Raw genomic sequence first — 71,512 nt, forward strand, 5'->3', positions numbered from 1 at the left:
AAGCAAGCCTGGCTGAAGATGGCTGAAATGCCAGAAACCAGTCCTAGGTAGCTTGTTTCCGGTCCAGGGAAGACATGGCTTGGCAGTTCGGGCTGGACTGTTCCCATGAGGCACAGGGTCAGACTGATTTGCATATGGCAATGTCTGAACTGGGGTGGCAGAGTGGGCTAAAGAACGCTGATGGATTAAACCCAGATCAGTTGACTGGGGGTGAGTGCTTGCAATGTTCAACACTCCGTCCATCATTTCCTTTGGTTTTTGCTTTGTTCGCCATAAATTGGCAGGGTATGCTCAGACGTGAGTCCCTTGCTCACTTTGCCACTGGATTCAAGCAAGCCTGGCTGAAGACGGCTGAAATGCCAGAAACCGGTCCTAGGTAGTTTGTTTCCGGTCCAGGGAAGACATGGCTTGGCAGTTAGGGCTGGACTGTTCCCATGAGGCACAGGGTCAGACTGATTTGCATATGGCCATGTCTGAACTGGGGTGGCAGCGTGGGCTAAAGAACGATGATAGATTACACCCATATAAGTTGACTGGGGGTGAGTGCTTGCAATGTTCAAAACTCCCTCCATCATTTCCTTTGTTTTTTGCTTTGTTCGCCATAAGTTGGCAGGGTATGCTCAGACGTGAGTCCCTTGCTCACTTTGCCACTGGATTCAAGCAAGCCTGGCAGAAGACTGCTGAAATGCCAGAAACCGGTCCTAGGAAGCGTGTTTCCGGTCCAGGGAAGACATGGTTTGGCAGTTCGGGCTGGACTGTTCCCATGAGGCACAGGGTCAGACTCATTTGCATATGGCCATGTCTGAACTGGGGTGGCAGAGTGGGCTAAAGAACGGTGATGGATTAAACCCAGATCAGTTGACTGGGGGTGAGTGCTTGCAATGTTCAACACTCCGTCCATCATTTCCTTTGGTTTTTGCTTTGTTCGCCATAAATTGGCAGGGTATGCTCAGACGTGAGTCCCCTGCTCACTTTGCCACTGGATTCAAGCAAGCCTGGCTGAAGACGGTTGAAATGCCAGAAACCGGTTGTAGGCAGCTTGTTTCCGGTCCAGGGAAGACATGGCTTGGCAGTTCGGGCTGGACTGTTCCCATGAGGCACAGGGTCAGACTGATTTGCATATGGCCATGTCTGAAGTGGGGTGGCAGAGTGGGCTAAAGAACGGTGATGGATTAAACCCAGATCAGTTGACTGGGGGTGAGTGCTTGCAATGTTCAACACTCCGTCCATCATTTCCTTTGGTTTTTGCTTTGTTCGCCATAAATTGGCAGGGTATGCTCAGACGTGAGTCCCTTGCTCACTTTGCCACTGGATTCAAGCAAGCCTGGCTGAAGACGGCTGAAATGCCAGAAACCGGTCCTAGGTAGCTTGTTTCCGGTCCAGGGAAGACATGGCTTGGCAGTTCGGGCTGGACTGTTCCCATGAGGCACAGGGTCAGACTGATTTGCATATGGCCATGTCTGAACTCGGGTGGCAGCGTGGGCTAAAGAACGGTGATGGATTAAACCCAGATCAGTTGACTGGGGGTGAGTGCTTGCAATGTTCAATACTCCGTCCATCATTTCCTTTGGTTTTTGCTTTGTTCGCCATAAGTTGGCAGGGTATGCTCAGACGTGAGTCCCTTGCTCACTTTGCCACTGGATTCAAGCAAGCCTGGCTGAAGACGGCTGAAATGCCATAAACCGGTCCTAGGTAGCTTGTTTCCGGTCCAGGGAAGACATGGCTTTGCAGTTCGGGCTGGACTGTTCCCATGAGGCACAGGGTCAGACTCATTTGCATATGGCCATGTCTGAACTGGAGTGGCAGAGTGGGCTAAATAACGGTGATGGATTACACCCAGATCAGTTGACTGGGGGTGAGTGCTTGCAATGTTCAACACTCCGTCCTTCATTTCCTTTCGTTTTTGCTTTGTTCGCCATAACTTGGCAGGGTATGCTCAGACGTGAGTCCCTTGCTCACTTTGCCACTGGATTCAAGCAAGCCTGGCTGAAGACGGCTGAAATTCCAGAAACCGGTCCTAGGTAGCTTGTTTCCGGTCCAGGGAAGACATGGCTTGGCAGTTCGGGCTGGACTGTTCCCATGAGGCACAGGGTCAGACTGATTTGTACGTGGCCATGTCTGAACTGGGGTGGCAGCGTGGGCTAAAGAACGGTGATGGATTAAACCCAGATAAGTTGACTGGGGTTGAGTGCTTGCAATGTTCAACACTCCGTCCATCATTTCCTTTGGTTTTTGCTTTGTTCGCCATAAGTTGGCAGGGTATGCTCAGACGTGAGTCCCTTGCTCACTTTGCCACTGGATTCAAGCAAGCCTGGCTGAAGACGGCTGAAATGACAGAAACCGGTCCTAGGTAGCTTGTTTCCGGTCCAGGGAAGACATGGCTTGGCAGTTCGGGCTGGACTGTTCCCATGAGGCACAGGGTCAGACTGATTTGCATATGGCCATGTCTGAACTCGGGTGGCAGCGTGGGCTAAAGAACGGTGATGGATTAAACCCAGATCAGTTGACTGGGGGTGAGTGCTTGCAATGTTCAATACTCCGTCCATCATTTCCTTTGGTTTTTGCTTTGTTCGCCATAAGTTGGCAGGGTATGCTCAGACGTGAGTCCCTTGCTCACTTTGCCACTGGATTCAAGCAAGCCTGGCTGAAGACGGCTGAAATGCCATAAACCGGTCCTAGGTAGCTTGTTTCCGGTCCAGGGAAGACATGGCTTTGCAGTTCGGGCTGGACTGTTCCCATGAGGCACAGGGTCAGACTGATTTGCATATGGCCATGTCTGAACTGGGGTGGCAGAGTGGGCTAAAGAACGCTGATGGATTAAACCCAGATCAGTTGACTGGGGGTGAGTGCTTGCAATGTTCAACACTCCGTCCATCATTTCCTTTGGTTTTTGCTTTGTTCGCCATAAATTGGCAGGGTATGCTCAGACGTGAGTCCCTTGCTCACTTTGCCACTGGATTCAAGCAAGCCTGGCTGAAGACGGCTGAAATGCCAGAAACCGGTCCTAGGTAGTTTGTTTCCGGTCCAGGGAAGACATGGCTTGGCAGTTAGGGCTGGACTGTTCCCATGAGGCACAGGGTCAGACTGATTTGCATATGGCCATGTCTGAACTGGGGTGGCAGCGTGGGCTAAAGAACGATGATAGATTACACCCATATAAGTTGACTGGGGGTGAGTGCTTGCAATGTTCAAAACTCCCTCCATCATTTCCTTTGTTTTTTGCTTTGTTCGCCATAAGTTGGCAGGGTATGCTCAGACGTGAGTCCCTTGCTCACTTTGCCACTGGATTCAAGCAAGCCTGGCAGAAGACTGCTGAAATGCCAGAAACCGGTCCTAGGAAGCGTGTTTCCGGTCCAGGGAAGACATGGTTTGGCAGTTCGGGCTGGACTGTTCCCATGAGGCACAGGGTCAGACTCATTTGCATATGGCCATGTCTGAACTGGGGTGGCAGAGTGGGCTAAAGAACGGTGATGGATTAAACCCAGATCAGTTGACTGGGGGTGAGTGCTTGCAATGTTCAACACTCCGTCCATCATTTCCTTTGGTTTTTGCTTTGTTCGCCATAAATTGGCAGGGTATGCTCAGACGTGAGTCCCCTGCTCACTTTGCCACTGGATTCAAGCAAGCCTGGCTGAAGACGGTTGAAATGCCAGAAACCGGTCGTAGGCAGCTTGTTTCCGGTCCAGGGAAGACATGGCTTGGCAGTTCGGGCTGGACTGTTCCCATGAGGCACAGGGTCAGACTGATTTGCATATGGCCATGTCTGAAGTGGGGTGGCAGAGTGGGCTAAAGAACGGTGATGGATTAAACCCAGATCAGTTGACTGGGGGTGAGTGCTTGCAATGTTCAACACTCCGTCCATCATTTCCTTTGGTTTTTGCTTTGTTCGCCATAAATTGGCAGGGTATGCTCAGACGTGAGTCCCTTGCTCACTTTGCCACTGGATTCAAGCAAGCCTGGCTGAAGATGGCTGAAATGCCAGAAACCGGTCCTAGGTAGCTTGTTTCCGGTCCAGGGAAGACATGGCTTGGCAGTTCGGGCTGGACTGTTCCCATGAGGCACAGGGTCAGACTGATTTGCATATGGCCATGTCTGAACTCGGGTGGCAGCGTGGGCTAAAGAACGGTGATGGATTAAACCCAGATCAGTTGACTGGGGGTGAGTGCTTGCAATGTTCAATACTCCGTCCATCATTTCCTTTGGTTTTTGCTTTGTTCGCCATAAGTTGGCAGGGTATGCTCAGACGTGAGTCCCTTGCTCACTTTGCCACTGGATTCAAGCAAGCCTGGCTGAAGACGGCTGAAATGCCATAAACCGGTCCTAGGTAGCTTGTTTCCGGTCCAGGGAAGACATGGCTTTGCAGTTCGGGCTGGACTGTTCCCATGAGGCACAGGGTCAGACTCATTTGCATATGGCCATGTCTGAACTGGAGTGGCAGAGTGGGCTAAATAACGGTGATGGATTACACCCAGATCAGTTGACTGGGGGTGAGTGCTTGCAATGTTCAACACTCCGTCCTTCATTTCCTTTCGTTTTTGCTTTGTTCGCCATAACCTGGCAGGGTATGCTCAGACGTGAGTCCCTTGCTCACTTTGCCACTGGATTCAAGCAAGCCTGGCTGAAGACGGCTGAAATTCCAGAAACCGGTCCTAGGTAGCTTGTTTCCGGTCCAGGGAAGACATGGCTTGGCAGTTCGGGCTGGACTGTTCCCATGAGGCACAGGGTCAGACTGATTTGTACGTGGCCATGTCTGAACTGGGGTGGCAGCGTGGGCTAAAGAACGGTGATGGATTAAACCCAGATCAGTTGACTGGGGGTGAGTGCTTGCAATGTTCAACACTCCGTCCATCATTTCCTTTGGTTTTTGCTTTGTTCGCCATAAGTTGGCAGGGTATGCTCAGACGTGAGTCCCTTGCTCACTTTGCCACTGGATTCAAGCAAGCCTGGCTGAAGACGGTTGAAATGCCAGAAACCGGTCCTAGGTAGTTTGTTTCCGGTCCAGGGAAGACATGGTTTGGCAGTTAGGGCTGGACTGTTCCCATGAGGCACAGGGTCAGACTGATTTGCATATGGCCATGTCTGAACTGGGGTGGCAGCGTGGGCTAAAGAATGGTGATGGATTAAACCCAGATCAGTTGACTGGGGTTGAGTGCTTGCAATGTTCAACACTCCGTCCATCATTTCCTTTGGTTTTTGCTTTGTTCGCCATAAGTTGGCAGGGTATGCTCAGACGTCAGTCCCTTGCTCACTTTGCCACTGGATTCAAGCAAGCCTGGCTGAAGATGGCTGAAATGCCAGAAACCAGTCCTAGGTAGCTTGTTTCCGGTCAAGGGAAGACATGGCTTGGCAGTTCGGGCTGGACTGTTCCCATGAGGCACAGGGTCAGACTGATTTGCATATGGCAATGTCTGAACTGGGGTGGCAGAGTGGGCTAAAGAACGCTGATGGATTAAACCCAGATCAGTTGACTGGGGGTGAGTGCTTGCAATGTTCAACACTCCGTCCATCATTTCCTTTGGTTTTTGCTTTGTTCGCCATAAATTGGCAGGGTATGCTCAGACGTGAGTCCCTTGCTCACTTTGCCACTGGATTCAAGCAAGCCTGGCTGAAGACGGCTGAAATGCCAGAAACCGGTCCTAGGTAGTTTGTTTCCGGTCCAGGGAAGACATGGCTTGGCAGTTAGGGCTGGACTGTTCCCATGAGGCACAGGGTCAGACTGATTTGCATATGGCCATATCTGAACTGGGGTGGCAGCGTGGGCTAAAGAACGATGATAGATTACACCCATATAAGTTGACTGGGGGTGAGTGCTTGCAATGTTCAAAACTCCCTCCATCATTTCCTTTGTTTTTTGCTTTGTTCGCCATAAGTTGGCAGGGTATGCTCAGACGTGAGTCCCTTGCTCACTTTGCCACTGGATTCAAGCAAGCCTGGCAGAAGACTGCTGAAATGCCAGAAACCGGTCCTAGGAAGCGTGTTTCCGGTCCAGGGAAGACATGGCTTGGCAGTTCGGGCTGGACTGTTCCCATGAGGCACAGGGTCAGACTGATTTGCATATGGCCATGTCTGAAGTGGGGTGGCAGAGTGGGCTAAAGAACGGGGATGGATTAAACCCAGATCAGTTGACTGGGGGTGAGTGCTTGCAATGTTCAACACTCCGTCCATCATTTCCTTTGGTTTTTGCTTTGTTCGCCATAAATTGGCAGGGTATGCTCAGACGTGAGTCCCTTGCTCACTTTGCCACTGGATTCAAGCAAGCCTGGCTGAAGACGGCTGAAATGCCAGAAACCGGTCCTAGGTAGCTTGTTTCCGGTCCAGGGAAGACATGGCTTGGCAGTTCGGGCTGGACTGTTCCTATGAGGCACAGGGTCAGACTGATTTGCATATGGCCATGTCTGAACTCGGGTGGCAGCGTGGGCTAAAGAACGGTGATGGATTAAACCCAGATCAGTTGACTGGGGGTGAGTGCTTGCAATGTTCAATTCTCCGTCCATCATTTCCTTTGGTTTTTGCTTTGTTCGCCATAAGTTGGCAGGGTATGCTCAGACGTGAGTCCCTTGCTCACTTTGCCACTGGATTCAAGCAAGCCTGGCTGAAGACGGCTGAAATGCCATAAACCGGTCCTAGGTAGCTTGTTTCCGGTCCAGGGAAGACATGGCTTTGCAGTTCGGGCTGGACTGTTCCCATGAGGCACAGGGTCAGACTCATTTGCATATGGCCATGTCTGAACTGGAGTGGCAGAGTGGGCTAAATAACGGTGATGGATTACACCCAGATCAGTTGACTGGGGGTGAGTGCTTGCAATGTTCAACACTCCGTCCTTCATTTCCTTTCGTTTTTGCTTTGTTCGCCATAACTTGGCAGGGTATGCTCAGACGTGAGTCCCTTGCTCACTTTGCCACTGGATTCAAGCAAGCCTGGCTTAAGACGGCTGAAATTCCAGAAACCGGTCCTAGGTAGCTTGTTTCCGGTCCAGGGAAGACATGGCTTGGCAGTTCGGGCTGGACTGTTCCCATGAGGCACAGGGTCAGAGTGATTTGTACGTGGCCATGTCTGAACTGGGGTGGCAGCGTGGGCTAAAGAACGGTGATGGATTAAACCCAGATCAGTTGACTGGGGTTGAGTGCTTGCAATGTTCAACACTCCGTCCATCATTTCCTTTGGTTTTTGCTTTGTTCGCCATAAGTTGGCAGGGTATGCTCAGACGTGAGTCCCTTGCTCACTTTGCCACTGGATTAAAGCAAGCCTGGCTGAAGACGGCTGAAATGACAGAAACCGGTCCTAGGTAGCTTGTTTCCGGTCCAGGGAAGACATGGCTTGGCAGTTCGGGCTGGACTGTTCCCATGAGGCACAGGGTCAGACTGATTTGCATATGGCCATGTCTGAACTCGGGTGGCAGCGTGGGCTAAAGAACGGTGATGGATTAAACCCAGATCAGTTGACTGGGGGTGAGTGCTTGCAATGTTCAATACTCCGTCCATCATTTCCTTTGGTTTTTGCTTTGTTCGCCATAAGTTGGCAGGGTATGCTCAGACGTGAGTCCCTTGCTCACTTTGCCACTGGATTCAAGCAAGCCTGGCTGAAGACGGCTGAAATGCCATAAACCGGTCCTAGGTAGCTTGTTTCCGGTCCAGGGAAGACATGGCTTTGCAGTTCGGGCTGGACTGTTCCCATGAGGCACAGGGTCAGACTCATTTGCATATGGCCATGTCTGAACTGGAGTGGCAGAGTGGGCTAAATAACGGTGATGGATTACACCCAGATCAGTTGACTGGGGGTGAGTGCTTGCAATGTTCAACACTCCGTCCTTCATTTCCTTTCGTTTTTGCTTTGTTCGCCATAACTTGGCAGGGTATGCTCAGACGTGAGTCCCTTGCTCACTTTGCCACTGGATTCAAGCAAGCCTGGCTGAAGACGGCTGAAATTCCAGAAACCGGTCCTAGGTAGCTTGTTTCCGGTCCAGGGAAGACATGGCTTGGCAGTTCGGGCTGGACTGTTCCCATGAGGCACAGGGTCAGACTGATTTGTACGTGGCCATGTCTGAACTGGGGTGGCAGCGTGGGCTAAAGAACGGTGATGGATTAAACCCAGATCAGTTGACTGGGGGTGAGTGCTTGCAATGTTCAACACTCCGTCCATCATTTCCTTTGGTTTTTGCTTTTTTCGCTATAAGTTGGCAGGGTATGCTCAGACGTGAGTCCCTTGCTCACTTTGCCACTGGATTCAAGCAAGCCTGGCTGAAGACGGCTGAAATGACAGAAACCGGTCCTAGGTAGCTTGTTTCCGGTCCAGGGAAGACATGGCTTGGCAGTTCGGGCTGGACTGTTCCCATGAGGCACAGGGTCAGACTGATTTGCATATGGCCATGTCTGAACTCGGGTGGCAGCGTGGGCTAAAGAACGGTGATGGATTAAACCCAGATCAGTTGACTGGGGGTGAGTGCTTGCAATGTTCAACACTCCGTCCATCATTTCCTTTGGTGTTTGCTTTGTTCGCCATAAGTTGGCAGGGTATGCTCAGACGTGAGTCCCTTGCTCACTTTGCCACTGGATTCAAGCAAGCCTGGCTGAAGATGGCTGAAATGCCAGAAACCTGTCCTAGGTAGCTTTTTTCGGTCCAGGGAAGACATGGCTTGGCAGTTCGGGCTGGACTGTTCCCATGAGGCACAGGGTCAGACTGATTTGCATATGGCCATGTCTCAACTGGGGTGGCAGAGTGGGCTAAAGAACGGTGATGGATTAAACCCAGATCAGTTGACTGGGGGTGAGTGCTTGCAATGTTCAACACTCCATCCATCATTTCCTTTGGTTTTTGCTTTGTTCGCCATAAATTGGCAGGGTATGCTCAGACGTGAGTCCCCTGCTCACTTTGCCACTGGATTCAAGCAAGCCTGGCTGAAATGACAAAAACCGGTCCTAGGCAGCCTGTTTCCGGTCCAGAGAAGACATGGCTTGGCAGTTCGGGCTGGACTGTTCCCATGAGGCACAGGGTCAGACTGATTTGTACATGGCCATGTCTGAACTGGGGTGGCAGAGTGGGCTAAAGAACGGTGATGGATTAAACCCAGATCAGTTGACTGGGGGTGAGTGCTTGCAATGTTCAACACTCCGTCCATCATTTCCTTTGGTTTTTGCTTTGTTCGCCATAAGTTGGCAGGGTATGCTCAGACGTGAGACCCTTGCTCACTTTGCCACTGGATTCAAGCAAGCCTGGCTGAAGACGGCTGGAATGCCAGAAACCGGTCCTAGGTAGTTTGTTTCCGGTCCAGGGAAGACATGGCTTGGCAGTTAGGGCTGGACTGTTCCCATGAGGCACAGGGTCAGACTGATTTGCATATGGCCATGTCTGAACTCGGGTGGCAGCATGGGCTAAAGAACGGTGATGGATTAAACCCAGATCAGTTGACTGGGGGTGAGTGCTTGCAATGTTCAACACTCCGTCCATCATTTCCTTTGGTTTTTGCTTTGTTCGCCATAAGTTGGCAGGGTATGCTCAGACGTGAGTCCCTTGCTCACTTTGCCACTGGATTCAAGCAAGCCTGGCTGAAGACGGCTGAAATGCCATAAACCGGTCCTAGGTAGCTTGTTTCCTGTCCAGGGAAGACATGGCTTTGCAGTTCGGGCTGGACTGTTCCCATGAGGCACAGGGTCAGACTCATTTGCATATGGCCATGTCTGAAGTGGGGTGGCAGAGTGGGCTAAAGAACGGTGATGGATTAAACCCAGATCAGTTGACTGGGGGTGAGTGCTTGCAATGTTCAACACTCCGTCCATCATTTCCTTTGGTTTTTGCTTTGTTCGCCATAAATTGGCAGGGTATGCTCAGACGTGAGTCCCTTGCTCACTTTGCCACTGGATTCAAGCAAGCCTGGCTGAAGACGGCTGAAATGCCAGAAACCGGTCCTAGGTAGCTTGTTTCCGGTCCAGGGAAGACATGGCTTGGCAGTTCGGGCTGGACTGTTCCCATGAGGCACAGGGTCAGACTGATTTGCATATGGCCATGTCTGAACTCGGGTGGCAGCGTGGGCTAAAGAACGGTGATGGATTAAACCCAGATCAGTTGACTGGGGGTGAGTGCTTGCAATGTTCAACACTCCGTCCATCATTTCCTTTGGTTTTTGCTTTGTTCGCCATAAGTTGGCAGGGTATGCTCAGACGTGAGTCCCTTGCTCACTTTGCCACTGGATTCAAGCAAGCCTGGCTGAAGACGGCTGAAATGCCATAAACCGGTCCTAGGTAGCTTGTTTCCGGTCCAGGGAATACATGGCTTTGCAGTTCGGGCTGGACTGTTCCCATGAGGCACAGGGTCAGACTCATTTGCATATGGCCATGTCTGAACTGGGGTGGCAGCGTGGGCTAAAGAACGGTGATGGATTAAACCCAGATCAGTTGACTGGGGGTGAGTGCTTGCAATGTTCAACACTCCGTCCATCATTTCCTTTGGTGTTTGCTTTGTTCGCCATAAGTTGGCAGGGTATGCTCAGACGTGAGTCCCTTGCTCACTTTGCCACTGGATTCAAGCAAGCCTGGCTGAAGATGGCTGAAATGCCAGAAACCAGTCCTAGGTAGCTTTTTTCGGTCCAGGGAAGACATGGCTTGGCAGTTCGGGCTGGACTGTTCCCATGAGGCACAGGGTCAGACTGATTTGCATATGGCCATGTCTCAACTGGGGTGGCAGAGTGGGCTAAAGAACGGTGATGGATTAAACCCAGATCAGTTGACTGGGGGTGAGTGCTTGCAATGTTCAACACTCCATCCATCATTTCCTTTGGTTTTTGCTTTGTTCGCCATAAATTGGCAGGGTATGCTCAGACGTGAGTCCCCTGCTCACTTTGCCACTGGATTCAAGCAAGCCTGGCTGAAATGACAAAAACCGGTCCTAGGCAGCCTGTTTCCGGTCCAGAGAAGACATGGCTTGGCAGTTCGGGCTGGACTGTTCCCATGAGGCACAGGGTCAGACTGATTTGTACATGGCCATGTCTGAACTGGGGTGGCAGAGTGGGCTAAAGAACGGTGATGGATTAAACCCAGATCAGTTGACTGGGGGTGAGTGCTTGCAATGTTCAACACTCCGTCCATCATTTCCTTTGGTTTTTGCTTTGTTCGCCATAAGTTGGCAGGGTATGCTCAGACGTGAGTCCCTTGCTCACTTTGCCACTGGATTCAAGCAAGCCTGGCTGAAGACGGCTGGAATGCCAGAAACCGGTCCTAGGTAGTTTGTTTCCGGTCCAGGGAAGACATGGCTTGGCAGTTAGGGCTGGACTGTTCCCATGAGGCACAGGGTCAGACTGATTTGCATATGGCCATGTCTGAACTCGGGTGGCAGCATGGGCTAAAGAACGGTGATGGATTAAACCCAGATCAGTTGACTGGGGGTGAGTGCTTGCAATGTTCAACACTCCGTCCATCATTTCCTTTGGTTTTTGCTTTGTTCGCCATAAGTTGGCAGGGTATGCTCAGACGTGAGTCCCTTGCTCACTTTGCCACTGGATTCAAGCAAGCCTGGCTGAAGACGGCTGAAATGCCATAAACCGGTCCTAGGTAGCTTGTTTCCGGTCCAGGGAAGACATGGCTTTGCAGTTCGGGCTGGACTGTTCCCATGAGGCACAGGGTCAGACTCATTTGCATATGGCCATGTCTGAAGTGGGGTGGCAGAGTGGGCTAAAGAACGGTGATGGATTAAACCCAGATCAGTTGACTGGGGGTGAGTGCTTGCAATGTTCAACACTCCGTCCATCATTTCCTTTGGTTTTTGCTTTGTTCGCCATAAATTGGCAGGGTATGCTCAGACGTGAGTCCCTTGCTCACTTTGCCACTGGATTCAAGCAAGCCTGCCTGAAGACAGCTGAAATGCCAGAAACCGGTCCTAGGTAGCTTGTTTCCGGTCCAGGGAAGACATGGCTTGGCAGTTCGGGCTGGACTGTTCCCATGAGGCACAGGGTCAGACTGATTTGCATATGGCCATGTCTGAACTCGGGTGGCAGCGTGGGCTAAAGAACGGTGATGGATTAAACCCAGATCAGTTGACTGGGGGTGAGTGCCTGCAATGTTCAACACTCCGTCCATCATTTCCTTTGGTTTTTGCTTTGTTCGCCATAAGTTGGCAGGGTATGCTCAGACGTGAGTCCCTTGCTCACTTTGCCACTGGATTCAAGCAAGCCTGGCTGAAGACGGCTGAAATGCCATAAACCGGTCCTAGGTAGCTTGTTTCCGGTCCAGGGAAGACATGGCTTTGCAGTTCGGGCTGGACTGTTCCCATGAGGCACAGGGTCAGACTCATTTGCATATGGCCATGTCTGAACTGGAGTGGCAGAGTGGGCTAAATAACGGTGATGGATTACACCCAGATCAGTTGACTGGGGGTGAGTGCTTGCAATGTTCAACACTCCGTCCTTCATTTCCTTTCGTTTTTGCTTTGTTCGCCATAACTTGGCAGGGTATGCTCAGACGTGAGTCCCTTGCTCACTTTGCCAGTGGATTCAAGCAAGCCTGGCTGAAGACGGCTGAAATTCCAGAAACCGGTCCTAGGTAGCTTGTTTCCGGTCCAGGGAAGACATGGCTTGGCAGTTCGGGCTGGACTGTTCCCATGAGGCACAGGGTCAGACTGATTTGTACGTGGCCATGTCTGAACTGGGGTGGCAGCGTGGGCTAAAGAACGGTGATGGATTAAACCCAGATCAGTTGACTATGGGTGAGTGCTTGCAATGTTCAACACTCCGTCCATCATTTCCTTTGGTTTTTTCTTTGTTCGCCATAAGTTGGCAGGGTATGCTCAGACGTGAGTCCCTTGCTCACTTTGCCACTGGATTCAAGCAAGCCTGGCTGAAGACGGCTGAAATGACAGAAACCGGTCCTAGGTAGCTTGTTTCCGGTCCAGGGAAGACATGGCTTGGCAGTTCGGGCTGGACTGTTCCCATGAGGCACAGGGTCAGACTGATTTGCATATGGCCATGTCTGAACTCGGGTGGCAGCGTGGGCTAAAGAACGGTGATGGATTAAACCCATATCAGTTGACTGGGGGTGAGTGCTTGCAATGTTCAACACTCCGTCCATCATTTCCTTTGGTGTTTGCTTTGTTCGCCATAAGTTGGCAGGGTATGCTCAGACGTGAGTCCCTTGCTCACTTTGCCACTGGATTCAAGCAAGCCTGGCTGAAGATGGCTGAAATGCCAGAAACCAGTCCTAGGTAGCTTTTTCGGTCCAGGGAAGACATGGCTTGGCAGTTCGGGCTGGACTGTTCCCATGAGGCACAGGGTCAGACTGATTTGCATATGGCCATGTCTCAACTGGGGTGGCAGAGTGGGCTAAAGAACGGTGATGGATTAAACCCAGATCAGTTGACTGGGGGTGAGTGCTTGCAATGTTCAACACTCCATCCATCATTTCCTTTGGTTTTTGCTTTGTTCGCCATAAATTGGCAGGGTATGCTCAGACGTGAGTCCCCTGCTCACTTTGCCACTGGATTCAAGCAAGCCTGGCTGAAATGACAGAAACCGGTCCTAGGCAGCCTGTTTCCGGTCCAGAGAAGACATGGCTTGGCAGTTCGGGCTGGACTGTTCCCATGAGGCACAGGGTCAGACTGATTTGTACATGGCCATGTCTGAACTGGGGTGGCAGAGTGGGCTAAAGAACGGTTATGGATTAAACCCAGATCAGTTGACTGGGGGTGAGTGCTTGCAATGTTCAACACTCCGTCCATCATTTCCTTTGGTTTTTGCTTTGTTCGCCATAAGTTGGCAGGGTATGCTCAGACGTGAGTCCCTTGCTCACTTTGCCACTGGATTCAAGCAAGCCTGGCTGAAGACGGCTGGAATGCCAGAAACCGGTCCTAGGTAGTTTGTTTCCGGTCCAGGGAAGACATGGCTTGGCAGTTAGGGCTGGACTGTTCCCATGAGGCACAGGGTCAGACTGATTTGCATATGGCCATGTCTGAACTCGGGTGGCAGCGTGGGCTAAAGAACGGTGATGGATTAAACCCAGATCAGTTGACTGGGGGTGAGTGCTTGCAATGTTCAACACTCCGTCCATCATTTCCTTTGGTTTTTGCTTTGTTCGCCATAAGTTGGCAGGGTATGCTCAGACGTGAGTCCCTTGCTCACTTTGCCACTGGATTCAAGCAAGCCTGGCTGAAGACGGCTGAAATGCCATAAACCGGTCCTAGGTAGCTTGTTTCCGGTCCAGGGAAGACATGGCTTTGCAGTTCGGGCTGGACTGTTCCCATGAGGCACAGGGTCAGACTCATTTGCATATGGCCATGTCTGAACTGGAGTGGCAGAGTGGGCTAAATAACGGTGATGGATTACACCCAGATCAGTTGACTGGGGGTGAGTGCTTGCAATGTTCAACACTCCGTCCTGCATTTCCTTTCGTTTTTGCTTTGTTCGCCATAACTTGGCAGGGTATGCTCAGACGTGAGTCCCTTGCTCACTTTGCCACTGGATTCAAGCAAGCCTGGCTGAAGACGGCTGAAATTCCAGAAACCGGTCCTAGGTAGCTTGTTTCCGGTCCAGCGAAGACATGGCTTGGCAGTTCGGGCTGGACTGTTCCCATGAGGCACAGGGTCAGACTGATTTGTACGTGGCCATGTCTGAACTGGGGTGGCAGCGTGGGCTAAAGAACGGTGATGGATTAAACCCAGATCAGTTGACTGGGGGTGAGTGCTTGCAATGTTCAACACTCCGTCCATCATTTCCTTTGGTTTTTGCTTTGTTCGCCATAAGTTGGCAGGGTATGCTCAGACGTGAGTCCCTTGCTCACTTTGCCACTGGATTCAAGCAAGCCTGGCTGAAGACGGCTGAAATGACAGAAACCGGTCCTAGGTAGCTTGTTTCCGGTCCAGGGAAGACATGGCTTGGCAGTTCGGGCTGGACTGTTCCCATGAGGCACAGGGTCAGACTGATTTGCATATGGCCATGTCTGAACTCGGGTGGCAGCGTGGGCTAAAGAACGGTGATGGATTAAACCCAGATCAGTTGACTGGGGGTGAGTGCTTGCAATGTTCAACACTCCGTCCATCATTTCCTTTGGTGTTTGCTTTGTTCGCCATAAGTTGGCAGGGTATGCTCAGACGTGAGTCCCTTGCTCACTTTGCCACTGGATTCAAGCAAGCCTGGCTGAAGATGGCTGAAATGCCAGAAACCAGTCCTAGGTAGCTTTTTTCGGTCCAGGGAAGACATGGCTTGGCAGTTCGGGCTGGACTGTTCCCATGAGGCACAGGGTCAGACTGATTTGCATATGGCCATGTCTCAACTGGGGTGGCAGAGTGGGCTAAAGAACGGTGATGGATTAAACCCAGATCAGTTGACTGGGGGTGAGTGCTTGCAATGTTCAACACTCATCCATCATTTCCTTTGGTTTTTGCTTTGTTCGCCATAAATTGGCAGGGTATGCTCAGACGTGAGTCCCCTGCTCACTTTGCCACTGGATTCAAGCAAGCCTGGCTGAAATGACAGAAACCGGTCCTAGGCAGCCTGTTTCCGGTCCAGAGAAGACATGGCTTGGCAGTTCGGGCTGGACTGTTCCCATGAGGCACAGGGTCAGACTGATTTGTACATGGCCATGTCTGAACTGGGGTGGCAGAGTGGGCTAAAGAACGGTGATGGATTAAACCCAGATCAGTTGACTGGGGGTGAGTGCTTGCAATGTTCAACACTCCGTCCATCATTTCCTTTGGTTTTTGCTTTGTTCGCCATAAGTTGGCAGGGTATGCTCAGACGTGAGTCCCTTGCTCACTTTGCCACTGGATTCAAGCAAGCCTGGCTGAAGACGGCTGGAATGCCAGAAACCGGTCCTAGGTAGTTTGTTTCCGGTCCAGGGAAGACATGGCTTGGCAGTTAGGGCTGGACTGTTCCCATGAGGCACAGGGTCAGACTGATTTGCATATGGCCATGTCTGAACTGGGGTGGCAGCGTGGGCTAAAGAATGGTGATGGATTAAACCCAGATCAGTTGACTGGGGGTGAGTGCTTACAATGTTCAACACTCCGTCCATCATTTCCTTTGGTTTTTGCTTTGTTCGCCATAAGTTGGCAGGGTATGCTCAGACGTCAGTCCCTTACTCACTTTGCCACTGGATTCAAGCAAGCCTGGCTGAAATGACAAAAACCGGTCCTAGGCAGCCTGTTTCCGGTCCAGAGAAGACATGGCTTGGCAGTTCGGGCTGGACTGTTCCCATGAGGCACAGGGTCAGACTGATTTGTACATGGCCATGTCTGAACTGGGGTGGCAGAGTGGGCTAAAGAACGGTGATGGATTAAACCCAGATCAGTTGACTGGGGGTGAGTGCTTGCAATGTTCAACACTCCGTCCATCATTTCCTTTGGTTTTTGCTTTGTTCGCCATAAGTTGGCAGGGTATGCTCAGACGTGAGTCCCTTGCTCACTTTGCCACTGGATTCAAGCAAGCCTTGCTGAAGACGGCTGGAATGCCAGAAACCGGTCCTAGGTAGTTTGTTTCCGGTCCAGGGAAGACATGGCTTGGCAGTTAGGGCTGGACTGTTCCCATGAGGCACAGGGTCAGACTGATTTGCATATGGCCATGTCTGAACTCCGGTGGCAGCATGGGCTAATGAACGGTGATGGATTAAACCCAGATCAGTTGACTGGGGGTGAGTGCTTGTAATGTTCAACACTCCGTCCATCATTTCCTTTGGTTTTTGCTTTGTTCGCCATAAGTTGGCAGGGTATGCTCAGACGTGAGTCCCTTGCTCACTTTGCCACTGGATTCAAGCAAGCCTGGCTGAAGACGGCTGAAATGCCATAAACCGGTCCTAGGTAGCTTGTTTCCGGTCCAGGGAAGACATGGCTTTGCAGTTCGGGCTGGACTGTTCCCATGAGGCACAGGGTCAGACTCATTTGCATATGGCCATGTCTGAAGTGGGGTGGCAGAGTGGGCTAAAGAACGGTGATGGATTAAACCCAGATCAGTTGACTGGGGGTGAGTGCTTGCAATGTTCAACACTCCGTCCATCATTTCCTTTGGTTTTTGCTTTGTTCGCCATAAATTGGCAGGGTATGCTCAGACGTGAGTCCCTTGCTCACTTTGCCACTGGATTCAAGCAAGCCTGGCTGAAGACGGCTGAAATGCCAGAAACCGGTCCTAGGTAGCTTGTTTCCGGTCCAGGGAAGACATGGCTTGGCAGTTCGGGCTGGACTGTTCCCATGAGGCACAGGGTCAGACTGATTTGCATATGGCCATGTCTGAACTCGGGTGGCAGCGTGGGCTAAAGAACGGTGATGGATTAAACCCAGATCAGTTGACTGGGGGTGAGTGCTTGCAATGTTCAACACTCCGTCCATCATTTCCTTTGGTTTTTGCTTTGTTCGCCATAAGTTGGCAGGGTATGCTCAGACGTGAGTCCCTTGCTCACTTTGCCACTGGATTCAAGCAAGCCTGGCTGAAGACGGCTGAAATGCCATAAACCGGTCCTAGGTAGCTTGTTTCCGGTCCAGGGAAGACATGGCTTTGCAGTTCGGGCTGGACTGTTCCCATGAGGCACAGGGTCTGACTCATTTGCATATGGCCATGTCTGAACTGGAGTGGCAGAGTGGGCTAAATAACGGTGATGGATTACACCCAGATCAGTTGACTGGGGGTGAGTGCTTGCAATGTTCAACACTCCGTCCTTCATTTCCTTTCGTTTTTGCTTTGTTCGCCATAACTTGGCAGGGTATGCTCAGACGTGAGTCCCTTGCTCACTTTGCCAGTGGATTCAAGCAAGCCTGGCTGAAGACGGCTGAAATTCCAGAAACCGGTCCTAGGTAGCTTGTTTCCGGTCCAGGGAAGACATGGCTTGGCAGTTCGGGCTGGACTGTTCCCATGAGGCACAGGGTCAGACTGATTTGTACGTGGCCATGTCTGAACTGGGGTGGCAGCGTGGGCTAAAGAACGGTGATGGATTAAACCCAGATCAGTTGACTGGGGGTGAGTGCTTGCACTGTTCAACACTCCGTCCATCATTTCCTTTGGTTTTTTCTTTGTTCGCCATAAGTTGGCAGGGTATGCTCAGACGTGAGTCCCTTGCTCACTTTGCCACTGGATTCAAGCAAGCCTGGCTGAAGACGGCTGAAATGACAGAAACCGGTCCTAGGTAGCTTGTTTCCGGTCCAGGGAAGACATGGCTTGGCAGTTCGGGCTGGACTGTTCCCATGAGGCACAGGGTCAGACTGATTTGCATATGGCCATGTCTGAACTCGGGTGGCAGCGTGGGCTAAAGAACGGTGATGGATTAAACCCAGATCAGTTGACTGGGGGTGAGTGCTTGCAATGTTCAACACTCCGTCCATCATTTCCTTTGGTGTTTGCTTTGTTCGCCATAAGTTGGCAGGGTATGCTCAGACGTGAGTCCCTTGCTCACTTTGCCACTGGATTCAAGCAAGCCTGGCTGAAGATGGCTGAAATGCCAGAAACCAGTCCTAGGTAGCTTTTTCGGTCCAGGGAAGACATGGCTTGGCAGTTCGGGCTGGACTGTTCCCATGAGGCACAGGGTCAGACTGATTTGCATATGGCCATGTCTCAACTGGGGTGGCAGAGTGGGCTAAAGAACGGTGATGGATTAAACCCAGATCAGTTGACTGGGGTTGAGTGCTTGCAATGTTCAACACTCCATCCATCATTTCCTTTGGTTTTTGCTTTGTTCGCCATAAATTGGCAGGGTATGCTCAGACGTGAGTCCCCTGCTCACTTTGCCACTGGATTCAAGCAAGCCTGGCTGAAATGACAGAAACCGGTCCTAGGCAGCCTGTTTCCGGTCCAGAGAAGACATGGCTTGGCAGTTCGGGCTGGACTGTTCCCATGAGGCACAGGGTCAGACTGATTTGTACATGGCCATGTCTGAACTGGGGTGGCAGAGTGGGCTAAAGAACGGTGATGGATTAAACCCAGATCAGTTGACTGGGGGTGAGTGCTTGCAATGTTCAACACTCCGTCCATCATTTCCTTTGGTTTTTGCTTTGTTCGCCATAAGTTGGCAGGGTATGCTCAGACGTGAGTCCCTTGCTCACTTTGCCACTGGATTCAAGCAAGCCTGGCTGAAGACGGCTGGAATGCCAGAAACCGGTCCTAGGTAGTTTGTTTCCGGTCCAGGGAAGACATGGCTTGGCAGTTAGGGCTGGACTGTTCCCATGAGGCACAGGGTCAGACTGATTTGCATATGGCCATGTCTGAACTCGGGTGGCAGCGTGGGCTAAAGAACGGTGATGGATTAAACCCAGATCAGTTGACTGGGGGTGAGTGCTTGCAATGTTCAACACTCCGTCCATCATTTCCTTTGGTTTTTGCTTTGTTCGCCATAAGTTGGCAGGGTATGCTCAGACGTGAGTCCCTTGCTCACTTTGCCACTGGATTCAAGCAAGCCTGGCTGAAGACGGCTGAAATGCCATAAACCGGTCCTAGGTAGCTTGTTTCCGGTCCAGGGAAGACATGGCTTTGCAGTTCGGGCTGGACTGTTCCCATGAGGCACAGGGTCAGACTCATTTGCATATGGCCATGTCTGAACTGGAGTGGCAGAGTGGGCTAAATAACGGTGATGGATTACACCCAGATCAGTTGACTGGGGGTGAGTGCTTGCAATGTTCAACACTCCGTCCTGCATTTCCTTTCGTTTTTGCTTTGTTCGCCATAACTTGGCAGGGTATGCTCAGACGTGAGTCCCTTGCTCACTTTGCCACTGGATTCAAGCAAGCCTGGCTGAAGACGGCTGAAATTCCAGAAACCGGTCCTAGGTAGCTTGTTTCCGGTCCAGCGAAGACATGGCTTGGCAGTTCGGGCTGGACTGTTCCCATGAGGCACAGGGTCAGACTGATTTGTACGTGGCCATGTCTGAACTGGGGTGGCAGCGTGGGCTAAAGAACGGTGATGGATTAAACCCAGATCAGTTGACTGGGGGTGAGTGCTTGCAATGTTCAACACTCCGTCCATCATTTCCTTTGGTGTTTGCTTTGTTCGCCATAAGTTGGCAGGGTATGCTCAGACGTGAGTCCCTTGCTCACTTTGCCACTGGATTCAAGCAAGCCTGGCTGAAGATGGCTGAAATGCCAGAAACCAGTCCTAGGTAGCTTTTTTCGGTCCAGGGAAGACATGGCTTGGCAGTTCGGGCTGGACTGTTCCCATGAGGCACAGGGTCAGACTGATTTGCATATGGCCATGTCTCAACTGGGGTGGCAGAGTGGGCTAAAGAACGGTGATGGATTAAACCCAGATCAGTTGACTGGGGGTGAGTGCTTGCAATGTTCAACACTCATCCATCATTTCCTTTGGTTTTTGCTTTGTTCGCCATAAATTGGCAGGGTATGCTCAGACGTGAGTCCCCTGCTCACTTTGCCACTGGATTCAAGCAAGCCTGGCTGAAATGACAGAAACCGGTCCTAGGCAGCCTGTTTCCGGTCCAGAGAAGACATGGCTTGGCAGTTCGGGCTGGACTGTTCCCATGAGGCACAGGGTCAGACTGATTTGTACATGGCCATGTCTGAACTGGGGTGGCAGAGTGGGCTAAAGAACGGTGATGGATTAAACCCAGATCAGTTGACTGGGGGTGAGTGCTTGCAATGTTCAACACTCCGTCCATCATTTCCTTTGGTTTTTGCTTTGTTCGCCATAAGTTGGCAGGGTATGCTCAGACGTGAGTCCCTTGCTCACTTTGCCACTGGATTCAAGCAAGCCTGGCTGAAGACGGCTGGAATGCCAGAAACCGGTCCTAGGTAGTTTGTTTCCGGTCCAGGGAAGACATGGCTTGGCAGTTAGGGCTGGACTGTTCCCATGAGGCACAGGGTCAGACTGATTTGCATATGGCCATGTCTGAACTGGGGTGGCAGCGTGGGCTAAAGAATGGTGATGGATTAAACCCAGATCAGTTGACTGGGGGTGAGTGCTTACAATGTTCAACACTCCGTCCATCATTTCCTTTGGTTTTTGCTTTGTTCGCCATAAGTTGGCAGGGTATGCTCAGACGTCAGTCCCTTACTCACTTTGCCACTGGATTCAAGCAAGCCTGGCTGAAATGACAAAAACCGGTCCTAGGCAGCCTGTTTCCGGTCCAGAGAAGACATGGCTTGGCAGTTCGGGCTGGACTGTTCCCATGAGGCACAGGGTCAGACTGATTTGTACATGGCCATGTCTGAACTGGGGTGGCAGAGTGGGCTAAAGAACGGTGATGGATTAAACCCAGATCAGTTGACTGGGGGTGAGTGCTTGCAATGTTCAACACTCCGTCCATCATTTCCTTTGGTTTTTGCTTTGTTCGCCATAAGTTGGCAGGGTATGCTCAGACGTGAGTCCCTTGCTCACTTTGCCACTGGATTCAAGCAAGCCTTGCTGAAGACGGCTGGAATGCCAGAAACCGGTCCTAGGTAGTTTGTTTCCGGTCCAGGGAAGACATGGCTTGGCAGTTAGGGCTGGACTGTTCCCATGAGGCACAGGGTCAGACTGATTTGCATATGGCCATGTCTGAACTCCGGTGGCAGCATGGGCTAATGAACGGTGATGGATTAAACCCAGATCAGTTGACTGGGGGTGAGTGCTTGTAATGTTCAACACTCCGTCCATCATTTCCTTTGGTTTTTGCTTTGTTCGCCATAAGTTGGCAGGGTATGCTCAGACGTGAGTCCCTTGCTCACTTTGCCACTGGATTCAAGCAAGCCTGGCTGAAGACGGCTGAAATGCCATAAACCGGTCCTAGGTAGCTTGTTTCCGGTCCAGGGAAGACATGGCTTTGCAGTTCGGGCTGGACTGTTCCCATGAGGCACAGGGTCAGACTCATTTGCATATGGCCATGTCTGAAGTGGGGTGGCAGAGTGGGCTAAAGAACGGTGATGGATTAAACCCAGATCAGTTGACTGGGGGTGAGTGCTTGCAATGTTCAACACTCCGTCCATCATTTCCTTTGGTTTTTGCTTTGTTCGCCATAAATTGGCAGGGTATGCTCAGACGTGAGTCCCTTGCTCACTTTGCCACTGGATTCAAGCAAGCCTGGCTGAAGACGGCTGAAATGCCAGAAACCGGTCCTAGGTAGCTTGTTTCCGGTCCAGGGAAGACATGGCTTGGCAGTTCGGGCTGGACTGTTCCCATGAGGCACAGGGTCAGACTGATTTGCATATGGCCATGTCTGAACTCGGGTGGCAGCGTGGGCTAAAGAACGGTGATGGATTAAACCCAGATCAGTTGACTGGGGGTGAGTGCTTGCAATGTTCAACACTCCGTCCATCATTTCCTTTGGTTTTTGCTTTGTTCGCCATAAGTTGGCAGGGTATGCTCAGACGTGAGTCCCTTGCTCACTTTGCCACTGGATTCAAGCAAGCCTGGCTGAAGACGGCTGAAATGCCATAAACCGGTCCTAGGTAGCTTGTTTCCGGTCCAGGGAAGACATGGCTTTGCAGTTCGGGCTGGACTGTTCCCATGAGGCACAGGGTCTGACTCATTTGCATATGGCCATGTCTGAACTGGAGTGGCAGAGTGGGCTAAATAACGGTGATGGATTACACCCAGATCAGTTGACTGGGGGTGAGTGCTTGCAATGTTCAACACTCCGTCCTTCATTTCCTTTCGTTTTTGCTTTGTTCGCCATAACTTGGCAGGGTATGCTCAGACGTGAGTCCCTTGCTCACTTTGCCAGTGGATTCAAGCAAGCCTGGCTGAAGACGGCTGAAATTCCAGAAACCGGTCCTAGGTAGCTTGTTTCCGGTCCAGGGAAGACATGGCTTGGCAGTTCGGGCTGGACTGTTCCCATGAGGCACAGGGTCAGACTGATTTGTACGTGGCCATGTCTGAACTGGGGTGGCAGCGTGGGCTAAAGAACGGTGATGGATTAAACCCAGATCAGTTGACTGGGGGTGAGTGCTTGCACTGTTCAACACTCCGTCCATCATTTCCTTTGGTTTTTTCTTTGTTCGCCATAAGTTGGCAGGGTATGCTCAGACGTGAGTCCCTTGCTCACTTTGCCACTGGATTCAAGCAAGCCTGGCTGAAGACGGCTGAAATGACAGAAACCGGTCCTAGGTAGCTTGTTTCCGGTCCAGGGAAGACATGGCTTGGCAGTTCGGGCTGGACTGTTCCCATGAGGCACAGGGTCAGACTGATTTGCATATGGCCATGTCTGAACTCGGGTGGCAGCGTGGGCTAAAGAACGGTGATGGATTAAACCCAGATCAGTTGACTGGGGGTGAGTGCTTGCAATGTTCAACACTCCGTCCATCATTTCCTTTGGTGTTTGCTTTGTTCGCCATAAGTTGGCAGGGTATGCTCAGACGTGAGTCCCTTGCTCACTTTGCCACTGGATTCAAGCAAGCCTGGCTGAAGATGGCTGAAATGCCAGAAACCAGTCCTAGGTAGCTTTTTCGGTCCAGGGAAGACATGGCTTGGCAGTTCGGGCTGGACTGTTCCCATGAGGCACAGGGTCAGACTGATTTGCATATGGCCATGTCTCAACTGGGGTGGCAGAGTGGGCTAAAGAACGGTGATGGATTAAACCCAGATCAGTTGACTGGGGTTGAGTGCTTGCAATGTTCAACACTCCATCCATCATTTCCTTTGGTTTTTGCTTTGTTCGCCATAAATTGGCAGGGTATGCTCAGACGTGAGTCCCCTGCTCACTTTGCCACTGGATTCAAGCAAGCCTGGCTGAAATGACAGAAACCGGTCCTAGGCAGCCTGTTTCCGGTCCAGAGAAGACATGGCTTGGCAGTTCGGGCTGGACTGTTCCCATGAGGCACAGGGTCAGACTGATTTGTACATGGCCATGTCTGAACTGGGGTGGCAGAGTGGGCTAAAGAACGGTGATGGATTAAACCCAGATCAGTTGACTGGGGGTGAGTGCTTGCAATGTTCAACACTCCGTCCATCATTTCCTTTGGTTTTTGCTTTGTTCGCCATAAGTTGGCAGGGTATGCTCAGACGTGAGTCCCTTGCTCACTTTGCCACTGGATTCAAGCAAGCCTGGCTGAAGACGGCTGGAATGCCAGAAACCGGTCCTAGGTAGTTTGTTTCCGGTCCAGGGAAGACATGGCTTGGCAGTTAGGGCTGGACTGTTCCCATGAGGCACAGGGTCAGACTGATTTGCATATGGCCATGTCTGAACTCGGGTGGCAGCGTGGGCTAAAGAACGGTGATGGATTAAACCCAGATCAGTTGACTGGGGGTGAGTGCTTGCAATGTTCAACACTCCGTCCATCATTTCCTTTGGTTTTTGCTTTGTTCGCCATAAGTTGGCAGGGTATGCTCAGACGTGAGTCCCTTGCTCACTTTGCCACTGGATTCAAGCAAGCCTGGCTGAAGACGGCTGAAATGCCATAAACCGGTCCTAGGTAGCTTGTTTCCGGTCCAGGGAAGACATGGCTTTGCAGTTCGGGCTGGACTGTTCCCATGAGGCACAGGGTCAGACTCATTTGCATATGGCCATGTCTGAACTGGAGTGGCAGAGTGGGCTAAATAACGGTGATGGATTACACCCAGATCAGTTGACTGGGGGTGAGTGCTTGCAATGTTCAACACTCCGTCCTGCATTTCCTTTCGTTTTTGCTTTGTTCGCCATAACTTGGCAGGGTATGCTCAGACGTGAGTCCCTTGCTCACTTTGCCACTGGATTCAAGCAAGCCTGGCTGAAGACGGCTGAAATTCCAGAAACCGGTCCTAGGTAGCTTGTTTCCGGTCCAGCGAAGACATGGCTTGGCAGTTCGGGCTGGACTGTTCCCATGAGGCACAGGGTCAGACTGATTTGTACGTGGCCATGTCTGAACTGGGGTGGCAGCGTGGGCTAAAGAACGGTGATGGATTAAACCCAGATCAGTTGACTGGGGGTGAGTGCTTGCAATGTTCAACACTCCGTCCATCATTTCCTTTGGTTTTTGCTTTGTTCGCCATAAGTTGGCAGGGTATGCTCAGACGTGAGTCCCTTGCTCACTTTGCCACTGGATTCAAGCAAGCCTGGCTGAAGACGGCTGAAATGACAGAAACCGGTCCTAGGTAGCTTGTTTCCGGTCCAGGGAAGACATGGCTTGGCAGTTCGGGCTGGACTGTTCCCATGAGGCACAGGGTCAGACTGATTTGCATATGGCCATGTCTGAACTCGGGTGGCAGCGTGGGCTAAAGAACGGTGATGGATTAAACCCAGATCAGTTGACTGGGGGTGAGTGATTGCAATGTTCAACACTCCGTCCATCATTTCCTTTGGTGTTTGCTTTGTTCGCCATAAGTTGGCAGGGTATGCTCAGACGTGAGTCCCTTGCTCACTTTGCCACTGGATTCAAGCAAGCCTGGCTGAAGATGGCTGAAATGCCAGAAACCAGTCCTAGGTAGCTTTTTTCGGTCCAGGGAAGACATGGCTTGGCAGTTCGGGCTGGACTGTTCCCATGAGGCACAGGGTCAGACTGATTTGCATATGGCCATGTCTCAACTGGGGTGGCAGAGTGGGCTAAAGAACGGTGATGGATTAAACCCAGATCAGTTGACTGGGGGTGAGTGCTTGCAATGTTCAACACTCCATCCATCATTTCCTTTGGTTTTTGCTTTGTTCGCCATAAATTGGCAGGGTATGCTCAGACGTGAATCCCCTGCTCACTTTGCCACTGGATTCAAGCAAGCCTGGCTGAAATGACAGAAACCGGTCCTAGGCAGCCTGTTTCCGGTCCAGAGAAGACATGGCTTGGCAGTTCGGGCTGGACTGTTCCCATGAGGCACAGGGTCAGACTGATTTGTACATGGCCATGTCTGAACTGGGGTGGCAGAGTGGGCTAAAGAACGGTGATGGATTAAACCCAGATCAGTTGACTGGGGGTGAGTGCTTGCAATGTTCAACACTCCGTCCATCATTTCCTTTGGTTTTTGCTTTGTTCGCCATAAGTTGGCAGGGTATGCTCAGACGTGAGTCCCTTGCTCACTTTGCCACTGGATTCAAGCAAGCCTGGCTGAAGACGGCTGGAATGCCAGAAACCGGTCCTAGGTAGTTTGTTTCCGGTCTAGGGAAGACATGGCTTGGCAGTTAGGGCTGGACTGTTCCCATGAGGCACAGGGTCAGACTGATTTGCATATGGCCATGTCTGAACTGGGGTGGCAGCGTGGGCTAAAGAATGGTGATGGATTAAACCCAGATCAGTTGACTGGGGTGAGTGCTTACAATGTTCAACACTCCGTCCATCATTTCCTTTGGTTTTTGCTTTGTTCGCCATAAGTTGGCAGGGTATGCTCAGACGTCAGTCCCTTACTCACTTTGCCACTGGATTCAAGCAAGCCTGGCTGAAGATGGCTGAAATGCCAGAAACCAGTCCTAGGTAGCTTGTTTCCGGTCCAGGGAAGACATGGCTTGGCAGTTCGGGCTGGACTGTTCCCATGAGGCACAGGGTCAGACTGATTTGCATATGGCCATGTCTGAACTGGAGTGGCAGAGTGGGCTAAATAACGGTGATGGATTACACCCAGATCAGTTGACTGGGGGTGAGTGCTTGCAATGTTCAACACTCCGTCCTTCATTTCCTTTCGTTTTTGCTTTGTTCGCCATAACTTGGCAGGGTATGCTCAGACGTGAGTCCCTTGCTCACTTTGCCACTGGATTCAAGCAAGCCTGGCTGAAGACGGCTGAAATGCCAGAAACCGGTCCTAGGTAGCTTGTTTCCGGTCCAGGGAAGACATGGCTTGGCAGTTCGGGCTGGACTGTTCCCATGAGGCACAGGGTCAGACTGATTTGTACAGGGCCATGTCTGAACTGGGGTGGCAGCGTGGGCTAAAGAACGGTGATAGATTAAACCCAGATCAGTTGACTGGGGGTGAGTGCTTGCAATGTTCAACACTCCGTCCATCATTTCCTTTGGTTTTTGCTTTGTTCGCCACAAGTTGGCAGGGTATGCTCAGACGTGAGTCCCTTGCTCACTTTGCCACTGGATTCAAGCAAGCCTGGCTGAAGACGGCTGAAATGCCAGAAACCGGTCCTAGGTAGCTTGTTTCCGGTCCAGGGAAGACATGGCTTGGCAGTTCGGGCTGGACTGTTACCATGAGGCACAGGGTCAGACTGATTTGCATATGGCCATGTCTGAACTCGGGTGGCAGCGTGGGCTAAAGAACGGTGATGGATTAAACCCAGATCAGTTGACTGGGGGTGAGTGCTTGCAATGTTCAACACTCCGTCCATCATTTCCTTTGGTGTTTGCTTTGTTCGCCATAAGTTGGCAGGGTATGCTCAGACGTGAGTCCCTTGCTCACTTTGCCACTGGATTCAAGCAAGCCTGGCTGAAGACGGCTGAAATGCCAGAAACCAGTCCTAGGTAGCTTTTTTCGGTCCAGGGAAGACATGGCTTTGCAGTTCGGGCTGGACTGTTCCCATGAGGCACAGGGTCAGACTCATTTGCATATGGCCATGTCTGAACTGGAGTGGCAGAGTGGGCTAAATAACGGTGATGGATTATACCCAGATCATTTGACTGGGGGTGAGTGCTTGCAATGTTCAACACTCCGTCCTTCATTTCCTTTCGTTTTTGCTTTGTTCGCCATAACTTGGCAGGGTATGCTCAGACGTGAGTCCCTTGCTCACTTTGCCACTGGATTCAAGCAAGCCTGGCTGAAGACGGCTGAAATGCCAGAAACCGGTCCTAGGTAGCTTGTTTCCGGTCCAGGGAAGACATGGCTTGGCAGTTCGGGCTGGACTGTTCCCATGAGGCACAGGGTCAGACTGATTTGTACATGGCCATGTCTGAACTGGGGTGGCAGCGTGGGCTAAAGAACGGTGATGGATTACACCCAGATCAGTTGACTGGGGGTGAGTGCTTGCAATGTTCAACACTCCGTCCATCATTTCCTTTGGTGTTTGCTTTGTTCGCCATAAGTTGGCAGGGTATGCTCAAACGTGAGTCCCTTGCTCACTTTGCCACTGGATTCAAGCAAGCCTGGCTGAAGATGGCTGAAATGCCAGAAACCAGTCCTAGGTAGCTTTTTTTGGTCCAGGGAAGACATGGCTTGGCAGTTCGGGCTGGACTGTTCCCATGAGGCACAGGGTCAGACTGATTTGCATATGGCCATGTCTCAACTGGGGTGGCAGAGTGGGCTAAAGAACGGTGATGGATTAAACCCAGATCAGTTGACTGGGGGTGAGTGCTTGCAATGTTCAACACTCCATCCATCATTTCCTTTGGTTTTTGCTTTGTTCGCCATAAATTGGCAGGGTATGCTCAGACGTGAGTCCCCTGCTCACTTTGCCACTGGATTCAACCAAGCCTGGCTGAAATGCCAGAAACCGGTCCTAGGCAGCCTGTTTCCGGTCCAGAGAAGACATGGCTTGGCAGTTCGGGCTGGACTGTTCCCATGAGGCACAGGGTCAGACTGATTTGCATATGGCCATGTCTGAACTGGGGTGGCAGAGTGGGCTAAAGAACGGTGATGGATTAAACCCAGATCAGTTGACTGGGGGTGAGTGCTTGCAATGTTCAACACTCCGTCCATCATTTCCTTTGGTTTTTGCTTTGTTCGCCATAAGTTGGCAGGGTATGCTCAGACGTGAGTCCCTTGCTCACTTTGCCACTGGATTCAAGCAAGTCTGGCTGAAGATGGCTGAAATGCCAGAAACCAGTCCTAGGTAGCTTGTTTCCGGTCCAGGGAAGACATGGCTTGGCAGTTCGGGCTGGACTGTTCCCATGAGGCACAGGGTCAGACTGATTTGCATATGGCCATGTCTGAACTGGGGTGGCAGAGTGGGCTAAAGAACGGTGATGGATTAAACCCAGATCAGTTGACTGGGGGTGAGTGCTTGCAATGTTCAACACTCCGTCCATCATTTCCTTTGTTTTTTGCTTTGTTCGCCATAAGTTGGCAGGGTATGCTCAGACGTGAGTCCCTTGCTCACTTTGCCACTGGATTCAAGCAAGCCTGGCAGAAGACGGCTGAAATGCCAGAAACCGGTCCTAGGAAGCTTGTTTCCGGTCCAGGGAAGACATGGTTTGGTAGTTCGGGCTGGACTGTTCCCATGAGGCACAGGGTCAGACTCATTTGCATATGGCCATGTCTGAACTGGGGTGGCAGAGTGGGCTAAAGAACGGTGATGGATTAAACCCAAATCGGTTGACTGGGGGTGAGTGCTTGCAATGTTAAACACTCTGTCCATCATTTCCTTTGGTTTTTGCTTTGTTCGCCATAAATTGGCAGGGTATGCTCAGACGTGAGTCCCCTGCTCACTTTGCCACTGGATTCAAACAAGCCTGGCTGAAGACGGTTGAAATGCCAGAAACCGGTCCTAGGCAGCTTGTTTCCGGTCCAGGAAAGACATGGCTTGGCAGTTCGGGCTGGACTGTTCCCATGAGGCACAGGGTCAGACTGATTTGCATATGGCCATGTCTGAAGTGGGGTGGCAGAGTGGGCTAAAGAACGGTGATGGATTAAACCCAGATCAGTTGACTGGGGGTGAGTGCTTGCAATGTTCAACACTCCGTCCATCATTTCCTTTGGTTTTTGCTTTGTTCGCCATAAATTGGCAGGGTATGCTCAGACGTGAGTCCCTTGCTCACTTTGCCATTGGATTCAAGCAAGCCTGGCTGAAGACGGCTGAAATGCCAGAAACCGATCCTAGGTAGCTCATTTCCGGTCCAGGGAAGACATGGCTTGGCAGTTCGGGCTGGACTGTTCCCATGAGGCACAGGGTCAGACACATTTGCATATGGCCATGTCTGAACTGGGGTGGCAGAGTGGGCTAAAGAACGGTGATGGATTAAACCCAGATCAGTTGACTGGGGGTGAGTGCTTGCAATGTTCGACACTCCGTCCATCATTTCCTTTCGTTTTTGATTTGTTCGCCATAAGTTGGCAGGGTATGCTCAGACGTGAGTCCCTTGCTCACTTTGCCACTGGATTCAAGCAAGCCTGGCTGAAGACGGCTGAAATGCCAGAAACCAGTCCTAGGTTGCTTGTTTCCGGTCCAGGGAAGACATGGCTTGGCAGTTCGGGCTGGACTGTTCCCATGAGGCACAGGGTCAGACTGATTTGCACATGGCCATGTCTGAACTGGGTTGGCAGCGTGGGCTAAAGAACGGTGATGGATTAAACCCAAATCAGTTGACTGGGGGTGAGTGCTTGCAATGTTCAACACTCCGTTCATCATTTCCTTTGGTTTTTGCTTTGTTCGCCATAAGTTGGCAGGGTATGCTCAGACGTGAGTCCCTTGCTCACTTTGCCACTGGATTCAAGCAAGCCTGGCTGAAGACGGCTGAAATGCCAGAAACCAGTCCTAGGTAGCTTGTTTCCGGTCCAGGGAAGACATGGCTTGGCAGTTCGGGCTGGACTGTTCCCATGAGGCACAGGGTCAGACTGATTTGCATATGGCCATGTCTGAACTGGGTTGGCAGAGTGGGCTAAAGAACGGTGATGGATTAAACCCAGATCAGTTGACTGGGGGTGAGTGCTTGCAATGTTCAACACTCCGTCCATCATTTCCTTTGGTTTTTGCTTTGTTTGCCATAAGTTGGCAGGGTATGCTCAGACGTGAGTCCCCTGCTCACTTTGCCACTGGATTCAAGCAAGCCTTGCTGAAATGCCAGAAACCGGTCCTAGGCAGCTTGTTTCCGGTCCAGAGAAGACATGGCTTGGCAGTTCGGGCTGGACTGTTCCCATGAGGCACAGGGTCAGACTGATTTGCATATGGCCATGTCTGAACTGGGGTGGCAGAATGGGCTAAAGAACGGTGATGGATTAAACCCAGATCAGTTGACTGGGGGTGAGTGCTTGCAATGTTCAACACTCCGTCCATCATTTCCTTTGGTTTTTGCTTTGTTCGCCATAAGTTGGCAGGGTATGCTCAGACGTGAGTCCCTTGCTCACTTTGCCACTGGATTCAAGCAAGCCTGGCTGAAGACGGTTGAAATGCCAGAAACCGGTCCTAGGTAGTTTGTTTCCGGTCCAGGGAAGACATGGTTTGGCAGTTAGGGCTGGACTGTTCCCATGAGGCACAGGGTCAGACTGATTTGCATATGGCCATGTCTGAACTGGGGTGGCAGCGTGGGCTAAAGAATGGTGATGGATTAAACCCAGATCAGTTGACTGGGGTTGAGTGCTTGCAATGTTCAACACTCCGTCCATCATTTCCTTTGGTTTTTGCTTTGTTCGCCATAAGTTGGCAGGGTATGCTCAGACGTCAGTCCCTTGCTCACTTTGCCACTGGATTCAAGCAAGCCTGGCTGAAGATGGCTGAAATGCCAGAAACCAGTCCTAGGTAGCTTGTTTCCGGTCCAGGGAAGACATGGCTTGGCATTTCGGGCTGGACTGTTCCCATGAGGCACAGGGTCAGACTGATTTGCATATGGCCATGTCTGAACTGGGGTGGCAGAGTGGGCTAAAGAACGCTGATGGATTAAACCCAGATCAGTTGACTGGGGGTGAGTGCTTGCAATGTTCAACACTCCGTCCATCATTTCCTTTGGTTTTTGCTTTGTTCGCCATAAATTGGCAGGGTATGCTCAGACGTGAGTCCCTTGCTCACTTTGCCACTGGATTCAAGCAAGCCTGGCTGAAGACGGCTGAAATGCCAGAAACCGGTCCTAGGTAGTTTGTTTCCGGTCCAGGGAAGACATGGCTTGGCAGTTAGGGCTGGACTGTTCCCATGAGGCACAGGGTCAGACTGATTTGCATATGGCCATGTCTGAACTGGGGTGGCAGCGTGGGCTAAAGAACGATGATAGATTACACCCATATAAGTTGACTGGGGGTGAGTGCTTGCAATGTTCAAAACTCCCTCCATCATTTCCTTTGTTTTTTGCTTTGTTCGCCATAAGTTGGCAGGGTATGCTCAGACGTGAGTCCCTTGCTCACTTTGCCTCTGGATTCAAGCAAGCCTGGCAGAAGACTGCTGAAATGCCAGAAACCGGTCCTAGGAAGCGTGTTTCCGGTCCAGGGAAGACATGGTTTGGCAGTTCGGGCTGGACTGTTCCCATGAGGCACAGGGTCAGACTCATTTGCATATGGCCATGTCTGAACTGGGGTGGCAGAGTGGGCTAAAGAACGGTGATGGATTAAACCCAGATCAGTTGACTGGGGGTGAGTGCTTGCAATGTTCAACACTCCGTCCATCATTTCCTTTGGTTTTTGCTTTGTTCGCCATAAAATGGCAGGGTATGCTCAGACGTGAGTCCCCTGCTCACTTTGCCACTGGATTCAAGCAAGCCTGGCTGAAGACGGTTGAAATGCCAGAAACCGGTCGTAGGCAGCTTGTTTCCGGTCCAGGGAAGACATGGCTTGGCAGTTCGGGCTGGACTGTTCCCATGAGGCACAGGGTCAGACTGATTTGCATATGGCCATGTCTGAAGTGGGGTGGCAGAGTGGGCTAAAGAACGGTGATGGATTAATCCCAGATCAGTTGACTGGGGGTGAGTGCTTGCAATGTTCAACACTCCGTCCATCATTTCCTTTGGTTTTTGCTTTGTTCGCCATAAGTTGGCAGGGTATGCTCAGACGTGAGTCCCTTGCTCACTTTGCCACTGGATTCAAGCAAGCCTGGCTGAAGACGGCTGAAATGCCATAAACCGGTCCTAGGTAGCTTGTTTCCGGTCCAGGGAAGACATGGCTTTGCAGTTCGGGCTGGACTGTTCCCATGAGGCACAGGGTCAGACTCATTTGCATATGGCCATGTCTGAACTGGAGTGGCAGAGTGGGCTAAATAACGGTAATGGATTACACCCAGATCAGTTGACTGGGGGTGAGTGCTTGCAATGTTCAACACTCCGTCCTTCATTTCCTTTTGTTTTTGCTTTGTTCGCCATAACTTGGCAGGGTATGCTCAGACGTGAGTCCCTTGCTCACTTTGCCACTGGATTCAAGCAAGCCTGGCTGAAGACGGCTGAAATTCCAGAAACCGGTCCTAGGTAGCTTGTTTCCGGTCCAGGGAAGACATGGCTTGGCAGTTCGGGCTGGACTGTTCCCATGAGGCACAGGGTCAGACTGATATGTACGTGGCCATGTCTGAACTGGAGTGGCAGAGTGGGCTAAATAACGGTAATGGATTACACCCAGATCAGTTGACTGGGGGTGATTGCTTGCAATGTTCAACACTCCATCCATCATTTCCTTTGGTTTTTGCTTTGTTCGCCATAAATTGGCAGGGTATGCTCAGACGTGAGTCCCCTGCGCACTTTGCCACTGGATTCAAGCAAGCCTGGCTGAAATGACAGAAACCGGTCCTAGGCAGCCTGTTTCCGGTCCAGAGAAGACATGGCTTGGCAGTTCGGGCTGGACTGTTCCCATGAGGCACAGGGTCAGACTGATTTGCATATGGCCATGTCTGAACTCGGGTGGCAGCGTGGGCTAAAGAACGGTGATGGATTAAACCCAGATCAGTTGACTGGGGGTGAGTGCTTGCAATGTTCAACACTCCGTCCATCATTTCCTTTAGTTTTTTGGTTTGTTCGCCATAAGTTGGCAGGGTATGCTCAGACGTGAGTCCCTTGCTCACTTTGCCACTGGATTCAAGCAAGCCTGGCTGAAGACGGCTGAAATGCCATAAACCGGTCCTAGGCAGCCTGTTTCCGGTCCAGAGAAGACATGGCTTGGCAGTTCGGGCTGGACTGTTCCCATGAGGCACAGGGTCAGACTGATTTGCATATGGCCATGTCTGAACTCGGGTGGCAGCGTGGGCTAAAGAACGGTGATGGATTAAACCCAGATCAGTTGACTGGGGGTGAGTGCTTGCAATGTTCAACACTCCGTCCATCATTTCCTTTGGTTTTTGCTTTGTTCGCCATAATTTGGCAGGGTATGCTCAGACGTGAGTCCCTTGCTCACTTTGCCACTGGATTCAAGCAAGCCTGGCTGAAGACGGCTGGAATGCCAGAAACCGGTCCTAGGTAGTTTGTTTCCGGTCCAGGGAAGACATGGCTTGGCAGTTAGGGCTGGACTGTTCCCATGAGGCACAGGGTCAGACTGATTTGCATATGGCCATGTCTGAACTCGGGTGGCAGCGTGGGCTAAAGAACGGTGATGGATTAAACCCAGATCAGTTGACTGGGGGTGAGTGCTTGCAATTTTCAACACTCCATCCATCATTTCCTTTGGTTTTTGCTTTGTTCGCCATAAGTTGGCAGGGTATGCTCAGACGTGAGTCCCTTGCTCACTTTGCCACTGGATTCAAGCAAGCCTGGCTGAAGACGGCTGAAATGCCATAAACCAGTCCTAGGTAGCTTGTTTCCGGTCCAGGGAAGACATGGCTTTGCAGTTCGGGCTGGACTGTTCCCATGAGGCACAGGGTCAGACTCATTTGCATATGGCCATGTCTGAAGTGGGGTGGCAGAGTGGGCTAAAGAACGGTGATGGATTAAACCCAGATCAGTTGACTGGGGGTGAGTGCTTGCAATGTTCAACACTCCGTCCATCATTTCCTTTGGTTTTTGCTTTGTTCGCCATAAATTGGCAGGGTATGCTCAGACGTGAGTCCCTTGCTCACTTTGCCACTGGATTCAAGCAAGCCTGGCTGAAGACGGCTGAAATGCCAGAAACCGGTCCTAGGTAGCTTGTTTCCGGTCCAGGGAAGACATGGCTTGGCAGTTCGGGCTGGACTGTTCCCATGAGGCACAGGGTCAGACTGATTTGCATATGGCCATGTCTGAACTCGGGTGGCAGCGTGGGCTAAAGAACGGTGATGGATTAAACCCAGATCAGTTGACTGGGGGTGAGTGCTTGCAATGTTCAACACTCCGTCCATCATTTCCTTTGGTTTTTGCTTTGTTCGCCATAAGTTGGCAGGGTATGGTCAGACGTGAGTCCCTTGCTCACTTTGCCACTGGATTCAAGCAAGCCTGGCTGAAGACGGCTGAAATGCCATAAACCGGTCCTAGGTAGCTTGTTTCCGGTCCAGGGAAGACATGGCTTTGCAGTTCGGGCTGGACTGTTCCCATGAGGCACAGGGTCAGACTCATTTGCATATGGCCATGTCTGAACTGGGGTGGCAGAGTGGGCTAAATAACGGTGATGGATTACACCCAGATCAGTTGACTGGGGGTGAGTGCTTGCAATGTTCAACACTCCGTCCTTCATTTCCTTTCGTTTTTGCTTTGTTCGCCATAACTTGGCAGGGTATGCTCAGACGTGAGTCCCTTGCTCACTTTGCCACTGGATTCAAGCAAGCCTGGCTGAAGACGGCTGAAATTCCAGAAACCGGTCCTAGGTAGCTTGTTTCCGGTCCAGGGAAGACATGGCTTGGCAGTTCGGGCTGGACTGTTCCCATGAGGCACAGGGTCAGACTGATTTGTACGTGGCCATGTCTGAACTGGGGTGGCAGCGTGGGCTAAAGAACGGTGATGGATTAAACCCAGATCAGTTGACTGGGGGTGAGTGCTTGCAATGTTCAACACTCCGTCCATCATTTCCTTTGGTGTTTGCTTTGTTCGCCATAAGTTGGCAGGGTATGCTCAGACGTGAGTCCCTTGCTCACTTTGCCACTGGATTCAAGCAAGCCTGGCTGAAGATGGCTGAAATGCCAGAAACCAGTCCTAGGTAGCTTTTTTCGGTCCAGGGAAGACATGGCTTGGCAGTTCGGGCTTGACTGTTCCCATGAGGCACAGGGTCAGACTGATTTGCATATGGCCATGTCTCAACTGGGGTGGCAGAGTGGGCTAAAGAACGGTGATGGATTAAACCCAGATCAGTTGACTGGGGGTGAGTGCTTGCAATGTTCAACACTCCATCCATCATTTCCTTTGGTTTTTGCTTTGTTCGCCATAAATTGGCAGGGTATGCTCAGACGTGAGTCCCCTGCTCACTTTGCCACTGGATTCAAGCAAACCTGGCTGAAATGACAGAAACCGGTCCTAGGCAGCCTGTTTCCGGTCCAGAGAAGACATGGCTTGGCAGTTCGGGCTGGACTGTTCCCATGAGGCACAGGGTCAGACTGATTTGTACATGGCCATGTCTGAACTGGGGTGGCAGAGTGGGCTAAAGAACGGTGATGGATTAAACCCAGATCAGTTGACTGGGGGTGAGTGCTTGCAATGTTCAACACTCCGTCCATCATTTCCTTTGGTTTTTGCTTTGTTCGCCATAAGTTGGCAGGGTATGCTCAGACGTGAGTCCCTTGCTCACTTTGCCACTGGATTCAAGCAAGCCTGGCTGAAGACGGCTGGAATGCCAGAAACCGGTCCTAGGTAGTTTGTTTCCGGTCCAGAGAAGACATGGCTTGGCAGTTAGGGCTGGACTGTTCCCATGAGGCACAGGGTCAGACTGATTTGCATATGGCCATGTCTGAACTCGGGTGGCAGCGTGGGCTAAAGAACGGTGATGGATTAAACCCAGATCAGTTGACTGGGGGTGAGTGCTTGCAATGTTCAACACTCTGTCCTTCATTTCCTTTGGTTTTTGCTTTGTTCGCCATAAGTTGGCAGGGTATGCTCAGACGTGAGTCCCTTGCTCACTTTGCCACTGGATTCAAGCAAGCCTGGCTGAAGACGGCTGAAATGCCATAAACCGGTCCTAGGTAGCTTGTTTCCGGTCCAGGGAAGACATGGCTTTGCAGTTCGGGCTGGACTGTTCCCATGAGGCACAGGGTCAGACTCATTTGCATATGGCCATGTCTGAACTGGAGTGGCAGAGTGGGCTAAATAACGGTGATGGATTACACCCAGATCAGTTGACTGGGGGTGAGTGCTTGCAATGTTCAACACTCCGTCCTTCATTTCCTTTCGTTTTTGCTTTGTTCGCCATAAGTTGGCAGGGTATGCTCAGACGTGAGTCCCTTGCTCACTTTGCCACTGGATTCAAGCAAGCCTGGCTGAAGACGGCTGAAATGACAGAAACCGGTCCTAGGTAGCTTGTTTCCGGTCCAGGGAAGACATGGCTTGGCAGTTCGGGCTGGACTGTTCCCATGAGGCACAGGGTCAGACTGATTTGCATATGGCCATGTCTGAACTCGGGTGGCAGCGTGGGCTAAAGAACGGTGATGGATTAAACCCAGATCAGTTGACTGGGGGTGAGTGCTTGCAATGTTCAACACTCCGTCCATCATTTCCTTTGGTGTTTGCTTTGTTCGCCATAAGTTGGCAGGGTATGCTCAGACGTGAGTTCCTTGCTCACTTTGCCACTGGATTCAAGCAAGCCTGGCTGAAGATGGCTGAAATGCCAGAAACCAGTCCTAGGTAGCTTTTTTCGGTCCAGGGAAGACATGGCTTGGCAGTTCGGGCTGGACTGTTCCCATGAGGCACAGGGTCAGACTGATTTGCATATGGCCATGTCTCAACTGGGGTGGCAGAGTGGGCTAAAGAATGGTGATGGATTAAACCCAGATCAGTTGACTGGGGGTGAGTGCTTGCAATGTTCAACACTCCGTCCTTCATTTCCTTTCGTTTTTGCTTTGTTCGTCATAAGTTGGCAGGGTATGCTCAGACGTGAGTCCCTTGCTCACTTTGCCACTGGATTCAAGCAAGCCTGGCTGAAGACGGCTGAAATGACAGAAACCGGTCCTAGGTAGCTTGTTTCCGGTCCAGGGAAGACATGGCTTGGCAGTTCGGGCTGGACTGTTCCCATGAGGCACAGGGTCAGACTGATTTGCATATGCCCATGTCTGAACTCGGGTGGCAGCGTGGGCTAAAGAACGGTGATGGATTAAACCCAGATCAGTTGACTGGGGGTGAGTGCTTGCAATGTTCAACACTCCGTCCATCATTTCCTTTGGTGTTTGCTTTGTTCGCCATAAGTTGGCAGGGTATGCTCAGACGTGAGTCCCTTGCTCACTTTGCCACTGGATTCAAGCAAGCCTGGCTGAAGATGGCTGAAATGCCAGAAACCAGTCCTAGGTAGCTTTTTTCGGTCCAGGGAAGACATGGCTTGGCAGTTCGGGCTGGACTGTTCCCATGAGGCACAGGGTCAGACTGATTTGCATATGGCCATGTCTCAACTGGGGTGGCAGAGTGGGCTAAAGAACGGTGATGGATTAAACCCAGATCAGTTGACTGGGGGTGAGTGCTTGCAATGTTTAACACTCCATCCATCATTTCCTTTGGTTTTTGCTTTGTTCGCCATAAATTGGCAGGGTATGCTCAGACGTGAGTCCCCTGCTCACTTTGCCACTGGATTCAAGCAAGCCTGGCTGAAATGACAGAAACCGGTCCTAGGCAGCCTGTTTCCGGTCCAGAGAAGACATGGCTTGGCAGTTCGGGCTGGACTGTTCCCATGAGGCACAGGGTCAGACTGATTTGTACATGGCCATGTCTGAACTGGGGTGGCAGAGTGGGCTAAAGAACGGTGATGGATTAAACCCAGATCAGTTGACTGGGGGTGAGTGCTTGCAATGTTCATCACTCCGTCCATCATTTCCTTTGGTTTTTGCTTTGTTCGCCATAAGTTGGCAGGGTATGCTCAGACGTGAGTCCCTTGCTCACTTTGCCACTGGATTCAAGCAAGCCTTGCTGAAGACGGCTGGAATGCCAGAAACCGGTCCTAGGTAGTTTGTTTCCGGTCCAGGGAAGACATGGCTTGGCAGTTAGGGCTGGACTGTTCCCATGAGGCACAGGGTCAGACTGATTTGCATATGGCCATGTCTGAACTGGGGTGGCAGCGTGGGCTAAAGAATGGTGATGGATTAAACCCAGATCAGTTGACTGGGGGTGAGTGCTTACAATGTTCAACACTCCGTCCATCATTTCCTTTGGTTTTTGCTTTGTTCGCCATAAGTTGGCAGGGTATGCTCAGACGTCAGTCCCTTACTCACTTTGCCACTGGATTCAAGCAAGCCTGGCTGAAGATGGCTGAAATGCCAGAAACCAGTCCTAGGTAGCTAGTTTCCGGTCCAGGGAAGACATGGCTTGGCAGTTCGGGCTGGACTGTTCCCATGAGGCACAGGGTCAGACTGATTTGCATATGGCCATGTCTGAACTGGAGTGGCAGAGTGGGCTAAATAACGGTGATGGATTACACCCAGATCAGTTGACTGGGGGTGAGTGCTTGCAATGTTCAACACTCCGTCCTTCATTTCCTTTCGTTTTTGCTTTGTTCGCCATAACTTGGCAGGGTATGCTCAGACGTGAGTCCCTTGCTCACTTTGCCACTGGATTCAAGCAAGCCTGGCTGAAGACGGCTGAAATGCCAGAAACCGGTCCTAGGTAGCTTGTTTCCGGTCCAGGGAAGACATGGCTTGGCAGTTCGGGCTGGACTGTTCCCATGAGGCACAGGGTCAGACTGATTTGTACATGGCCATGTCTGAACTGGGGTGGCAGCGTGGGCTAAAGAACGGTGATAGATTAAACCCAGATCAGTTGACTGGGGGTGAGTGCTTGCAATGTTCAACACTCCGTCCATCATTTCCTTTGGTTTTTGCTTTGTTCGCCATAAGTTGGCAGGGTATGCTCAGACGTGAGTCCCTTGCTCACTTTGCCACTGGATTCAAGCAAGCCTGGCTGAAGACGGCTGAAATGCCAGAAACCGGTCCTAGGTAGCTTGTTTCCGGTCCAGGGAAGACATGGCTTGGCAGTTCGGGCTGGACTGTTCCCATGAGGCACAGGGTCAGACTGATTTGCATATGGACATGTCTGAACTCGGGTGGCAGCGTGGGCTAAACAACGGTGATGGATTAAACCCAGATCAGTTGACTGGGGGTGAGTGCTTGCAATGTTCAACACTCCGTCCATCATTTCCTTTGGTGTTTGCTTTGTTCGCCATAAATTGGAAGGGTATGCTCAGACGTGAGTCCCTTGCTCACTTTGCCACTGGATTCAAGCAAGCCTGGCTGAAGACGGCTGAAATGCCAGAAACCAGTCCTAGGTAGCTTTTTTCGGTCCAGGGAAGACATGGCTTGGCAGTTCGGGCTGGACTGTTCCCATTAGGTACAGGGTCAGACTGATTTGCATATGGCCATGTCTCAACTGGGGTGGCAGAGTGGGCTAAAGAACGGTGATGGATTAAACCCAGATCAGTTGACTGGGGGTGAGTGCTTGCAATGTTCAACACTCCATCCATAATTTCCTTTGGTTTTTGCTTTGTTCGCCATAAATTGGCAGGGTATGCTCAGACGTGAGTCCCCTGCTCACTTTGCCACTGGATTCAAGCAAGCCTGGCTGAAATGCCAGAAACCGGTCCTAGGCAGCCTGTTTCCGGTCCAGAGAAGACATGGCTTGGCAGTTCGGGCTGGACTGTTCCCATGAGGCACAGGGTCAGACTGATTTGCATATGGCCATGTCTGAACTGGGGTGGCAGAGTGGGCTAAAGAACGGTGATGGATTAAACCCAGATCAGTTGACTGGGGGTGAGTGCTTGCAATGTTCAACACTCCGTCCATCATTTCCTTTGGTTTTTGCTTTGTTCGCCATAAGTTGGCAAGGTATGCTCAGACGTGAGTCCATTGCTCACTTTGGCACTGGATTCAAGCAAGCCTGGCTGAAGACAGCTGAAATGCCAGAAACCGGTCCTAGGTAGGTTGTTTCCGGTCCAGGTAAGACATGGCTTGGCAGTTCGGGCTGAACTGTTCCCATGAGGCACAGGGTCAGACTGATTTGCATATGACCATGTCTGAACTGGGGTGGCAGAGTGGGCTAAAGAACGGTGATGGATTAAACCCAGAACAGTTGACTGGGGGTGAGTGCTTGCAATGTTCAACACTCCGTCCATCATTTCCTTTGTTTTTTGCTTTGTTCGCCATAAGTTGGCAGGGTATGCTCAGACGTGAGTCCCGTGCTCACTTTGCCACTGGATTCAAGCAAGCCTGGCAGAAGACAGCTGAAATGCCAGAAACCGGTCCTAGGAAGCTTGTTTCCGGTCCAGGGAAGACATGGCTTGGCAGTTAGGGCTGGACTGTTCCCATGAGGCACAGGGTCAGACTGATTTGCATATGGCCATGTCTGAACTGGGGTGGCAGCGTGGGCTAAAGAATGGTGATGGATTAAACCCAGATCAGTTGACTGGGGGTGAGTGCTTGCAATGTTCAACACTCCGTCCATCATTTCCTTTGGTTTTTGCTTTGTTCGCCATAAGTTGGCAGGGTATGCTCGGACGTCAGTCCCTTACTCACTTTGCCACTGGATTCAAGCAAGCCTGGCTGAAGATGGCTGAAATGCCAGAAACCAGTCCTAGGTAGCTTGTTTCCGGTCCAGGGAAGACATGGCTTGGCAGTTCGGGCTGGACTGTTCCCATGAGGCACAGGGTCAGACTGATTTGCATATGGCCATGTCTGAACTGGGGTGGCAGAGTGGGCTAAAGAACGGTGATGGATTAAACCCAGATCAGTTGACTGGGGGTGAGTGCTTGCAATGTTCAACACTCCGTCCATCATTTCCTTTGGTTTTTGCTTTGTTCGCCATAAGTTGGCAAGGTATGCTCAGACGTGAGTCCATTGCTCACTTTGGCACTGGATTCAAGCAAGCCTGGCTGAAGACAGCTGAAATGCCAGAAACCGGTCCTAGGTAGGTTGTTTCCGGTCCAGGTAAGACATGGCTTGGCAGTTTGGGCTGAACTGTTCCCATGAGGCACAGGGGCAGACTGATTTGCATATGACCATGTCTGAACTGGGGTGGCAGAGTGGGCTAAAGAACGGTGATGGATTAAACCCAGATCAGTTGACTGGGGGTGAGTGCTTGCAATGTTCAACACTCCGTCCATCATTTCCTTTGGTTTTTGCTTTGTTCGCCATAAGTTGGCAGGGTATGCTCAGACGTGAGTCCCTTGCTCACTTTGCCACTGGATTCAAGCAAGCCTGGCTGAAGACGGCTGAAATGACAGAAACCGGTCCTAGGTAGATTGTTTCCGGTCCAGGGAAGACATGGCTTGGCAGTTCGGGCTGGTCTGTTCCCATGAGGCACAGGGTCAGACTGATTTGCATATGGCCATGTCTGAACTCGGGTGGCAGCGTGGGCTAAAGAACGGTGATGGATTAAACCCAGATCAGTTGACTGGGGGTGAGTGCTTGCAATGTTCAACACTCCGTCCATCATTTCCTTTGGTGTTTGCTTTGTTCGCCATAAGTTGGCAGGGTATGCTCAGACGTGAGTCCCTTGCTCACTTTGCCACTGGATTCAAGCAAGCCTGGCTGAAGATGGCTGAAATGCCAGAAACCAGTCCTAGGTAGCTTTTTTCGGTCCAGGGAAGACATGGCTTGGCAGTTCGGGCTGGACTGTTCCCATGAGGCACAGGGTCAGACTGATTTGCATATGGCCATGTCTCAACTGGGGTGGCAGAGTGGGCTAAAGAACGGTGATGGATTAAACCCAGATCAGTTGACTGGGGGTGAGTGCTTGCAATGTTCAACACTCCATCCATCATTTCCTTTGGTTTTTGCTTTGTTCGCCATAAATTGGCAGGGTATGCTCAGACGTGAGTCCCCTGCTCACTTTGCCACTGGATTCAAGCAAGCCTGGCTGAAATGACAGAAACCGGTCCTAGGCAGCCTGTTTCCGGTCCAGAGAAGACATGGCTTGGCAGTTCGGGCTGGACTGTTCCCATGAGGCACAGGGTCAGACTGATTTGTACATGGCCATGTCTGAACTGGGGTTGCAGAGTGGGCTAAAGAACGGTGATGGATTAAACCCAGATCAGTTGACTGGGGGTGAGTGCTTGCAATGTTCAACACTCCGTCCATCATTTCCTTTGGTTTTTGCTTTGTTCGCCATAAGTTGGCAGGGTATGCTCAGACGTGAGTCCCTTGCTCACTTTGCCACTGGATTCAAGCAAGCCTGGCTGAAGACGGATGGAATGCCAGAAACCGGTCCTAGGTAGTTTGTTTCCGGTCCAGGGAAGACATGGCTTGGCAGTTAGGGCTGGACTGTTCCCATGAGGCACAGGGTTAGACTGATTTGCATATGGCCATGTCTGAACTTGGGTGGCAGCGTGGGCTAACGAACGGTGATGGATTAAACCCAGATCAGTTGACTGGGGGTGAGTGCTTGCAATGTTCAACACTCCGTCCATCATTTCCTTTGGTTTTTGCTTTGTTCGCCATAAGTTGGCAGGGTATGCTCAGACGTGAGTCCCTTGCTCACTTTGCCACTGGATTCAAGCAAGCCTGGCTGAAGACGGCTGAAATGCCATAAACCGGTCCTAGGTAGCTTGTTTCCGGTCCAGGGAAGACATGGCTTTGCAGTTCGGGCTGGACTGTTCCCATGAGGCACAGGGTCAGACTCATTTGCATATTGCCATGTCTGAAGTGGGGTGGCAGAGTGGGCTAAAGAACGGTGATGGATTAAACCCAGATCAGTTGACTGGGGGTGAGTGCTTGCAATGTTCAACACTCCGTCCATCATTTCCTTTGGTTTTTGCTTTGTTCGCCATAAATTGGCAGGGTATGCTCAGACGTGAGTCCCTTGCTCACTTTGCCACTGGATTCAAGCAAGCCTGGCTGAAGACGGCTGAAATGCCAGAAACCGGTCCTAGGTAGCTTGTTTCCGGTCCAGGGAAGACATGGCTTGGCAGTTAGGGCTGGCTGTTCCCATGAGGCACAGGGTCAGACTGATTTGCATATGGCCATGTCTGAACTTGGGTGGCAGCGTGGGCTAAAGAACGGTGATGGATTAAACCCAGATCAGTTGACTGGGGGTGAGTGCTTGCAATGTTCAACACTCCGTCCATCATTTCCTTTGGTTTTTGCTTTGTTCGCCATAAGTTGGCAGGGTATGCTCAGACCTGAGTCCCTTGCTCACTTTGCCACTGGATTCAAGCAAGCCTGGCTGAAGACGGCTGAAATGCCATAAACCGGTCCTAGGTAGCTTGTTTGCGGTCCAGGGAAGACATGGCTTTGCAGTTCGGGCTGGACTGTTCCCATGAGGCACAGGGTCAGACTCATTTGCATATTGCCATGTCTGAAGTGGGGTGGCAGAGTGGGCTAAAGAACGGTGATGGATTAAACCCAGATCAGTTGACTGGGGGTGAGTGCTTGCAATGTTCAACACTCCGTCCATCATTTCCTTTGGTGTTTGCTTTGTTCGCCATAAGTTGGCAGGGTATGCTCAGACGTGAGTTCCTTGCTCACTTTGCCACTGGATTCAAGCAAGCCTGGCTGAAGATGGCTGAAATGCCAGAAACCAGTCCTAGGTAGCTTTTTTCGGTCCAGGGAAGACATGGCTTGGCAGTTCGGGCTGGACTGTTCCCATGAGGCACAGGGTCAGACTGATTTGCATATGGCCATGTCTCAACTGGGGTGGCAGAGTGGGCTAAAGAATGGTGATGGATTAAACCCAGATCAGTTGACTGGGGGTGAGTGCTTGCAATGTTCAACACTCCGTCCTTCATTTCCTTTCGTTTTTGCTTTGTTCGTCATAAGTTGGCAGGGTATGCTCAGACGTGAGTCCCTTGCTCACTTTGCCACTGGATTCAAGCAAGCCTGGCTGAAGACGGCTGAAATGACAGAAACCGGTCCTAGGTAGCTTGTTTCTGGTCCAGGGAAGACATGGCTTGGCAGTTCGGGCTGGACTGTTCCCATGAGGCACAGGGTCAGACTGATTTGCATATGGCCATGTCTGAACTCGGGTGGCAGCGTGGGCTAAAGAACGGTGATGGATTAAACCCAGATCAGTTGACTGGGGGTGAGTGCTTGCAATGTTCAACACTCCGTCCATCATTTCCTTTGGTGTTTGCTTTGTTCGCCATAAGTTGGCAGGGTATGCTCAGACGTGAGTCCCTTGCTCACTTTGCCACTGGATTCAAGCAAGCCTGGCTGAAGATGGCTGAAATGCCAGAAACCAGTCCTAGGTAGCTTTTTTCGGTCCAGGGAAGACATGGCTTGGCAGTTCGGGCTGGACTGTTCCCATGAGGCACAGGGTCAGACTGATTTGCATATGGCCATGTCTCAACTGGGGTGGCAGAGTGGGCTAAAGAACGGTGATGGATTAAACCCAGATCAGTTGACTGGGGGTGAGTGCTTGCAATGTTTAACACTCCATCCATCATTTCCTTTGGTTTTTGCTTTGTTCGCCATAAATTGGCAGGGTATGCTCAGACGTGAGTCCCCTGCTCACTTTGCCACTGGATTCAAGCAAGCCTGGCTGAAATGACAGAAACCGGTCCTAGGCAGCCTGTTTCCGGTCCAGAGAAGACATGGCTTGGCAGTTCGGGCTGGACTGTTCCCATGAGGCACAGGGTCAGACTGATTTGTACATGGCCATGTCTGAACTGGGGTGGCAGAGTGGGCTAAAGAACGGTGATGGATTAAACCCAGATCAGTTGACTGGGGGTGAGTGCTTGCAATGTTCATCACTCCGTCCATCATTTCCTTTGGTTTTTGCTTTGTTCGCCATAAGTTGGCAGGGTATGCTCAGACGTGAGTCCCTTGCTCACTTTGCCACTGGATTCAAGCAAGCCTGGCTGAAGACGGCTGGAATGCCAGAAACCGGTCCTAGGTAGTTTGTTTCCGGTCCAGGGAAGACATGGCTTGGCAGTTAGGGCTGGACTGTTCCCATGAGGCACAGGGTCAGACTGATTTGCATATGGCCATGTCTGAACTGGGGTGGCAGCGTGGGCTAAAGAATGGTGATGGATTAAACCCAGATCAGTTGACTGGGGGTGAGTGCTTACAATGTTCAACACTCCGTCCATCATTTCCTTTGGTTTTTGCTTTGTTCGCCATAGGTTGGCAGGGTATGCTCAGACGTCAGTCCCTTACTCACTTTGCCACTGGATTCAAGCAAGCCTGGCTGAAGATGGCTGAAATGCCAGAAACCAGTCCTAGGTAGCTAGTTTCCGGTCCAGGGAAGACATGGCTTGGCAGTTCGGGCTGGACTGTTCCCATGAGGCACAGGGTCAGACTGATTTGCATATGGCCATGTCTGAACTGGAGTGGCAGAGTGGGCTAAATAACGGTGATGGATTACACCCAGATCAGTTGACTGGGGGTGAGTGCTTGCAATGTTCAACACTCCGTCCTTCATTTCCTTTCGTTTTTGCTTTGTTCGCCATAACTTGGCAGGGTATGCTCAGACGTGAGTCCCTTGCTCACTTTGCCACTGGATTCAAGCAAGCCTGGCTGAAGACGGCTGAAATGCCAGAAACCGGTCCTAGGTAGCTTGTTTCCGGTCCAGGGAAGACATGGCTTGGCAGTTCGGGCTGGACTGTTCCCATGAGGCACAGGGTCAGACTGATTTGTACATGGCCATGTCTGAACTGGGGTGGCAGCGTGGGCTAAAGAACGGTGATAGATTAAACCCAGATCAGTTGACTGGGGGTGAGTGCTTGCAATGTTCAACACTCCGTCCATCATTTCCTTTGGTTTTTGCTTTGTTCGCCATAAGTTGGCAGGGTATGCTCAGACGTGAGTCCCTTGCTCACTTTGCCACTGGATTCAAGCAAGCCTGGCTGAAGACGGCTGAAATGCCAGAAACCGGTCCTAGGTAGCTTGTTTCCGGTCCAGGGAAGACATGGCTTGGCAGTTCGGGCTGGACTGTTCCCATGAGGCACAGGGTCAGACTGATTTGCATATGGACATGTCTGAACTCGGGTGGCAGCGTGGGCTAAACAACGGTGATGGATTAAACCCAGATCAGTTGACTGGGGGTGAGTGCTTGCAATGTTCAACACTCCGTCCATCATTTCCTTTGGTGTTTGCTTTGTTCGCCATAAAATGGCAGGGTATGCTCAGACGTGAGTCCCTTGCTCACTTTGCCACTGGATTCAAGCAAGCCTGGCTGAAGACGGCTGAAATGCCAGAAACCAGTCCTAGGTAGCTTTTTTCGGTCCAGGGAAGACATGGCTTGGCAGTTCGGGCTGGACTGTTCCCATTAGGTACAGGGTCAGACTGATTTGCATATGGCCATGTCTCAACTGGGGTGGCAGAGTGGGCTAAAGAACGGTGATGGATTAAACCCAGATCAGTTGACTGGGGGTGAGTGCTTGCAATGTTCAACACTCCATCCATCATTTCCTTTGGTTTTTGCTTTGTTCGCCATAAATTGGCAGGGTATGCTCAGACGTGAGTCCCCTGCTCACTTTGCCACTGGATTCAAGCAAGCCTGGCTGAAATGCCAGAAACCGGTCCTAGGCAGCCTGTTTCCGGTCCAGAGAAGACATGGCTTGGCAGTTCGGGCTGGACTGTTCCCATGAGGCACAGGGTCAGACTGATTTGCATATGGCCATGTCTGAACTGGGGTGGCAGAGTGGGCTAAAGAACGGTGATGGATTAAACCCAGATCAGTTGACTGGGGGTGAGTGCTTGCAATGTTCAACACTCCGTCCATCATTTCCTTTGGTTTTTGCTTTGTTCGCCATAAGTTGGCAAGGTATGCTCAGACGTGAGTCCATTGCTCACTTTGGCACTGGATTCAAGCAAGCCTGGCTGAAGACAGCTGAAATGCCAGAAACCGGTCCTAGGTAGGTTGTTTCCGGTCCAGGTAAGACATGGCTTGGCAGTTCGGGCTGAACTGTTCCCATGAGGCACAGGGTCAGACTGATTTGCATATGACCATGTCTGAACTGGGGTGGCAGAGTGGGCTAAAGAACGGTGATGGATTAAACCCAGAACAGTTGACTGGGGGTGAGTGCTTGCAATGTTCAACACTCCGTCCATCATTTCCTTTGTTTTTTGCTTTGTTCGCCATAAGTTGGCAGGGTATGCTCAGACGTCAGTCCCTTACTCACTTTGCCACTGGATTCAAGCAAGCCTGGCTGAAGATGGCTGAAATGCCAGAAACCAGTCCTAGGTAGCTTGTTTCCGGTCCAGGGAAGACATGGCTTGGCAGTTCGGGCTGGACTGTTCCCATGAGGCACAGGGTCAGACTGATTTGCATATGGCCATGTCTGAACTGGGGTGGCAGAGTGGGCTAAAGAACGGTGATGGATTAAACCCAGATCAGTTGACTAGGGGTGAGTGCTTGCAATGTTCAACACTCCGTCCATCATTTCCTTTGGTTTTTGCTTTGTTCGCCATAAGTTGGCAGGGTATGCTCAGACGTGAGTCCCTTGCTCACTTTGCCACTGGATTCAAGCAAGCCTGGCTGAAGACGGCTGAAATGACAGAAACCGGTCCTAGGTAGCTTGTTTCCGGTCCAGGGAAGACATGGCTTGGCAGTTCGGGCTGGTCTGTTCCCATGAGGCACAGGGTCAGACTGATTTGCATATGGCCATGTCTGAACTCGGGTGGCAGCGTGGGCTAAAGAACGGTGATGGATTAAACCCAGATCAGTTGACTGGGGGTGAGTGCTTGCAATGTTCAACACTCCGTCCATCATTTCCTTTGGTGTTTGCTTTGTTCGCCATAAGTTGGCAGGGTATGCTCAGACGTGAGTCCCTTGCTCACTTTGCCACTGGATTCAAGCAAGCCTGGCTGAAGATGGCTGAAATGCCAGAAACCAGTCCTAGGTAGCTTTTTTCGGTCCAGGGAAGACATGGCTTGGCAGTTCGGGCTGGACTGTTCACATGAGGCACAGGGTCAGACTGATTTGCATATGGCCATGTCTCAACTGGGGTGGCAGAGTGGGCTAAAGAACGGTGATGGATTAAACCCAGATCAGTTGACTGGGGGTGAGTGCTTGCAATGTTCAACACTCCATCCATCATTTCCTTTGGTTTTTGCTTTGTTCGCCATAAATTGGCAGGGTATGCTCAGACGTGAGTCCCCTGCTCACTTTGCCACTGGATTCAAGCAAGCCTGGCTGAAATGACAGAAACCGGTCCTAGGCAGCCTGTTTCCGGTCCAGAGAAGACATGGCTTGGCAGTTCGGGCTGGACTGTTCCCATGAGGCACAGGGTCAGACTGATTTGTACATGGCCATGTCTGAACTGGGGTGGCAGAGTGGGCTAAAGAACGGTGATGGATTAAACCCAGATCAGTTGACTGGGGGTGAGTGCTTGCAATGTTCAACACTCCGTCCATCATTTCCTTTGGTTTTTGCTTTGTTCGCCATAAGTTGGCAGGGTATGCTCAGACGTGAGTCCCTTGCTCACTTTGCCACTGGATTCAAGCAAGCCTGGCTGAAGACGGCTGGAATGCCAGAAACCGGTCCTAGGTAGTTTGTTTCCGGTCCAGGGAAGACATGGCTTGGCAGTTAGGGCTGGACTGTTCCCATGAGGCACAGGGTCAGACTGATTTGCATATGGCCATGTCTGAACTTGGGTGGCAGCGTGGGCTAAAGAACGGTGATGGATTAAACCCAGATCAGTTGACTGGGGGTGAGTGCTTGCAATGTTCAACACTCCGTCCATCATTTCCTTTGGTTTTTGCTTTGTTCGCCATAAGTTGGCAGGGTATGCTCAGACGTGAGTCCCTTGCTCACTTTGCCACTGGATTCAAGCAAGCCTGGCTGAAGACGGCTGAAATGCCATAAACCGGTCCTAGGTAGCTTGTTTCCGGTCCAGGGAAGACATGGCTTTGCAGTTCGGGCTGGACTGTTCCCATGAGGCACAGGGTCAGACTCATTTGCATATTGCCATGTCTGAAGTGGGGTGGCAGAGTGGGCTAAAGAACGGTGATGGATTAAACCCAGATCAGTTGACTGGGGGTGAGTGCTTGCAATGTTCAACACTCCGTCCATCATTTCCTTTGGTTTTTGCTTTGTTCGCCATAAATTGGCAGGGTATGCTCAGACGTGAGTCCCTTGCTCACTTTGCCACTGGATTCAAGCAAGCCTGGCTGAAGACGGCTGAAATGCCAGAAACCGGTCCTAGGTAGCTTGTTTCCGGTCCAGGGAAGACATGGCTTGGCAGTTAGGGCTGGCTGTTCCCATGAGGCACAGGGTCAGACTGATTTGCATATGGCCATGTCTGAACTTGGGTGGCAGCGTGGGCTAAAGAACGGTGATGGATTAAACCCAGATCAGTTGACTGGGGGTGAGTGCTTGCAATGTTCAACACTCCGTCCATCATTTCCTTTGGTTTTTGCTTTGTTCGCCATAAGTTGGCAGGGTATGCTCAGACGTGAGTCCCTTGCTCACTTTGCCACTGGATTCAAGCAAGCCTGGCTGAAGACGGCTGAAATGCCATAAACCGGTCCTAGGTAGCTTGTTTCCGGTCCAGGGAAGACATGGCTTTGCAGTTCGGGCTGGACTGTTCCCATGAGGCACAGGGTCAGACTCATTTGCATATTGCCATGTCTGAAGTGGGGTGGCAGAGTGGGCTAAAGAACGGTGATGGATTAAACCCAGATCAGTTGACTGGGGGTGAGTGCTTGCAATGTTCAACACTCCGTCCATCATTTCCTTTGGTTTTTGCTTTGTTCGCCATAAATTGGCAGGGTATGCTCAGACGTGAGTCCCTTGCTCACTTTGCCACTGGATTCAAGCAAGCCTGGCTGAAGACGGCTGAAATGCCAGAAACCGGTCCTAGGTAGCTTGTTTCCGGTCCAGGGAAGACATGGCTTGGCAGTTCGGGCTGGACTGTTCCCATGAGGCACAGGGTCAGACTGATTTGCATATGGCCATGTCTGAACTCGGGTGGCAGCGTGGGCTAAAGAACGGTGATGGATTAAACCCAGATCAGTTGACTGGGGGTGAGTGCTTGCAATGTTCAACACTCCGTCCATCATTTCCTTTGGTTTTTGCTTTGTTCGCCATAAGTTGGCAGGGTATGCTCAGACGTGAGTCCCTTGCTCAATTTGCCACTGGATTCAAGCAAGCCTGGCTGAAGACGGCTGAAATGCCATAAACCGGTCCTAGGTAGCTTGTTTCCGGTCCAGGGAAGACATGGCTTTGCAGTTCGGGCTGGACTGTTCCCATGAGGCACAGGGTCAGACTCATTTGCATATGGCCATGTCTGAACTGGAGTGGCAGAGTGGGCTAAATAACGGTGATGGATTACACCCAGATCAGTTGACTGGGGGTGAGTGCTTGCAATGTTCAACACTCCGTCCTTCATTTCCTTTCGTTTTTGCTTTGTTCGCCATAACTTGGCAGGGTATGCTCAGACGTGAGTCCCTTGCTCACTTTGCCACTGGATTCAAGCAAGCCTGGCTGAAGACGGCTGAAATTCCAGAAACCGGTCCTAGGTAGCTTGTTTCCGGTCCAGGGAAGACATGGCTTGGCAGTTCGGGCTGGACTGTTCCCATGAGGCACAGGGTCAGACTGATTTGTACGTGGCCATGTCTGAACTGGGGTGGCAGCGTGGGCTAAAGAACGGTGATGGATTAAACCCAGATCAGTTGACTGGGGGTGAGTGCTTGCAATGTTCAAAACTCCCTCCATCATTTCCTTTGTTTTTTGCTTTGTTCGCCATAAGTTGGCAGGGTATGCTCAGACGTGAGTCCCTTGCTCACTTTGCCACTGGATTCAAGCAAGCCTGGCTGAAGACGGCTGAAATGACAGAAACCGGTCCTAGGTAGCTTGTTTCCGGTCCAGGGAAGACATGGCTTGGCATTTCGGGCTGGACTGTTCCCATGAGGCACAGGGTCAGACTGATTTGCATATGGCCATGTCTGAACTCGGGTGGCAGCGTGGGCTAAAGAACGGTGATGGATTAAACCCAGATCAGTTGACTGGGGGTGAGTGCTTGCAATGTTCAACACTCCGTCCATCATTTCCTTTGGTGTTTGCTTTGTTCGCCATAAGTTGGCAGGGTATGCTCAGACGTGAGTCCCTTGCTCATTTTGCCACTGGATTCAAGCAAGCCTGGCTGAAGATGGCTGAAATGCCAGAAACCAGTCCTAGGTAGCTTTTTTCGGTCCAGGGAAGACATGGCTTGGCAGTTCGGGCTGGACTGTTCCCATGAGGCACAGGGTCAGACTGATTTGCATATGGCAATGTCTCAACTGGGGTGGCAGAGTGGGCTAAAGAACGGTGATGGATTAAACCCAGATCAGTTGACTGGGGGTGAGTGCTTGCAATGTTCAACACTCCATCCATCATTTCCTTTGGTTTTTGCTTTGTTCGACATAAATTGGCAGGGTATGCTCAGACGTGAGTCCCCTGCTCACTTTGCCACTGGATTCAAGCAAGCCTGGCTGAAATGACAGAAACCGGTCCTAGGCAGCCTGTTTCCGGTCCAGAGAAGACATGGCTTGGCAGTTCGGGCTGGACTGTTCCCATGAGGCACAGGGTCAGACTGATTTGTACATGGCCATGTCTGAACTGGGGTGGCAGAGTGGGCTAAAGAACGGTGATGGATTAAACCCAGATCAGTTGACTGGGGGTGAGTGCTTGCAATGTTCAACACTCCGTCCATCATTTCCTTTGGTTTTTGCTTTGTTCGCCATAAGTTGGCAGGGTATGCTCAGACGTGAGTCCCTTGCTCACTTTGCCACTGGATTCAAGCAAGCCTGGCTGAAGACGGCTGGAATGCCAGAAACCGGTCCTAGGTAGTTTGTTTCCGGTCCAGGGAACACATGGCTTGGCAGTTAGGGCTGGACTGTTCCCATGAGGCACAGGGTCAGACTGATTTGCATATGGCCATGTCTGAACTCGGGTGGCAGCGTGGGCTAAAGAACGGTGATGGATTAAACCCAGATCAGTTGACTGGGGGTGAGTGCTTGCAATGTTCAACACTCCGTCCATCATTTCCTTTGGTTTTTGCTTTGTTCGCCATAAGTTGGCAGGGTATGCTCAGACGTGAGTCCCTTGCTCACTTTGCCACTGGATTCAAGCAAGCCTGGCTGAAGACGGCTGAAATGCCATAAACCGGTCCTAGGTAGCTTGTTTCCGGTCCAGGGAAGACATGGCTTTGCAGTTCGGGCTGGACTGTTCCCATGAGGCACAGGGTCAGACTCATTTGCATATGGCCATGTCTGAACTGGAGTGGCAGAGTGGGCTAAATAACGGTGATGGATTACACCCAGATCAGTTGACTGGGGGTGAGTGCTTGCAATGTTCAACACTCCGTCCTTCATTTCCTTTCGTTTTTGCTTTGTTCGCCATAACTTGGCAGGGTATGCTCAGACGTGAGTCCCTTGCTCACTTTGCCACTGGATTCAAGCAAGCCTGCCTGAAGACGGCTGAAATTCCAGAAACCGGTCCTAGGTAGCTTGTTTCCGGTCCAGGGAAGACATGGCTTGGCAGTTCGGGCTGGACTGTTCCCATGAGGCACTGGGTCAGACTGATTTGTACGTGGCCATGTCTGAACTGGGGTGGCAGCGTGGGCTAAAGAACGGTGATGGATTAAACCCAGATCAGTTGACTGGGGGTGAGTGCTTGCAATGTTCAACACTCCGTCCATCATTTCCTTTGGTTTTTGCTTTGTTCGCCATAAGTTGGCAGGGTATGCTCAGACGTGAGTCCCTTGCTCACTTTGCCACTGGATTCAAGCAAGCCTGGCTGAAGACGGCTGAAATGACAGAAACCGGTCCTAGGTAGCTTGTTTCCAATCCAGGGAAGACATGGCTTGGCAGTTCGGGCTGGACTGTTCCCATGAGGCACAGGGTCAGACTGATTTGCATATGGCCATGTCTGAACTCGGGTGGCAGCGTGGGCTAAAGAACGGTGATGGATTAAACCCAGATCAGTTGACTGGGGATGAGTGCTTGCAATGTTCAACACTCCGTCCATCATTTCCTTTGGTGTTTGCTTTGTTCGCCATAAGTTGGCAGGGTATGCTCAGACGTGAGTCCCTTGCTCACTTTGCCACTGGATTCAAGCAAGCCTGGCTGAAGATGGCTGAAATGCCAGAAACCAGTCCTAGGTAGCTTTTTTCGGTCCAGGGAAGACATGGCTTGGCAGTTCGGGCTGGACTGTTCCCATGAGGCACAGGGTCAGACTGATTTGCATATGGCCATGTCTCAACTGGGGTGGCAGAGTGGGCTAAAGAACGGTGATGGATTAAACCCAGATCAGTTGACTGGGGGTGAGTGCTTGCAATGTTCAACACTCCATCCATCATTTCCTTTGGTTTTTGCTTTGTTCGCCATAAATTGGCAGGGTATGCTCAGACGTGAGTCCCCTGCTCACTTTGCCACTGGATTCAAGCAAGCCTGGCTGAAATGACAGAAACCGGTCCTAGGCAGCCTGTTTCCGGTCCAGAGAAGACATGGCTTGGCAGTTCGGGCTGGACTGTTCCCATGAGGCACAGGGTCAGACTGATTTGTACATGGCCATGTCTGAACTGGGGTGGCAGAGTGGGCTAAAGAACGGTGATGGATTAAACCCAGATCAGTTGACTGGGGGTGAGTGCTTGCAATGTTCAACACTCCGTCCATCATTTCCTTTGGTTTTTGCTTTGTTCGCCATAAGTTGGCAGGGTATGCTCAGACGTGAGTCCCTTGCTCACTTTGCCACTGGATTCAAGCAAGCCTGGCTGAAGACGGCTGGAATGCCAGAAACCGGTCCTAGGTAGTTTGTTTCCGGTCCAGGGAAGACATGGCTTGGCAGTTAGGGCTGGACTGTTCCCATGAGGCACAGGGTCAGACTGATTTGCATATGGCCATGTCTGAACTGGGGTGGCAGCGTGGGCTAAAGAATGGTGATGGATTAAACCCAGATCAGTTGACTGGGGGTGAGTGCTTACAATGTTCAACACTCCGTCCATCATTTCCTTTGGTTTTTGCTTTGTTCGCCATAAGTTGGCAGGGTATGCTCAGACGTCAGTCCCTTACTCACTTTGCCACTGGATTCAAGCAAGCCTGGCTGAAGATGGCTGAAATGCCAGAAACCAGTCCTAGGTAGCTTGTTTCCGGTCCAGGGAAGACATGGCTTGGCAGTTCGGGCTGGACTGTTCCCATGAGGCACAGGGTCAGACTCATTTGCATATGGCCATGTCTGAACTGGAGTGGCAGAGTGGGCTAAATAACGGTGATGGATTACACCCAGATCAGTTGACTGGGGGTGAGTGCTTGCAATGTTCAACACTCCGTCCTTCATTTCCTTTCGTTTTTGCTTTGTTCGCCATAACTTGGCAGGGTATGCTCAGACGTGAGTCCCTTGCTCACTTTGCCACTGGATTCAAGCAAGCCTGGCTGAAGACGGCTGAAATTCCAAAAACCGGTCCTAGGTAGCTTGTTTCCGGTCCAGGGAAGACATGGCTTGGCAGTTCGGGCTGGACTGTTCCCATGAGGCACTGGGTCAGACTGATTTGTACGTGGCCATGTCTGAACTGGGGTGGCAGCGTGGGCTAAAGAACGGTGATGGATTAAACCCAGATCAGTTGACTGGGGGTGAGTGCGTGCAATGTTCAACACTCCGTCCATCATTTCCTTTGGTGTTTGCTTTGTTCGCCATAAGTTGGCAGGGTATGCTCAGACGTGAGTCCCTTGCTCACTTTGCCACTGGATTCAAGCAAGCCTGGCTGAAGATGGCTGAAATGCCAGAAACCAGTCCTAGGTAGCTTTTTTCGGTCCAGGGAAGACATGGCTTGGCAGTTCGGGCTGGACTGTTCCCATGAGGCACAGGGTCAGACTGATTTGCATATGGCCATGTCTCAACTGGGGTTTCAGAGTGGGCTAAAGAACGGTGATGGATTAAACCCAGATCAGTTGACTGGGGGTGAGTGCTTGCAATGTTCAACACTCCATCCATCATTTCCTTTGGTTTTTGCTTTGTTCGCCATAAATTGGCAGGGTATGCTCAGACGTGAGTCCCCTGCTCACTTTGCCACTGGATTCAAGCAAGCCTGGCTGAAATGACAGAAACCGGTCCTAGGCAGCCTGTTTCCGGTCCAGAGAAGACATGGCTTGGCAGTTCGGGCTGGACTGTTCCCATGAGGCACAGGGTCAGACTGATTTGTACATGGCCATGTCTGAACTGGGGTGGCAGAGTGGGCTAAAGAACGGTGATGGATTAAACCCAGATCAGTTGACTGGGGGTGAGTGCTTGCAATGTTCAACACTCCGTCCATCATTTCCTTTGGTTTTTGCTTTGTTCGCCATAAGTTGGCAGGGTATGCTCAGACGTGAGTCCCTTGCTCACTTTGCCACTGGATTCAAGCAAGCCTGGCTGAAGACGGCTGGAATGCCAGAAACCGGTCCTAGGTAGTTTGTTTCCGGTCCAGGGAAGACATGGCTTGGCAGTTAGGGCTGGACTGTTCCCATGAGGCACAGGGTCAGACTGATTTGCATATGGCCATGTCTGAACTGGGGTGGCAGCGTGGGCTAAAGAATGGTGATGGATTAAACCCAGATCAGTTGACTGGGGGTGAGTGCTTACAATGTTCAACACTCCGTCCATCATTTCCTTTGGTTTTTGCTTTGTTCGCCATAAGTTGGCAGGGTATGCTCAGACGTCAGTCCCTTACTCACTTTGCCACTGGATTCAAGCAAGCCTGGCTGAAGATGGCTGAAATGCCAGAAACCAGTCCTAGGTAGCTTGTTTCCGGTCCAGGGAAGACATGGCTTGGCAGTTCGGGCTGGACTGTTCCCATGAGGCACAGGGTCAGACTCATTTGCATATGGCCATGTCTGAACTGGAGTGGCAGAGTGGGCTAAATAACGGTGATGGATTACACCCAGATCAGTTGACTGGGGGTGAGTGCTTGCAATGTTCAACACTCCGTCCTTCATTTCCTTTTGTTTTTGCTTTGTTCGCCATAACTTGGCAGGGTATGCTCAGACGTGAGTCCCTTGCTCACTTTGCCACTGGATTCAAGCAAGCCTGGCTGAAGACGGCTGAAATTCCAAAAACCGGTCCTAGGTAGCTTGTTTCCGGTCCAGGGAAGACATGGCTTGGCAGTTCGGGCTGGACTGTTCCCATGAGGCACTGGGTCAGACTGATTTGTACGTGGCCATGTCTGAACTGGGGTGGCAGCGTGGGCTAAAGAACGGTGATGGATTAAACCCAGATCAGTTGACTGGGGGTGAGTGCGTGCAATGTTCAACACTCCGTCCATTATTTCCTTTGGTTTTTGCTTTGTTCGCCATAAGTTGGCAGGGTATGCTCAGACGTGAGTCCCTTGCTCACTTTGCCACTGGATTCAAGCAAGCCTGGCTGAAGACGGCTGAAATGACAGAAACCGGTCCTAGGTAGCTTGTTTCCAATCCAGGGAAGTCATGGCTTGGCAGTTCGGGCTGGACTGTTCCCATGAGGCACAGGGTCAGACTGATTTGCATATGGCCATGTCTGAACTCGGGTGGCAGCGTGGGCTAAAGAACGGTGATGGATTAAACCCAGATCAGTTGACTGGGGGTGAGTGCTTGCAATGTTCAACACTCCGTCCATCATTTCCTTTGGTGTTTGCTTTGTTCGCCATAAGTTGGCAGGGTATGCTCAGACGTGAGTCCCTTGCTCACTTTGCCACTGGATTCAAGCAAGCCTGGCTGAAGATGGCTGAAATGCCAGAAACCAGTCCTAGGTAGCTTTTTTCGGTCCAGGGAAGACATGGCTTGGCAGTTCGGGCTGGACTGTTCCCATGAGGCACAGGGTCAGACTGATTTGCATATGGCCATGTCTCAACTGGGGTGGCAGAGTGGGCTAAAGAACGGTGATGGATTAAACCCAGATCAGTTGACTGGGGGTGAGTGCTTGCAATGTTCAACACTCCATCCATCATTTCCTTTGGTTTTTGCTTTGTTCGCCATAAATTGGCAAGGTATGCTCAGACGTGAGTCCCCTGCTCACTTTGCCACTGGATTCAAGCAAGCCTGGCTGAAATGACAGAAACCGGTCCTAGGCAGCCTGTTTCCGGTCCAGAGAAGACATGGCTTGGCAGTTCGGGCTGGACTGTTCCCATGAGGCACAGGGTCAGACTGATTTGTACATGGCCATGTCTGAACTGGGGTGGCAGAGTGGGCTAAAGAACGGTGATGGATTAAACCCAGATCAGTTGACTGGGGGTGAGTGCTTGCAATGTTCAACACTCCGTCCATCATTTCCTTTGGTTTTTGCTTTGTTCGCCATAAGTTGGCAGGGTATGCTCAGACGTGAGTCCCTTGCTCACTTTGCCACTGGATTCAAGCAAGCCTGGCTGAAGATGGCTGGAATGCCAGAAACCGGTCCTAGGTAGTTTGTTTCCGGTCCAGGGAAGACATGGCTTGGCAGTTAGGGCTGGACTGTTCCCATGAGGCACAGGGTCAGACTGATTTGCATATGGCCATGTCTGAACTGGGGTGGCAGCGTGGGCTAAAGAATGGTGATGGATTAAACCCAGATCAGTTGACTGGGGGTGAGTGCTTACAATGTTCAACACTCCGTCCATCATTTCCTTTGGTTTTTGCTTTGTTCGCCATAAGTTGGCAGGGTATGCTCAGACGTCAGTCCCTTACTCACTTTGCCACTGGATTCAAGCAAGCCTGGCTGAAGATGGCTGAAATGCCAGAAACCAGTCCTAGGTAGCTTGTTTCCGGTCCAGGGAAGACATGGCTTGGCAGTTCGGGCTGGACTGTTCCCATGAGGCACAGGGTCTGACTGATTTGCATATGGCCATGTCTGAACTGGAGTGGCAGAGTGGGCTAAATAACGGTGATGGATTACACCCAGATCAGTTGACTGGGGGTGAGTGCTTGCAATGTTCAACACTCCGTCCTTCATTTCCTTTCGTTTTTGCTTTGTTCGCCATAACTTGGCAGGGTATGCTCAGACGTGAGTCCCTTGCTCACTTTGCCACTGGATTCAAGCAAGCCTGGCTGAAGACGGCTGAAATGCCAGAAACCGGTCCTAGGTAGCTTGTTTCCGGTCGAGGGAAGACATGGCTTGGCAGTTCGGGCTGGACTGTTCCCATGAGGCACAGGGTCAGACTGATTTGTACATGGCCATGTCTGAACTGGGGTGGCAGCGTGGGCTAAAGAACGGTGATAGATTAAACCCAGATCAGTTGACTGGGGGTGAGTGCTTGCAATGTTCAACACTCCGTCCATCATTTCCTTTGGTTTTTGCTTTGTTCGCCATAAGTTGGCAGGGTATGCTCAGACGTGAGTCCCTTGCTCACTTTGCCACTGGATTCAAGCAAGCCTGGCTGAAGACGGCTGAAATGTCAGAAACCGGTCCTAGGTAGCTTGTTTCCGGTCCAGGGAAGACATGGCTTGGCAGTTCGGGCTGGACTGTTCCCATGAGGCACAGGGTCAGACTGATTTGCATATGGCCATGTCTGAACTCGGGTGGCAGCGTGGGCTAAAGAACGGTGATGGATTAAACCCAGATCAGTTGACTGGGGGTGAGTGCTTGCAATGTTCAACACTCCGTCCATCATTTCCTTTGGTGTTTGCTTTGTTCGCCATAAGTTGGCAGGGTATGCTCAGACGTGAGTCCCTTGCTCACTTTGCCACTGGATTCAAGCAAGCCTGGCTGAAGACGGCTGAAATGCCAGAAACCAGTCCTAGGTAGCTTTTTTCGGTCCAGGGAAGACATGGCTTGGCAGTTCGGGCTGGACTGTTCCCATGAGGCACAGGGTCAGACTGATTTGCATATGGCCATGTCTCAACTGGGGTGGCAGAGTGGGCTAAAGAACGGTGATGGATTAAACCCAGATCAGTTGACTGGGGGTGAGTGCTTGCAATGTTCAACACTCCATCCATCATTTCCTTTGGTTTTTGCTTTGTTCGCCATAAATTGGCAGGGTATGCTCAGACGTGAGTCCCCTGCTCACTTTGCCACTGGATTCAAGCAAGCCTGGCTGAAATGCCAGAAACCGGTCCTAGGCAGCCTGTTTCCGGTCCAGAGAAGACATGGCTTGGCAGTTCGGGCTGGACTGTTCCCATGAGGCACAGGGTCAGACTGATAGTCGAACAAGCTGGGCTAACCCATAGTCGAACAAGCTGGGCTAACCCTGTTTTCCTACGCAGATGACACCCAGATTGTCTTCTCCTTGTCAGGGAGAGACGTAAACAACATCTCCGCACTCAAGTCGGGCCTCACTCTTGTGGCCGACTGGATGCGGAGAAATTGTCTCAAGCTGAATGGGGAGAAGACCGAGGTGGTCATTCTGGGACAGAACAAACATCTTTGGGGTCCTCGCCATTGGCCCATCGAACTGGGAAATGCGCCTACACCATCTACGGCAGTTCGCAACCTGGGCGTCATTATTGACGACAGGCTAACTATGAGACAACAGGCTACTAAGGTCTCAGCCATCTGCTTTTCAACCTTGCGATGGCTTTACAAGATTTTGTGGATGCTCCCCCTCTCCTCTCGCAGAACTGTAGTCCAGGCACTTGTAACATCACGCCTGGACTATGGCAACATTCTCTATTTGGGCGCAGATAAAGCTACTATACATGTGCTGCAGGTGGTGCAAAATGCGGCCGCGCGCCTGCTAAAGAATGTCCCCAGACGCACCTCAGCCACTGCCGCTTTGCGTGACCTCCATTGGTTGAGCATCCCAGAACGCGTTAAATTCAAGGCACTCTGCTATATGTTCAAGGCTAAGCAGGGTAGCGCCCCAGTATATGTTCAGGGGCTGGTAAAACCCTATAGACCCCCGCGCTCATTAAGGTCATCGGACATTGGCAATTTCACAGTACCAAGATGGAAGCTGGCAAAAATGGGAGGCCGCTCCTTTTCCACTCTTGGTCCTAAATACTGGAACTCCCTCCCATTGGCATTAAAATCTGAGACCAACTTACTCCGCTTCCGTAAGGCTTTGAAGACCCTGCTCTTTACTAAGCGTGACCAATAGTCGGCAGAGGCCTCAAGTCAAGGTGACATTCTCTTTTCTTCTACAGTCTATCCCTGGCGCCGGGAAACCCATTGTGGGTAGCTGTGCGCGGTACAAGCTTAAATAAATAAATAAATAAAATTTGCATATGGCCATGTCTGAACTGGGGTGGCAGAGTGGGCTAAAGAACGGTGATGGATTAAACCCAGATCAGTTGACTGGGGGTGAGTGCTTGCAATGTTCAACACTCCGTCCATCATTTCCTTTGGTTTTTGCTTTGTTCGCCATAAGTTGGCAAGGTATGCTCAGACGTGAGTCCATTGCTCACTTTGGCACTGGATTCAAGCAAGCCTGGCTGAAGACAGCTGAAATGCCAGAAACCGGTCCTAGGTAGGTTGTTTCCGGTCCAGGTAAGACATGGCTTGGCAGTTCGGGCTGAACTGTTCCCATGAGGCACAGGGTCAGACTGATTTGCATATGACCATGTCTGAACTGGGGTGGCAGAGTGGGCTAAAGAACGGTGATGGATTAAACCCAGATCAGTTGACTGGGGGTGAGTGCTTGCAATGTTCAACACTCCGTCCATCATTTCCTTTGTTTTTTGCTTTGTTCGCCATAAGTTGGCAGGGTATGCTCAGACGTGAGTCCCTTTCTCACTTTGCCACTGGATTCAAGCAAGCCTGGCAGAAGACAGCTGAAATGCCAGAAACCGGTCCTAGGAAGCTTGTTTCCGGTCCAGGGAAGACATGGCTTGGCTGTTAGGGCTGGACTGTTCCCATGAGGCACAGGGTCAGACTGATTTGCATATGGCCATGTCTGAACTGGGGTGGCAGCGTGGGCTAAAGAATGGTGATGGATTAAACCCAGATCAGTTGACTGGGGGTGAGTGCTTGCAATGTTCAACACTCCGTCCATCATTTCCTTTGGTTTTTGCTTTGTTCGCCATAAGTTGGCAGGGTATGCTCAGACGTCAGTCCCTTACTCACTTTGCCACTGGATTCAAGCAAGCCTGGCTGAAGATGGCTGAAATGCCAGAAACCAGTCCTAGGTAGCTTGTTTCCGGTCCAGGGAAGACATGGCTTGGCAGTTCGGGCTGGACTGTTCCCATGAGGCACAGGGTCAGACTGATTTGCATATGGCCATGTGTGAACTGGGGTGGCAGAGTGGGCTAAAGAACGGTGATGGATTAAACCCAGATCAGTTGACTGGGGGTGAGTGCTTGCAATGTTCAACACTCCGTCCATCATTTCCTTTGGTTTTTGCTTTGTTCGCCATAAGTTGGCAAGGTATGCTCAGACGTGAGTCCATTGCTCACTTTGGCACTGGATTCAAGCAAGCCTGGCTGAAGACAGCTGAAATGCCAGAAACCGGTCCTAGGTAGGTTGTTTTCGGTCCAGGTAAGACATGGCTTGGCAGTTTGGGCTGAACTGTTCCCATGAGGCACAGGGGCAGACTGATTTGCATATGACCATGTCTGAACTGGGGTGGCAGAGTGGGCTAAAGAACGGTGATGGATTAAACCCAGATCAGTTGACTGGGGGTGAGTGCTTGCAATGTTCAACACTCCGTCCATCATTTCCTTTGGTTTTTGTTTTGTTCGCCATACGTTGGCAGGGTATGCTCAGACGTGAGTCCCTTGCACACTTTGCCACTGGATTCAAGCAAGCCTGGCTGAAGACGGCTGAAATGCCAGAAACCGGTCCTAGGTAGCTTGTTTCCGGTCCAGGGAAGACATGGCTTGGCAGTTTGGGCTGGACTGTTCCCATGAGGCACAGGGTCAGACTGATTTGCATATGGCCATGTCTGAACTGGGGTGGCAGCGTGGGCTAAAGAACGATGATAGATTAAACCCAGATCAGTTGACTGGGGGTGAGTGCTTGCAATGTTCAACACTCCGTCCATCATTTCCTTTGTTTTTTGCTTTGTTCGCCATAAGTTGGCAGGGTATGCTCAGACGTGAGTCCCTTGCTCACTTTGCCACTGGATTCAAGCAAGCCTGGCAGAAGACAGCTGAAATGCCAGAAATCGGTCCTAGGAAGCTTGTTTCCGGTCCACGGAAGACATGGTTTGGCAGTTCGGGCTGGACTGTTCCCATGAGGCACAGGGTCAGACTGATTTGCATATGGCCATGTCTGAACTGGGGTGGCAGAGTGGGCTAAAGAACGGTGATGGATTAAACCCAGATCAGTTGACTGGGGGTGAGTGCTTGCAATGTTCAACACTCCGTCCATCATTTCCTTTGGTTTTTGCTTTGTTCGCCATAATTTGGCAGGGTATGCTCAGACGTGAGTCCCTTGCTCACTTTGCCACTGGATTCAAGCAAGCCTGGCTGAAGACGGCTGAAATGCCAGAAACCGATCCTAGGTAGCTCATTTCAGGTCCAGGGAAGACATGGCTTGGCAGTTCGGGCTGGACTGTTCCCATGAGGCACAGGGTCAGACTCATTTGCATATGGCCATGTCTGAACAGGGATGGCAGCGTGGGCTAAAGAACGGTGATGGATTAAACACAGATCAGTTGACTTGGGGTGAGTGCTTGCAATGTTCAACACTCCGTCCATCATTTCCTTTGGTTTTTGCTTTGTTCGCCATAAGTTGGCAGGGTATGCTCAGACGTGAGTCCCTTGCTCACTTTGCCACTGGATTCAAGCAAGCCTGGCTGAAGACCGCTGAAATGCCAGAAACCAGTCCTAGGTAGCTTGTTTCCGGTCCAGGGAAGACATGGCTTGGCAGTTCGGGCTGGACTGTTCCCATGAGGCACAGGGTCAGACTGATTTGCATATGGCCATGTCTGAACTGGGTTGGCAGAGTGGGCTAAAGAACGGTGTTGGATTAAACCCAGATCAGTTGACTGGGGGTGAGTGCTTGCAATGTTCAACACGCCGTCTATCATTTCCTTTGGTTTTTGCTTTGTTTGCCATAAGTTGGCAGGGTATGCTCAGACGTGAGTCCCCTGCTCACTTTGCCACTGGATTCAAGCAAGCCTGGCTGAAATGCCAGAAACCGGTCCTAGGCAGCTTGTTTCCGGTCCAGAGAAGACATGGCTTGGCAGTTCGGGCTGGACTGTTCCCATGAGGCACAGGGTCAGACTGATTTGCATATGGCCATGTCTGAACTGGGGTGGCAGAATGGGCTAAAGAACGGTGATGGATTAAACCCAGATCAGTTGACTGGGGGTGAGTGCTTGCAATGTTCAACACTCCGTCCATCATTTCCTTTGGTTTTTGCTTTGTTCGCCATAAGTTGGCAGGGTATGCTCAGACGTGAGTCCCTTGCTCACTTTGCCACTGGATTCAAGCAAGCCTGGCTGAAGACGGTTGAAATGCCAGAAACCGGTCCTAGGTAGTTTGTTTCCGGTCCAGGGAAGACATGGCTTGGCAGTTAGGGCTGGACTGTTCCCATGAGGCACAGGGTCAGACTGATTTGCATATGGCCATGTCTGAACTGGGGTGGCAGCGTGGGCTAAAGAATGGTGATGGATTTAACCCAGATCAGTTGACTGGGGGTGAGTGCTTGCAATGTTCAACACTCCGTCCATCATTTCCTTTGGTTTTTGCTTTGTTCGCCATAAGTTGGCAGGGTATGCTCAGCCGTCAGTCCCTTGCTCACTTTGCCACTGGATTCAAGCAAGCCTGGCTGAAGATGGCTGAAATGCCAGAAACCAGTCCTAGGTAGCTTCTTTCCGGTCCAGGGAAGACATGGCTTGGCAGTTCGGGCTGGACTGTTCCCATGAGGCACAGGGTCAGACTGATTTGCATATGGCCATGTCTGAACTGGGGTGGCAGAGTGGGCTAAAGAACGGTGATGGATTAAACCCAGATCAGTTGACTGGGGGTGAGTGCTTGCAATGTTCAACACTCCGTCCCTCATTTCCTTTGGTTTTTGCTTTGTTCGCCATAAGTTGGCAGGGTATGCTCAGACGTGAGTCCCTTGCTCACTTTGCCACTGGATTCAAGCAAGCCTGGCTGAAGACGGCTGAAATGCCAGAAACCGGTCCTAGGTAGTTTGTTTCCGGTCCAGGGAAGACATGGCTTGGCATTTAGGGCTGGACTGTTCCCATGAGGCACAGGGTCAGACTGATTTGCATATGGCCATGTCTGAACTGGGGTGGCAGCGTGGGCTAAAGAACAATGATAGATTACACCCATATCAGTTGACTGGGGGTGAGTGCTTGCAATGTTCAACACTCCCTCCATCATTTCCTTTGTTTTTTGCTTTGTTCGCCATAAGTTGGCAGGGTATGCTCAGACGTGAGTCCCTTGCTCACTTTGCCACTGGATTCAAGCAAGCCTGGCAGAAGACTGCTGAAATGCCAGAAACCGGTCCTAGGAAGCTTGTTTCCGGTCCAGGGAAGACATGGTTTGGCAGTTCGGGCTGGACTGTTCCCATGAGGCACAGGGTCAGACTCATTTGCATATGGCCATGTCTGAACTGGGGTGGCAGCGTGGGCTAAAGAACGGTGATGGATTAAACCCAGATCAGTTGACTGGGGGTGAGTGCTTGCAATGTTCAACACTCCGTCCATCATTTCCTTTGGTTTTTGCTTTGTTCGCCATAAATTGGCAGGGTATGCTCAGACGTGAGTCCCCTGCTCACTTTGCCACTGGATTCAAGCAAGCCTGGCTGAAGACGGTTGAAATGCCAGAAACCGGTCGTAGGCAGCTTGTTTCCGGTCCAGGGAAGACATGGCTTGGCAGTTCGGGCTGGACTGTTCCCATGAGGCACAGGGTCAGACTGATTTGCATATGGCCATGTCTGAAGTGGGGTGGCAGAGTGGGCTAAAGAACGGTGATGGATTAAACCCAGATCAGTTGACTGGGGGTGAGTGCTTGCAATGTTCAACACTCCGTCCATCATTTCCTTTGGTTTTTGCTTTGTTCGACATAAGTTGGCAGGGTATGCTCAGACGTGAGTCCCTTGCTCACTTTGCCACTGGATTCAAGCAAGCGTGGATGAAGACGGCTGAAATGCCAGAAACCGGTCCTAGGTAGCTTGTTTCCGGTCCAGGGAAGACATGGCTTTACAGTTCGGGCTGGACTGTTCCCATGAGGCACAGGGTCAGACTGATTTGCATATGGCCATGTCTGAACTCGGGTGGCAGCGTGGGCTAAAGAACGGTGATGGATTAAACCCAGATCAGTTGACTGGGGGTGAGTGCTTGCAATGTTCAACACTCCGTCCATCATTTCCTTTGGTTTTTGCTTTGTTCGCCATAAGTTGGCAGGGTATGCTCAGACGTGAGTCCCTTGCTCACTTTGCCACTGGATTCAAGCAAGCCTGGCTGAAGACTGCTGAAATGCCATAAACCGGTCCTAGGTAGCTTGTTTCCGGTCCAGGGAAGACATGGCTTTGCAGTTCGGGCTGGACTGTTCCCATGAGGCACAGGGTCAGACTCATTTGCATATGGCCATGTCTGAACTGGGGTGGCAGCGTGGGCTAAAGAATGGTGATGGATTAAACCCAGATCAGTTGACTGGGGGTGAGTGCTTGCAATGTTCAACACTCCGTCCATCATTTCCTTTGGTTTTTGCTTTGTTCGCCATAAGTTGGCAGGGTATGCTCAGACGTCAGTCCCTTGCTCACTTTGCCACTGGATTCAAGCAAGCCTGGCTGAAATGCCAGAAACCGGTCCTAGGCAGCTTGTTTCCGGTCCAGAGAAGACATGGCTTGGCAGTTCGGGCTGGACTGTTCCCATGAGGCACAGGGTCAGACTGATTTGCATATGGCCATGTCTGAACTGGGGTGGCAGAATGGGCTAAAGAACGGTGATGGATTAAACCCAGATCAGTTGACTGGGGGTGAGTGCTTGCAATGTTCAACACTCCGTCCATCATTTCCTTTGGTTTTTGCTTTGTTCGCCATAAGTTGGCAGGGTATGCTCAGACGTGAGTCCCTTGCTCACTTTGCCACTGGATTCAAGCAAGCCTGGCTGAAGACGGTTGAAATGCCAGAAACTGGTCCTAGGTAGTTTGTTTCCGGTCCAGGGAAGACATGGCTTGGCAGTTAGGGCTGGACTGTTCCCATGAGGCACAGGGTCAGACTGATTTGCATATGGCCATGTCTGAACTGGGGTGGCAGCGTGGGCTAAAGAATGGTGATGGATTAAACCCAGATCAGTTGACTGGGGGTGAGTGCTTGCAATGTTCAACACTCCGTCCATCATTTCCTTTGGTTTTTGCTTTGTTCGCCATAAGTTGGCAGGGTATGCTCAGACGTGAGTCCCTTGCTCACTTTGCCACTGGATTCAAGCAAGCCTGGCTGAAGACGGCTGAAATGCCAGAAACCGGTCCTAGGTAGTTTGTTTCCGGTCCAGGGAAGACATGGCTTGGCAGTTAGGGCTGGACTGTTCCCATGAGGCACAGGGTCAGACTGATTTGCATATGGCCATGTCTGAACTGGGGTGGCAGCGTGGGCTAAAGAACAATGATAGATTACACCCATATCAGTTGACTGGGGGTGAGTGCTTGCAATGTTCAACACTCCCTCCATCATTTCCTTTGTTTTTTGCTTTGTTCGCCATAAGTTGGCAGGGTATGCTCAGACGTCAGTCCCTTGCTCACTTTGCCACTGGATTCAAGCAAGCCTGGCAGAAGACTGCTGAAATGCCAGAAACCGGTCCTAGGAAGCTTGTTTCCGGTACAGGGAAGACATGGTTTGGCAGTTCGGGCTGGACTGTTCCCATGAGGCACAGGGTCAGACTCATTTGCATATGGCCATGTCTGAACTGGGGTGGCAGCGTGGGCTAAAGAACGGTGATGGATTAAACCCAGATCAGTTGACTGGGGGTGAGTGCTTGCAATGTTCTACACTCCGTCCATCATTTCCTTTGGTTTTTGCTTTGTTCGCCATAAATTGGCAGGGTATGCTCAGACGTGAGTCCCCTGCTCACTTTGCCACTGGATTCAAGCAAGCCTGGCTGAAGACGGTTGAAATGCCAGAAACCGGTCGTAGGCAGCTTGTTTCCGGTCCAGGGAAGACATGGCTTGGCAGTTCGGGCTGGACTGTTCCCATGAGGCACAGGGTCAGACTGATTTGCATATGGCCATGTCTGAAGTGGGGTGGCAGAGTGGGCTAAAGAACGGTGATGGATTAAACCCAGATCAGTTGACTGGGGGTGAGTGCTTGCAATGTTCAACACTCCGTCCATCATTTCCTTTGGTTTTTGCTTTGTTCGCCATAAGTTGGCAGGGTATGCTCAGACGTGAGTCCCTTGCTCACTTTGCCACTGGATTCAAGCAAGCCTGGCTGAAGACGGCTGAAATGCCAGAAACCGGTCCTAGGTAGCTTGTTTCCGGTCCAGGGAAGACATGGCTTTACAGTTCGGGCTGGACTGTTCCCATGAGGCACAGGGTCAGACTGATTTGCATATGGCCATGTCTGAACTCGGTTGGCAGCGTGGGCTAAAGAACGGTGATGGATTAAACCCAGATCAGTTGACTGGGGGTGAGTGCTTGCAATGTTCAACACTCCGTCCATCATTTCCTTTGGTTTTTGCTTTGTTCGCCATAAGTTGGCAGGGTATGCTCAGACGTGAGTCCCTTGCTCACTTTGCCACTGGATTCAAGCAAGCCTGGCTGAAGACGGCTGAAATGCCATAAACCGGTCCTCGGTAGCTTGTTTCCGGTCCAGGGAAGACATGGCTTTGCAGTTCGGGCTGGACTGTTCCCATGAGGCACAGGGTCAGACTCATTTGCATATGGCCATGTCTGAACTGGAGTGGCAGAGTGGGCTAAATAACGGTGATGGATTACACCCAGATCAGTTGACTGGGGGTGAGTGCTTGCAATGTTCAACACTCCGTCCTTCATTTCCTTTCGTTTTTGCTTTGTTCGCCATACCTTGGCAGGGTATGCTCAGACGTGAGTCCCTTGCTCACTTTGCCACTGGATTCAAGCAAGCCTGGCTGAAGACGGCTGAAATTCCAGAAACCGGTGCTAGGTAGCTTGTTTCCGGTCCAGGGAAGACATGGCTTGGCAGTTCGGGCTGGACTGTTCCCATGAGGCACAGGGTCAGACTGATTTGTACATGGCCATGTCTGAACTGGGGTGGCAGCGTGGGCTAAAGAACGGTGATGGATTAAACCCAGATCAGTTGACTGGGGGTGAGTGCTTGCAATGTTCAACACTCCGTCCATCATTTCCTTTGGTGTTTGCTTTGTTCGCCATAAGTTGGCAGGGTATGCTCAGACGTGAGTCCCTTGCTCACTTTGCCACTGGATTCAAGCAAGCCTGGCTGAAGACGGCTGAAATGCCAGAAACCAGTCCTATGTAGCTTTTTTCGGTCCAGGGAAGACATGGCTTGGCAGTTCGGGCTGGACTGTTCCCATGAGGCACAGGGTCAGACTGATTTGCATATGGCCATGTCTCAACTGGGGTGGCAGAGTGGGCTAAAGAACGGTGATGGATTAAACCCAGATCAGTTGACTGGGGGTGAGTGCTTGCAATGTTCAACACTCCATCCATCATTTCCTTTGGTTTTTGCTTTGTTCGCCATAAATTGGCAGGGTATGCTCAGACGTGAGTCCCCTGCTCACTTTGCCACTGGATTCAAGCAAGCCTGGCTGAAATGCCAGAAACCGGTCCTAGGCAGCCTGTTTCCGGTCCAGAGAAGACATGGCTTGGCAGTTCGGGCTGGACTGTTCCCATGAGGCATAGGGTCAGACTGATTTGCATATGGCCATGTCTGAACTGGGGTGGCAGAGTGGGCTAAAGAACGGTGATGGATTAAACCCAGATCAGTTGACTGGGGGTGAGTGCTTGCAATGTTCAACACTCCGTCCATCATTTCCTTTGGTTTTTGCTTTGTTCGCCATAAGTTGGCAGGGTATGCTCAGACGTGAGTCCCTTGCTCACTTTGCCACTGGATTCAAGCAAGCCTGGCTGAAGACGGCTGGAATGCCAGAAACCGGTCCTAGGTAGTTTGTTTCCGGTCCAGGGAAGACATGGCTTGGCAGTTAGGGCTGGACTGTTCCCATGAGGCACAGGGTCAGACTGATTTGCATATGGCCATGTCTGAACTGGGGTGGCAGCGTGGGCTAAAGAATGGTGATGGATTAAACCCAGATCAGTTGACTGGGGGTGAGTGCTTGCAATGTTCAACACTCTGTCCATCATTTCCTTTGATTTTTGCTTTGTTCGCCATAAGTTGGCAGGGTATGCTCAGACGTCAGTCCCTTACTCACTTTGCCACTGGATTCAAGCAAGCCTGGCTGAAGATGGCTGAAATGCCAGAAACCAGTCCTAGGTAGCTTGTTTCCGGTCCAGGGAAGACATGGCTTGGCAGTTCGGGCTGGACTGTTCCCATGAGGCACAGGGTCAGACTGATTTGCATATGGCCATGTCTCAACTGGGGTGGCAGAGTGGGCTAAAGAACGGTGATGGATTAATCCCAGATCAGTTGACTGGGGGTGAGTGCTTACAATGTTCAACACTCCATCCATCATTTCCTTTGGTTTTTGCTTTGTTCGCCATAAATTGGCAGGGTATGCTCAGACGTGAGTCCCCTGCTCACTTTGCCACTGGATTCAAGCAAGCCTGGCTGAAATGCCAGAAACCGGTCCTAGGCAGCCTGTTTCCGGTCCAGAGAAGACATGGCTTGGCAGTTCGGGCTGGACTGTTCCCATGAGGCACAGGGTCAGACTGATTTGCATATTGCCATGTCTGAACTCGGGTGGCAGCGTGGGCTAAAGAACGGTGATGGATTAAACCCAGATCAGTTGACTGGGGGTGAGTGCTTGCAATGTTCAACACTCCGTCCATCATTTCCTTTGGTTTTTGCTTTGTTCGCCATAAGTTGGCAGGGTATGCTCAGACGTGAGTCCCTTGCTCACTTTGCCACTGGATTCAAGCAAGCCTGGCTGAAGACGGCTGAAATGCCATAAACCGGTCCTAGGTAGCTTGTTTCCGGTCCAGGGAAGACATGGCTTTGCAGTTCGGGCTGGACTGTTCCCATGAGGCACAGGGTCAGACTCATTTGCATATGGCCATGTCTGAACTGGAGTGGCAGAGTGGGCTAAATAACGGTGATGGATTACACCCAGATCAGTTGACTGGGGGTGAGTGCTTGCAATGTTCAACACTCCGTCCTTCATTTCCTTTCGTTTTTGCTTTGTTTGCCATAACTTGGCAGGGTATGCTCAGACGTGAGTCCCTTGCTCACTTTGCCACTGGATTCAAGCAAGCCTGGCTGAAGACGGCTGAAATTCCAGAAACCGGTGCTAGGTAGCTTGTTTCCGGTCCAGGGAAGACATGGCTTGGCAGTTCGGGCTGGACTGTTCCCATGAGGCACAGGGTCAGACTGATTTGTACATGGCCATGTCTGAACTGGGGTGGCAGCGTGGGCTAAAGAACGGTGATGGATTAAACCCAGATCAGTTGACTGGGGGTAAGTGCTTGCAATGTTCTACACTCCGTCCATCATTTCCTTTGGTTTTTGCTTTGTTCGCCATAAATTGGCAGGGTATGCTCAGACGTGAGTCCCCTGCTCACTTTGCCACTGGATTCAAGCAAGCCTGGCTGAAGACGGCTGAAATTCCAGAAACCGGTGCTAGGTAGCTTGTTTCCGGTCCAGGGAAGACATGGCTTGGCAGTTCGGGCTGGACTGTTCCCATGAGGCACAGGGTCAGACTGATTTGTACATGGCCATGTCTGAACTGGGGTGGCAGCGTGGGCTAAAGAACGGTGATGGATTAAACCCAGATCAGTTGACTGGGGGTGAGTGCTTGCAATGTTCTACACTCCGTCCATCATTTCCTTTGGTTTTTGCTTTGTTCGCCATAAATTGGCAGGGTATGCTCAGACGTGAGTCCCCTGCTCACTTTGCCACTGGATTCAAGCAAGCCTGGCTGAAGACGGTTGAAATGCCAGAAACCGGTCGTAGGCAGCTTGTTTCCGGTCCAGGGAAGACATGGCTTGGCAGTTCGGGCTGGACTGTTCCCATGAGGCACAGGGTCAGACTGATTTGCATATGGCCATGTCTGAAGTGGGGTGGCAGAGTGGGCTAAAGAACGGTGATGGATTAAACCCAGATCAGTTGACTGGGGGTGAGTGCTTGCAATGTTCAACACTCCGTCCATCATTTCCTTTGGTTTTTGCTTTGTTCGCCATAAGTTGGCAGGGTATGCTCAGACGTGAGTCCCTTGCTCACTTTGCCACTGGATTCAAGCAAGCCTGGCTGAAGACGGCTGAAATGCCAGAAACCGGTCCTAGGTAGCTTGTTTCCGGTCCAGGGAAGACATGGCTTT

This window comes from Triturus cristatus, chromosome 1_1 (genome assembly GCF_964204655.1).
Source record: "Triturus cristatus chromosome 1_1, aTriCri1.1, whole genome shotgun sequence".
NCBI classification, from domain to species: Eukaryota; Metazoa; Chordata; class Amphibia; order Caudata; family Salamandridae; genus Triturus; species Triturus cristatus.